Genomic DNA, 64611 nt, shown 5'->3' on the forward strand with positions numbered 1-64611 from the left:
AATTAGGTTCAATTTTTCCCCTTTTCCTTGAGCCATGACAATGGAAACATAGTTAATCCATCCATATGCACACATTGCATTCTAAGTCTATGAAATTTGTGCAAGTGTATAAGGTAAACGCACTAATTGTACAAGGGTGTACAAGGCTACCTAAGAAATTCAGTTGATTTTAAAAAACTCTCTTGCTTATTTTCCTTTGCCAAGGATAAGGGCATTCCACAGACACATTGCTTGATGGCACACTCATCCCATGCATTTTTTTTTTTTTTTTTTGACCTTGAACATGTTCATTCAATTACCTACCCCACTAATGATGAATAGGAACATAAATTAGGTTCAATTTTCCTCATTTTCACTGAGCCATGACAATGTAGTAAAAATAGAAACTAATAGCCTTCTACCAAGCGATGATGCAAACTCATTACTAATATAAATTGATTTATATTACCTAGCCTATAAATTATGAGTTTGTTTGAATTATTTATAGTCTATAAATACAAGATTCAAGGGTTTGTTTCAACTATTTACAAATATAAATACCAAGGATTATTCAAACTTTGAGGCATTGGAGAAAGATTCCTGGAGATGATCAATGCCAACCATGAGAGTTCTAGTTTAATGGTGATATTGGTGATGATGTTTGCTATTATCATGGAATGTTGAAACGAATGTGTGTGTGAATGTGTAGTAGAATATGTAGATAGCAGATTGATTTATGTGTGTCTAAAACAATGTTTGAATCATTGTAAACACATCATGCAACAATGTGGGTGGTGCTTGTATAAACATATTCCCTCTCTTCCTATTTTTGGTTTAAATATAATATTCAATCAGTATCAACAATATTTTAAGAGCATAATTTTTTTTTTTAAAGAAAAACATACTTTCTCAACTTTGCCTTTAAAATCAACCTTTTAGTTGATGAAATTATTATTATTATTATTTTTCAAAAAAGTCTCTTTATGTTTTATGTGGGAGCTATGTGTATATATATTCATGAATATTAATTGAAAAGCATACCATTTACCTAATTCTAGAAGTTAAACATGTTCTTGAAAATAAAAAATCATTGAAATTTTATAAAATGATTGAGTTATTTTATTTTTTATTTTTTATTTTTTGGTTTTGCTAATAAAAGTTTTGTTGTCTTATAGTTGATTACTATAAAAAGAAAAAAATCCAAAATAATTTTTGTACTCAAGTTTTGAAAAAATGAGATGACATAGAATTATTTTTGTAACCTTTTAGTCATTTATAAGATAAAATATTGAAGTATATTTTGTGTTGTTCCAAATAAAGGAAAAGGGCATGAGTTTATGTTCGAGGAATGCAATTTGAATATATATTCTTTCCTTTAGAATTATTTGTAATATTGAATAAGAGAGCTACGAATTGTACTCATTCCTAATCAACAAATTTCATTTATGAAAATGAATTAGTAATAATTTTTGTGTGTTTTACATTTATGATTTTTCATTTTCACCAACTATATATATATGTCTTATTTTCTTTCTAAACAATATATGTGAGGGGTTTTATAGATTTCCTAAGCTTTCATAGTTTATAAAAACCAAAAGATTTTTCAATTTAGCCAATAAAAAAATGTTAGAGAAATGCAATAAAGAAAATGATAAGAAGTATGGGTTAACTCCAAAATTTACATAAAATGGTACAATAATATCAAATCAACTCGCTTATGATGGAGTAACAACATTTTTATTTTTATTTTACTCTATCCTTAGACAAGGTTACCCAAAACAAATGTGCAACATGATATAATGATATACTTATCAAATGGGCCTTCAATCCAACAAATATTTATACAGCTTACAATTCTAGTACCATCTACATCAAATTTCCATAAGTTAATAAGGCTTTCAACTATTGTAAGATTCAATTAGCAATATTCTTAAAGACATCGTTGAGATCATTCAAGAGTTAAGTAACTAGTGTAATTTCCTAATTGAAATTTTGAGAATCAAAGAAATTGATTTACCTCTCCTTTGAAATTGATAGATGTCATCTAGTAGTTCACTATCAATTCTGATGAAGTTGAAACTTTCAATAGTAAAATGAATTAAATTGCCCACTAATCTTTGAAATTGACCAACACCATCCATTGGTCCATCAATTTTTGAATTTTCAATTATTATCTGATTAGGCTTCACATCTAATTTTCTTATTTTTATAAAAGGATCTAAAACATAGTTTCTCATCATTCACTTTTCATAAATAATAGTGTTATTTAATCATAGATTTTTTTTAACAAATATTTCATAATTACAATTTTGCTAAAAGAAAAACAGCTAAATTTCTAATTGGTATGTATTATTTTTAGAAGTAGAAGAATTGTATATTATTCTTTGTACAATAAAGAAAGATGTTTGTAGTATATTTATAATTATTTAAGATCATAAGGAAAAAAAAAAAAAAAACAAAGATATTGGGATGAGAATTATAAAAATTGTATGAAATAGGTTGATGGTGAGAAAAAAAAGTGCAAAAAACTCAGTGTAATTAGTCTTACAATTCTTGGTATAGATATTAGGAGGAAAGAAATATGTGATACTTCAATGCTCAATAGTGGTATGTGTATTATCTTCCTTATATACATTCTCTAGTGTATAGTGGATTGATTATTTCTCTAATTCTTGTTAAAAACTCATCAAATTATTGTGTCAATTTTTATCATTTTTGTTATAACCCATACAATTCTCAAAAGTTGAAACATGATACATGAAAAAACCCAATATGGACATCCAACTTCACCTAATCCCAAAATCTAACCACATTTAATAGTCATTGCTTAGTCCTCATTCCATAAGTGACTTCATAAATGGATTATGAGGACTACATGACTAAGGCATGTTATCCTACTCAAAACTAAGAGGAAGCAACCATCCTCTATGTATACCATTGTAGGAGTCATCGAATCATTCTAAAACAATTCCTTGTTATCCGTTAACAAGTGCATATCACATAAGTACTTTTTCTTTCTAATCTTCATGCAATAAAATATTTTTAACACTCAATATATGAAATAAAACAACTAATGATTAGATAACATAAAATATATTCATTTTTGAAATTGAAGTAAATGTTTTTTTATGGAATACTTATGAGATTTTAAATCATACTATGGTGTTTTTATAAAATTTATTTTGTACCATGTTTCATCTATGTGTGTATGTATATATATATATATATATATATGTATGTATGTATGTATGTATTTGTATATGTGTGTGTGTGTGTGTGTGTGTGTGTGTGTTAGTATTTATGTATGTTTGTATGTACATACATTAGATCTCCATCTAAATAGTTGTCAAAATAGTTATTTTATGTTCCATTATTACCTTTTGACTCATTAAAAAAAAAAACTACCTATGAAACTATATTATAAAAATGTGGCTTATGTTTGAATCCAAAAAGAAAAAAATAAATAGTTCCATAATTTTGTTTTTCCAATTTAATTAAAGCTACAACTTTTTAATATGCTTTGAAACTATTTGTATATATTTTTTAAATCAATTTATTATTATATGGAAAGAAAAAGATTATTTTTAATTGTGCATGTTAGTAAAAGTTATATAACTAGCATGCATTTTGAAAGGTGCATATTAGACAAGGACTTAAAAATAGAACTCATTCCAAATGATTATAGGAGAGCTTTCATCGTAATTGGAATCAAATAAAAGAACAAAATACAAACCAAAAAGGAAATGTATTCTATCACATGCCCTAGTGCTTGAGTAAATTATTGTCACCATCATATAAATGCATGGGTTGATTACATTCTCAAAGTAAAATATAAAATTTTTGAACCCATGCATCTTAAATAGTAAAAATTGAAACTAACAACCTTTTACCAAGAGATGATGCGGACTCATTACTAATCTAAATTGAATTATGGTGTAAAGCCTATAAATTATGAGTTTGTTTGAACAGTTTTTAGCCTGTAATACAAGATTCAAGGGTTTGTTTCAACTGTTTATAGGTATAAATACTAGGGATTATTAAAACAATGAGGCATTGAAAAAAATTCTTAAAAAGTTTTAATGGCAACCATGAGAGTTCTAGTATTAATGGCAATAGTGGTGATGTTGTTTGCTGCGATCGTGGAATGTCGAAACGAATGTGTGCATGAATGTGCAGTAGAGTGTGCAGATAGCAGACTAATTTACGTGTGTCTGAAACAATGTTTGAGCCATTGTAAACGCATCATACATGATTACCACCATTGATTGTACAAATGCCTTCGCAAATTACATATGCAACATTGTGGGTGTTGGTATGCACACATTGCCTCTCACTCCCTCTTTCTTTAGGTTTAAAGATTTAGTCCTTATCTATAGAAACAATATTTTTAAAATATAATTTTAAAAAAAAATGTAATTTCTCAATTTTACTTTTGAAATCAACCTTTTCTTTGATTAATTTTTTTTATAAAAAAAGTCTCTTTATTATTTAGGTGGGACATATGTACATAAATATTTATGTGTATTAATTAAAAAGCATACCATTAACCTAATTTTGGAAATCAAACATGTTCTTGAAAATAAAAAATCATGGAAATTTTGTAAAATGATCGAGTTGATTTTATTTATTTTTTTATCAAAAGTTTTGTTGTCTTCAAGTTGATTTCTATAAAAAGACATAATGTCTAAATAATTTCACAATTATGTTTTGAAAAAAAATGAGATTACATAAAATTATTCTTTATAATTTTTAGCAGATTATAAGATTCTTACAATATTGATGTATGTTTCATGTAGGTACCAATAAAGGAGAAGGACATGAATTTATGCTTGAGGAATGCAATTTTAGTATATATTCGTTCTCCTTGAATTATTTGTAATATTGAATAAGAGTGCTATGAATTGTACTCATTAATTCCTAATCAACAAATTTCATTTGTGAAAATGAATTAGTAATAATTTTTGTGTTGTTTACATTTGTGATTTTGTATTTTAACCAACAATATATATATCTTTCATAGTTTACACAAACCAAAATTTTTGTCAATTTAGCCTATAAAAAGATGTAATAAAAATATTTTTATTAGAGAAATGCACTAAAGAAAATTGTAAGAATTATGGATGAACCCCAAATTTACTTAAAAGAGTAAAATAATGTCAAATCAACTCGCTTGTAGTCAAGGGCCAAATCTCATAATTATCACCATTTAGTTTCTCACCCTTGTTTAGTTATGCTATGATGTATTTAATTGCAGTCGACATATGCAATTACATAGAGATATTGCACAATCTTATTAATTGGTGCTTCTATGGATATTAGTACTTGCTCTAATTATATTTTAATATGTAATAACCTTAAATTGCAATAAAAATGAAAGTTAACTATGTTCATTTGCAATCAACTCTTATATACAATTTTAATTATTACAAATTAGAAATAATCTATGCAAGTATTTTTAATTTTAGGTCAAAAATTATTTCAATTTCTTTTTAACCTAAAAACTCTCACTCCATGAAATAATATTGTACAACTAATATGTATCAATAACATATATAAAGAAACTGAAGACATGCATCTCAATAAAAGACATGCTAATTTATCAAAAGATAAATATTCATGTCATCTCTTGCATATCAAATGTTTACATTTTATGTAAAAAGTATTAAAAAGTAACATAGAAAAAAAAAAAACTAATCTTCTCCCTTGAAGCTAAAAGGAACAATATCTAGATCATATAGAGTGTCTTATATAACTCTAGATGTTCATTTCAATAACAATATTTTTTAGAAGAAACATAAATCTAGCTTAGTTGGTAGAGTACAAGGCTTTCCACCTAACGGTATGGGACAAGCCCCTCCGTGGGCAATCCAATTTTTAAAGTCATATTTATTTATTATTATTTTATAATGAGTCATATTTTATATAAACATTTGAACAAATAAAAATTTTAATTATAAAGACCCTCTTATCTTCCCTTTTTTGTTATTTAATTTAAACCTATTTTTAGAGTCTAATTGTATTTTGAACAAATTAACATAATTTGAGTACAATGAACTTGGGTCTCATATGGGCAAGGGAGGGATTCTAACCAACAAAGCTGGCTCATCCTTGAGATTAATAAATAGATTGAGACATATTTAACTTTTGTTGTATTATTATTATTATTATTTTGATTGGAAATCACGCTTTTCTATAGCTATAACAAAAAAATGTTCCACTTCAAGTAGACTCTTGTCCTTTTTTTGTTTTCTTTGAAATTTTCTTTTTCTTAGGAACTGCATATTTTTTTCTCTCCAAAAACTAGGTTTTTTTTGGAAATAAAGCTTGAAAACTTATTTATTTAATTTTTTTTAAGAACTTATTTTCTTTTTCTAGAATTCAAGAATTGTGTTTTTCTAGAACCATAACCATTTTTTTTTTTTGTCTTTTAGAAATTCCATTCTTTTTCTTTAATAGAGAATAAACAAAACTAATGACAAAAAACAACTTAAATATGGTTTTGATACTAAGGGCGGAAAATAATGCTTCTGGGTTACCTTTTTAGATGCCTAAGAATCTCCAATATTGGTTGTTTTACTGACTAATTTTCTTGTATCAAGTTGTGAATGGAACAAAGAATACGTGAACCACTCTACATCCATAGCACAAGTGCCTTGACTTTCTTTTTCACAAAGAAAATATAAAAAACTTCAAATAGGAACCACTCTATGTTCTTTTTCTTTTTGCTTAAGAGATGTCTTCTCATAATGAGATTGTCTTCTCACAGAGATAAATAATATATATATATATATATATATATATATATTATATTTTTATATTTCATGATAGTTTTTAGGCAATTTTAATACTTTCAAAAACTACTTCCCCCACTTTTATTTATTGGGTTGGGTTAGGTCAACCCACTTGGGCACCCAAACCAACTCCAACATTAACAAATAAAGATAAATAAATTACACTTGTTTGAAATCTATGATCCATAAAAATGAAGTTCTGCTTATGGAAATGTACAAAAATAAAATAAAATAAAACTCTTAAAAATTTCATAAGTGTACATTTATTATTAAATTATATCAAATATTATTTGATAATAATGTTGTGATATTTTATTATAATATGTCTAATTCAAAAATATATTTAATATTAAAATTATAATTCATTTAATATATGTATAATTTTTAATATTTAATTAATATAGTAATGATATTAAAAACACTATGAAGAAAATTATCATGATAATTTCTATATTTTTTATAATCAATTAAATAAATTTTTTCATTTAATTATAAAATAATTATAATTAATTTATTAATTAAAATTTTATTTTAATATTATATTTATATGATGAGTTTTAGTATATATATATGTTTGGTGTGGTATACGTAACAAAAGGCAAACTAAGCCCTATACAAAATACAAGTGAAAAAGGATATGTATTCTATCACATGCCCTGGTATTTGAGTCAATTTGATGTCATCATCATTTACATATATGGATTGATTAAATTCTCAAAGTAAAATATAAAATGTTTGAGGCCATGCACCTTGAATAGTAAATATTGAAACTAATAGCCTTCTACCAAGAGATGATGTGGACTCATTACTAATATAAATTGTTTTATATCATCTCGCTTATAAATTATGAGTCTGTTTGAACTATTTATTGCCTATAAATACAAGATTCAAGGGTTTGTTTCAACTCTTTATATATATAAATACAAAAGATTATTCAAACTTTGAGGCATTGGACAAAAATTCTTAAGAGAGAATTAATGGCAACCATGAGAGTTCTAGTACTAATGGCGATAATAGTGATGATGTTTGTTGTAGTCGTGGAATGTCAAAATGAATGTGTGCATGAATGTGCAAATATATAGCAGTTTGATTTATGTGTGTCTAAAACAATGTTTGAATCATTGCAAACGCATCATTCATGAACACCACCATTGATTGTACAAATGCCTTTGCAAATTACATATGCAACAATGTGGCTTATGGTATAAACATATTCCCTCTCTCTCCTCCTATTCTTGATTTAAATATAATATTCAATCAGTATAAACAATATTTTAAAAGCATACTTTCTCAATTTTACCTTTAAAATCAACCTTTCAGTTGATGAAATTTATTTTTTTTAAGTCTCTTTATGTTTTAAGTGGGAGCTATGTGCATATATATATATATATATATATTCATGAATATTAATTGAAAAGCAAACCATTACCTAATTCTAGAAATTAAACATGTTCTTGAAAATAAAAAATCATTGAAATTCTATAAAATGAGTTGATTTTTTTTCTTTTCCTTTTTTGGTTTTGCTATTAAAAATTTGTTGTCTTATATTTAATTACTATAAAAAGACATAAATTCAAAATAATTTTCATAATTAAGTTTTGAAAAAATGAGATTACATAAAATTATTCTTATAACATTTTAGTCATTTATAAGATCAATATTGAAGTTTGTTTCGTGTAGGTTCAAATAAAGGAAAAGGCATGAGTTTACGCTTGAGGAATGCAGTTTAAATATATATGCTATCCTTTAGAATTATTTGTAATATTGGATAAGAGAGCTATGAATTGTACTCATTCCTAATCCACATATTTCATTTATGAAAATGAATTAGTAATAATTTTTGTGTGTTTTACATTTGTGATTTTTCATTTTCACCAACAATATATATATATATATATATATATATATATATATATATATATGAGTCTTATTTTCTTTCTAAACAATATATGTGAGGGGTTTTATAGATTTCCTAAGCTTTCATAGTTTATAAAAACCAAAAGATTTTTCAATTTAGCCAATAAAAAGATGTTAGAGAAATGTAACAAAGAAAATGATAAGAAGTATGGGTTAACTCCAAAATTTACATAAAAGGGTACAATAATGTCAAATCAACTCGCCTATGATGGAGTAACAACATTTTTATTTTTATTTTTATTTTACTCTATCCTTAGACAAGGTTACCCAAAACAAATGTGCAACATGATATAATGATATGCTTATCAAATGGACCTTCAATCCAACAAATATTTATACAGCCTACAATTCTAGTACCATCTACATCAAAGTTCCATAAGTTAATAAGGCTTTCAACTATTGTAAGATTCAATTAGCAATATTCTTGAAGACATCATTGAGATCATTCAAGAGTTAAGTAACTAGTGTAATTTCCTAATTGAAATTTTGAGAATCAAAGAAATTGATTTACCTCTCCTTTGAAATTGATAGATGTCATCTAGTAGTTCACTATCAATTCCGATGAAGTCGAAACTTTCAATAGTAAAATGAATTAAATTGCCCACTAATCTTTGAAATTGACCAACATTATTCATTGGTCCATCAATTTTTGAATTTTCAATTATTATCTTATGAGGCTTCACATCTAATTTTCTTAGTTTTATAAAAGGATCTAAAACATAGTTTCTCATCATTCACTTTTCATAAATAATAGTGTTATTTAATCATAGATTTTTTTTAACAAATATTTCATAATTACAATTTTGCTAAAAGAAAAGCATCTAAATTTCTAATTGGTATGTATTATTTTTAGTAGTAGAAGAATTGTATATTATTCTTTGTACAATATGGAAAGATGTTTGTAGTATATTCATAAGCATTCAAGATAGTAAGGAAAAAAAACAAAGATATTGAGATGAGCTTATAAAAATTGTATGAAATAGGTTGATGGTGAGCAAAAAAAGTGCAAAAAACTCAGTGTAATTGGTCTTACAATTCTTGGTATAGATATTAGGAGGAAAGAAATATGTGATACTTCAATGCTCAATAGTGGTATGTATATCATCTTCCCTATATACATTCTCTAGTGTATGGTGGATTGATTGTTTCTCTAAATCTTGTTAAAAACTCATCAAATTTTTGTGTTAGTTTCTATCATTTTTGTTATAACCCAGACAATTCTCAAAAGTTAAAACATGATACATGAAAAAACCTAATATGGACATCCAACTTCACCTAATCCCAAAATCTAACCGCATTTAATAGTCATTGCTTAGTCCTCATTCCATAAGTGATTTCACAAATGGATTATGAGGACTACATGACTAAGGCATGTTGTTCTACTCAAAGCTAAGAGGAAGCAACCATCCTCTATATATACCATTGTAGGAGTTGTCAAATCATTCTAAAACAATTCCTTTTTATCCTTTAACAAGTGCATATCACATGCTCTGATCAACCAATGAGATGAGAGCACCTACTATACTCCTAACCATTATTCCAAGCTACCAAATTAGGGCTTAAGTAATAATAATCGACAAGTAACTTATTAAAAGGAAGATATGACATCCTTAGTAGCTGGGATCATTCATCCCCTTTTGGTTACTCATGCCTTATCTCCTTTGTTATTCTCTTATTTTACACCTTCTTATCTCCATTATTGTAGGTTTTATTTTTTTATATTTCATTTATATAGTCACCATTAAGTTTCATGAGAAAGTTGTTGGGTTCACCATTTGGATCCATAATCAAACCTAAGACCCACTACATTAAGAATATCCAAATACTTGTTGAGAAGATATTTGAGTTGAGCAATATATCTTTATTTTTATCATCTTTTATAATAACAATATCATCAACATAGACCAAAAAAACAATAATACTTTAGTTAGAACTAGTTTTTAACAAGTACAGATAAATCAATTATGCATTTGTCAAACATATGATTATTAAAAACATAGTTTTGCATATGAAGCTCAACTTTGATTGCTTGAGTCCATAAATAAATTACTTAATTTGGAAAAAAGAACTTTAAAGATTCTTGAGGATACCTTAGTACAACATACATAAGTAATTTTTCTTTCTAATCTTCATACAATAAAATATTTTAAACACTCAATATATGAAATAAAACAACTAATGATTAGATAACATAAAATATATTCATTTTTCATTACAAGAAAATTGACTTTCAACTATAAAATATTTTGTCACTAAAAGTCTAAATTTCGTCTACAAAAACATTCCTCAATGAAAATTCTTTCTTGCCTTGTTCGTCACCCTAGACCTGTCACTAAAAGTTTCGTGATAAAAATCATATTTCGTCGCCCAAAGTTTTCCTTGATGAAATAAAATTTTGTCACTAAAGGTGTTTTCCAATGAAATATTTCATCGACAAAAGTAAGAATTTTTGTCATGAAAAAAAATAAAATTTGTCCCAAAAGTCGTCAATATTTAATGCCGATGAATTTTATTTTTGTTGCCAAATATTTTTGGTAACAAATTAATTTCGTCGGTGATAGCCTATTGTCTTTGTTAGTTGACTTGGCCACGCCCCAGGCCTTCGCCATTCACACACAGTGCTAGGTCACCCGTCAAACATGTGACCAGGCTCTGATACCACTTGTTGATCGAGGTGCTCTATACTTCCTAGTGGGTCACCTATCTTAAGATTTCTTTGGTTGTAACACACTTAACCACAGAGTATTTTATGACAAAGCCCCCATTTGTTCTGAAAACCAATTGGTGATAATAACAGGGACCTTATATTATTTAAGTTCACTCTCCATAGTCCATTAGGGTGGTCGTTGCCCTCCCATAAGGCCAACACTATTTATTTATTAAATAAGGTATGCAAGTCGACATGAATTTGACTTGAACTCAATTATACTCAACCCAAAATCATGAAAGGGTGTTAGATTCAAGTCATATTAACAAGTCATATCAAATTTTGTCACCTCTAAACAAACCTAATGTTGAACGAGAACAAATTAGAGGACTACAGTTTATTAATAGCTAGAATAAATTCAATTCCAGACTTATGGATTTAAGTGATAAATTTGAAATATAAAATAAAAGTACAATTGAAAGACAATGTTAGGAGAATGTCAAAGTGTAATACTCATATTGACATTAATAAAATAATGATCAAAATGAAATTAGGATTCTACATCATTTTGTTTTTCTTTCCCTTTCTCATCTATTCCAAACAAAAATATCAAATATAATGAAACACTATAAATATAAATCATATAATAATTTATGATATTTTTTAATTATTTTTATAACTATATTTGTTTAAAATATTTGATTAAAAATGCATACAAGTATAAAAACTCCTTTACAAGTTAGTAGTCATAGAAGTTACTATTTTGCCGTATAATTTAAGATTTTATTCTTAATAACTAATCAATTTTGATAAATTAGTAATTAATAATTAAAAATAATAAATATATAATTGATCAATAAAAAATAAAATAACCAATTATTAATAAAGATGTGGTTGAAAACTTTTAAAAAAACTTTATATTTATATAGAATTTCACATGTGCTATATATATTAGACATTTTTTATTTTGTAAATATGAAAATAGAGCTAGGCATATAGTACTTGCAATATATTATATCATATAATATTTAACTTATACTTATTTATTTGTTAATAATATATGATATATTCGTACACATAAATAAAATTTGGAATTTTATGTAGGTAGAATGTTTTTATAGACACTAGACAATTTATTTGAGAAATTTAATTCTGACCAATTATTTAAAAACCAAGCAATAATTAAAAAAAAAAATCTATTAATTTAAACTAGGTAACTAAATGTTAGTATAAATTTACTTCTTGAGTGGATAAGGTATGATTTTGAATTAGAACAAATTAGAGGACTTATAACTCATTCATAACAATACTATTATTACATAATAGAACATTTAAATTTAAATAAATCTACATTCTAGAATTTAATTTTATGGATCCTTAATTTTTATTATTATTTATATAAATAAAATATTATAGTATAAATATTAAGTGTCAACAAATATATATTATATTATTTCATAGTATAAATCATCTACTTATTTATTAATATTCTTTATTAATATCACAATTTAATAACATTATTTGGTGACAAAATTACTCAATTTGTTAGAAAAAAATATAAGTACCGACGAAACCATTTTGTAAGAAAAAATAGATAAAAAGTTGTAACTTTTAGTGAGGAAATTATTTTCATCACCAAAAATTATAATTAGTGATAAATATTTTCGTAGGGAAATAGTTTATTTTCATCACAAAAGAGTTTGCACCAAAAAAAAAAAAAAACGCCATATTTTCCCGCCACATTTTTCAGCGACAAAAATTTCAAATTCGTTAGGAAAAGTTTGTAGAAATTTGGCATTATTGACAACATCTAAAATTTCCTCGGTAAAAGTTACTTTTAGCGACAAAAGTAGAATTCACCCCTCACGAAAAGTACATTTCTTGTAGTGTTTGAAATTGAAGTAAAGGTTTTTTATGGACTACTTCTGAGATTTTAAATCATACTATGGTGTTTTTTATAAAATTTATTTTGTACAATGTTTCATCTATGTGTGTATGTATATATATATATATGTATGTATTTGTATATGTGTGTGTGTGTGTGTGTGTGTGTGTCAGTATTTATGTATGTTTGTATGTACATACATTAGATCTCCATCTAAATAGTTGTCAAAATAGTTATTTTATGTTCCATTATTACCTTTTGACTCATTAAAAAAAAAAACTACCTATGAAACTATATTATAAAAATGTGGCTTATGTTTGAATCCAAAAAGAAAAAAATAAATAGTTCCATAATTTTGTTTTTCCAATTTAATTAAAGCTACAACTTTTTAATATGCTTTGAAACTATTTGTATATATTTTTTAAATCAATTTATTATTATATGGAAAGAAAAAGATTATTTTTAATTGTGCATGTTAGCAAAAGTTATATAACTAGCATGCATTTTGAAAGGTGCATATTAGACAAGGACTTAAAAATAGAACTCATTCCAAATGATTATAGGAAAGCTTTCATCGTAATTGGAATCAAATAAAAGAACAAAATACAAACCAAAAAGGAAATGTATTCTATCACATTCCTTAGTGCTTGAGTAAATTATTGTCACCATCATATAAATGCATGGGTTGATTACAATCTCAAAGTAAAATATAAAATTTTTGAACCCATGCATCTTAAATAGTAAAAATTGAAACTAACAACCTTTTACTAAGAGATGATGCGGACTCATTACTAATCTAAATTGAATTATGGTGTAAAGCCTATAAATTATGAGTTTGTTTGAACAGTTTTTAACCTGTAATACAATATTCAAGGGTTTGTTTCAACTGTTTATAGGTATAAATACTAGGGATTATTAAAACAATGAGGCATTGAAAAAAATTCTTAAAAAGTTTTAATGGCAACCATGAGAGTTCTAGTATTAATGGCAATAGTGGTGTTGTTGTTTGCTGCAATCGTGGAGTGTCGAAAATAATGTGTGCGTGAATGTGCAATAGAGTGTGCAGATAGCAGACTAATTTACGTGTGTCTGAAACAATGTTTGAGCCATTGTAAACGCATCATACATGATTACCACCATTGATTGTACAAATGCCTTCGCAAATTACATATGCAACATTGTGGGTGTTGGTATGCACACATTGCCTCTCACTCTCCTCTTTCTTTAGGTTTATAGATTTAGTCCTTGTTTATAGAAACAATATTTTTAAAATATATATTTAAAAAAAAATATATAATTTCTCAATTTTACTTTTGAAATCAACCTTTTCTTTGATTAATTTTTTTTTATTTAAAAAAAGTCTCTTTATTATTTAGGTGGGACTTATGTACATACATATTTATGAGTATTAATTAAAAAGCATACCATTAACCTAATTTTGGAAATCAAACATGTTCTTGAAAATAAAAAATCATGGAAATTCTGTAAAACGATCGAGTTGATTTTATTTATTTATTTTATCAAAAGTTTTGTTGTCTTCAAGTTGATTTCTATAAAAAGACATAATGTCTAAATAATTTTCATAATTATGTTTTGAAAAAAATGAGATTACATAAAATTATTCTTATAATTTTTAGCAGATTATAAGATTCTTACAATATTGATGTATGTTTCATGTGGTTACCAATAAAGGAGAAGGACATGAATTTATGCTTGAGGAATTCAATTTTAATATATATTCGTTCTCCTTGAATTATTTGTAATATTTTATAAGAGTGCTATGAATTGTACTCATTAATTCCTAATCAACAAATTTCATTTGTGAAAATGAATTAGTAATATTTTTTGTGTTGTTTACATTTGTGATTTTGCATTTTAACCAACAATATATATATATCTTTCATAGTTTACACAAACCAAAATTTTTGTCAATTTAGCATATAAAAAGATGTAATAAAAATATTTTTATTGGAGAAATGCACTAAAGAAAATTGTAAGAATTATGGATGAACCCCAAATTTACTTAAAAGAGTAAAATAATGTCAAATCAACTCGCTTGTAGTCAAGGGCCAAATCTCATAATTATCACCATTCAGTTTCTCACCCTTGTTTAGTTATGCTATGATGTATTTAATTGTAGTCGACATATGCAATTACATAGAGATATTGCACAATCTTATTAATTGGTGCTTCTATGGATATTAGTACTTGCTCTAATTCTTTTAATATGTAATAACCTTAAATTGCAATAAAAATGAAAGTTAACTATGTTCATTTGCAATCAACTCTTATATACAATTTTAATTATTACAAATTAGAACTAATCTATGCAAGTATTTTTAATTTTAGGTCAAAAATTATTTCAATTTCTTTTTAACCTAAAAACTCTCACTCCATGAAATAATATTGTACAACTAGTATGTATCAATAACATATATAAAGAAACTGAAGACATGCATCTCAATAAAAGACAAATGTTTACATTTTATGTAAAAAGTATTAAAAAGTAACATAGAAAAAAAAACTAATCTTCTCCCTTGCTAAAAGGAACAATATCTAGATCATATAGAGTGTCTTATATAACTCTAGATGTTCATTTCAATAACAATATTTTTTAGAAGAAACTAAATCTAGCTTAGTTGGTAGAGTACAAGGCTTTCCACCTAACAGTATGGGACAAGGCCCTCCGTGGGCAATCCAATTTTTAAAGTCATATTTATTTATTATTATTTTATAATGAGTCATATTTTATATAAACATTTGAACAAATAAAAATTTTAATTATAAAGACCCTCTTATCTTCCTTTTTTTGTTATTTAATTTAAACCTATTTTTGAAGTCTAATTATATTTTGAACAAATTAACATAATTTGAGTACAATGAACTTGGGTCTCATATGGGCATGGGAGGGATTCTAACGAACAAAGCTGGCTCATCATTGAGATTAATAAATAGATTGAGACATATTTAACTTTTGTTGTATTATTATTATTATTATTATTATTATTATTATTATGATTGGAAATCACGTTTTTCTAGAGCTATAATAAAAAAATGTTCCACTTCAAGTAGACTCTTGTCCTTTTTTTTGTTTTCTTTGAAAATTTCTTTTTCTTAGGAACCGCATATTTTTTTCTCTCCAAAAACTAGGTTTTTCTGGAAATAAAGCTTGAAAAATTATTTATTTAATTTATTTTAAGAACTCTATTTTCTTTTTCTAGAATTCAAGAATTGTGTTTTTCTAGAACCACAACCATTTTTTTTTTTGTCCTTTTAGAAATTCCATTCTTTTTCTTAAATAGATAATAAACAAAACAAATGACAAAAAACAACTTAAATATGGTTTTGATACTAAAGGCGAAAAATAATGCTTCTGGGTTACCTTTTTAGATGCCTAAGAATCTCCAATATTGGTTGTTTTACTGACTAATTTTCTTGTATAAGTTGTGAATGGAACAAAGAATACGTGAACCACTGTACTTCCATAGCACAAGTGCCTTGACTTTCTTTTTCACAAAGAAAATATAAAAAAACTTCAAATAGTAACCACTCTATGTTCTTTTTCTTTTTGCTTAAGAGATGTCTTCTCATAATGAGAGTTGTCTTCTCACAGAGATAAATAATATATATATATATATATATATATATATATATATATATATATATATATATATATATATATATATATATATATATATTTATATTTCATGACAGTTTTTAGGCAGTTTTAATACTTTCAAAAACTACTTCCCCCACTTTTATTTATTGGGTTGGGTTAGGTCAACCCACTTGGGCACCCAAACCAACTCCAACATTAACAAATAAAAATAAATAAATTACACTTGTTTGAAATCTATGATCCATAAAAATGAAATTCTGCTTATAAAACTCAATTTTGACTATTTGAGTCCAATGATGAAAATATCGGTAGTTACGGATATATCGGTACTTCGATTTTACAGATATATCAGATATATCAGCAAATATTTTGACACAAAATATTGGTGGACCTAAAATTGATCAAAACTTATGGAAATGTACAAAAATAAAATAAAATAAAACTCTTAAAAATTTCATAAGTGTATATTTATTATTAAATTATATCAAATATTATTTGATAATAATGTTGTGATATTTTATTATAATATGTCTAATTCAAAAATATATTTAATATTAAAATTATAATTCATTTAATATATGTATAATTTTTAATATTTAATTAATATATTAATGATATTAAAAACACTATGAAGAAAATTATCATGATAATTTCTATATTTTTGATAATCAATTAAATAAAAAATTTTCATTTAATTATAAAATAATTATAATTAATTTATTAATTAAAATTTTATTTTAATATTATATTTATCTGATGAGTTTTAGTATATATATGTTTGGTGTGGTATACGTAACAAAAGGCAAACTAAGTCCTATACAAAATACAAGTGAAAAAGGATATGTATTCTATCACATGCCTTGGTATTTGAGTCAATTTGATGTCATCATCATTTACATACATGGATTGATTAAATTCTCGAAGTAAAATATAAAATGTTTGATGCCATGCACCTTGAATAGTAAAAATTGAAACTAATAGCCTTCTACCAAGAGATGATGTGGACTCATTACTAACATAAATTGTTTTATATCATCTCGCCTATAAATTAAGAGTTTGTTTGAACTATTTATTGCCTATAAATACAAGATTCAAGGGTTTGTTTCAACTCTTTACATATATAAATATAAAAGAATATTCAAACTTTGAGGCATTGGACAAAAATTCTTAAGAGAAGTCGTGGAATGTCAAAACGAATGTGTGCGTGAATGTGCAGATATATAGCAGATTGATTTATGTGTGTCTAAAACAATGTATGAATCATTGTAAACGCATCATTCATGAACACCACCATTGATTGTACAAATGCCTTTGCAAATTACATATGCAACAATGTGGGTTATGGTATAAACATATTCCCTCTCTCTCCTCCTATTTTTGATTTAAATATAATATTCAATCAGTATAAACAATATTTTAAGAGCATAATTTTTTTTTTTATTTAAACAAAGCATACTTTCTCAATTTTACCTTTAAAATCAACTTTTCAGTTGATGAAATTTATTTTTTTTAAGTCTCTTTATGTTTTAAGTGGGAGCTATTGCATATATATTCATGAATATTAATTGAAAAGCAAACCATTTACCTAATTCTAGAAATTAAACATGTTCTTGAAAATGAAAAATCATTGAAATTCTATAAAATGATTGAGTTGATTTTTTTTCTTTTCCTTTTTTGGTTTTGCTATTAAAAATTTGTTGTCTTATAGTTAATTACTATAAAAAGACATAAATTCAAAATAATTTTCATAATTAAGTTTTGAAAAAATGAGATTACATAAAATTATTCTTATAACATTTTAGTTATTTATATGATACAATATTGAAGTTTGTTTCGTGTAGGTCCAAATAAAGGAAAATGGCATGAGTTTACACTCGAGGAATGAAATTTGAATATATATTCTATCCTTTAGAATTATTTGTAATATTGGATAAGAGAGCTATGAATTGCACTCATTCCTAATCAACATATTTCATTTATGAAAATGAATTAGTAATAATTTTTGTGTGTTTTACATTTGTGATTTTTCATTTTCACCAACAATATATATATATATATATATGAGTCTTATTTTCTTTCTAAACAATGTATGTGAGGGGTTTTATAGATTTCCTAAGCTTTCATAGTTTATAAAAACCAAAATATTTTTCAATTTAGCCAATAAAAAGATGTTAGAGAAATGCAACAAAGAAAATGATAAGAAGTATGGGTTAACTCCAAAATTTACATAAAATGGTACAATAATGTCAAATCAACTCGCTTATGATGGAGTAACAATATTTTTATTTTTATTTTACTCTATCCTTAGACAAGGTTACCCAAAACAAATGTGCAACATGATATAATGATATGCTTATCAAATGGACCTTCAATCCAACAAATATTTATACAGCCTACAATTCTAGTACCATCTACATCAAAGTTCCATAAGTTAATAAGGCTTTTACTATTGTAAGATTCAATTAGCAATATTCTTGAAGACATCATTGAGATCATTCCAGAGTTAAGTAACTAGTGTAATTTCCTAATTGAAATTTTGAGAATCAAAGAAATTGATTTACCTCTCCTTTGAAATTGATAGCTGTCATTTAGTAGTTCACTATCAATTCCGATGAAGTCGAAACTTTCAATAGTAAAATGAATTAAATTGCCCACTAATCTTTGAAATTGACCAACATTATTCATTGGTCCATCAATTTTTGAATTTTCAATTATTATCTTACTAGGCTTCACATCTAATTTTCTTAGTTTTATAAAAGGATCTAAAACATAGTTTCTCATCATTCACTTTTCATAAATAATAGTGTTATTTAATCATAGATTTTTTTTAACAAATATTTCATAATTACAATTTTGCTAAAAGAAAAGCGTCTAAATTTCTAATTGGTATGTATTATTTTTAGTAGTAGAAGAATTGTATATTATTCTTTGTACAATACGGAAAGATGTTTGTAGTATATTCATAAGCATTCAAGATCATAAGGAAAAAAAACAAAGATATTGAGATGAGCTTATAAAAATTGTATGAAATAGGTTGATGGTGAGAAAAAAAAAGTGCAAAAAACTCAGTGTAATTGGTCTTACAATTCTTGGTATAGATATTAGGAGGAAAGAAATATGTGATACTTCAATGCTCAATAGTGGTATGTGTGTTATCTTCCCTATATACATTCTCTAGTGTATGGTGGATTGATTATTTCTCTAAATCTTGTTAAAAACTCATCAAATTTTTGTATTAGTTTCTATCATTTTTGTTATAACCCGGACAATTCTCAAAAGTTGAAACATGATGCATGAAAAAACCCAATATGGACATCCAAATTCACCTAATCCCAAAATCTAACCACATTTAATAGTCATTGCTTAGTCCTCATTCCATAAGTGATTTCACAAATGGATTATGAGGACTACATGACTAAGGCATGTTGTCCTACTCAAAGCTAAGAGGAAGAGACCATCCTCTATGTATACCATTGTAGGAGTCGTCAAATCATTCTAAAACAATTCCTTGTTATCTGTTAACAAGTGCATATCACATGCTTTGATCAACCAATGAGATGAGAGCACCTACTATACTCCTAACCATTATTCCAAGCTACCAAATTAGGGCTTAAGTAATAATAATTGAAAAGTAACTTATTAAAAGGAAGATATGACATCCTTAGTAGCTGGGATCATTCATCCCCTTTTGGTTACTCATGCCTTATCTCCTTTGTTATTCTCTTATTTTACATCTTCTTATCTCCATTATTACAGGTTTTATTTTTTTATATTTCATTTATATAGTCACCATTAAGTTTCATGAGGATACCTTAGTACAACATACATAAGTAATTTTTCTTTCTAATCTTCATACAATAAAATATTTTACACACTCAATATATGAAATAAAACAACTAATGATTAGATAACATAAAATATATTCATTTTTCACTGCAAGAAAATTGACTTTCAACTATAAAATATTTTGTCACTAAAAGTCTAAATTTCGTCTACAAAAACATTCCTCAACAAAAATTCTTTCGTGCCTTGTTCGTCACCCGAGACTTGTCGCTAAAAGTTTCATAACAAAAATCTTATTTCGTCTCCTAAAGTTTTCCTTGATGAAATAAAATTTTGTACTGAAGGTGTTTTCCAATGAAATATTTCATTGACAAAAGTAAGAATTTTTGTCACGAAAAAAATAAAATTTGTCCCAAAAGCCGTCATTATTTAATGCCGACGAATTTTATTTTTGTTGCCAAATATTTTTGGTAACAAATTAATTTCGTCAGTGATAGCCCACAGTCTCTATTAGTTGACTTGGCCATGCCCCAAGCCTTTGCCATTCACCCACAGTGCTAGCTCACTCGTCAAACATGTGACTAGGCTCTGATACCACTTGTTGGTCGAGGTGCTTTGTACTTCCTAGTGGGTCACCTATCCTGAGATTTCTTTGGCTGCAGCACGCTTAACCACGGAGTATTTTATGACAAGGCCCCTATTTGTTTTGAAAATCAATTGGTGATAATAACAAGAACCTTATATTATTTAAGTTCACTCTCCATAGTCCATTAGGGTGGTCGTTGGCCCCCCCATAAGGCCAACACTATTTATTTATTAAATAAGGTATGCAAGTCGACATGAATTTGACTTAAACTCAATGATACTCAACCCAAAATCATGAGAGGGTGTTAGATTCAAGTCATATTGACAAGTCATATCAAATTTTGTCACCTCTAAACAAACCTAATGTTGAATGAGAATAAATTAAAGGACTATAGTTTAGTAATAGCTAGAATAAATTCAATTCTAGACTTATGGATTAAAGTGATAAATTTGAAATATAAAATAAAAGTACAATTGAAAGACAATGTTAGGAGAATGTCAAAGTGTAATACTCATATTGACATTAATAAAATAATGATCAAAATGAAATTAGGATTCTACATCATTTTTTTTTTCTTTCCCTTTCTCATTTATTCCAAACAAAAATATCAAACATAATGAAACACTTTAAATATTAATCATATAATAATTTATGATATATTTTAATTATTTTTATAACTATATTTGTTTTAAATATTTGATTAAAAATGCATACAAGTATAAACACTCCTTTACAAGTTAGTAGCCATAGAAGTTACTATTTTGCGGTATAATTTAAGATTTTATTCTTAATAACTAATCAATTTTGATAAATTAGTAATTAATAATTAAAAATAATAAATATATAATTGATCAATAAAAAATAAAATAACCAATTATTAATAAAGATGTGGTTGAAAACTTTTTAAAAAACTTTATATTTATATAGAATTTCACATGTGCTATATATATTAGACATTTTTTTTTTTGTAAATATGAAAATAGAGCTAGGCATATAGTACTTGCAATATATTATATCATATAATATTTAACTTATACTTATTTATTTGTTAATAATATATGATATATTCGTACACATAAATAATATTTGGAATTTTATGTAGGTAGAATGTTTTTATAGACACTAGACAATTTATTTGAGAAATTTAATTCTGACCAATTATTTAAAAACCAAGTAATAATTAAAAAAAAATCTATTAATTTAAATTAGGTAACCAAATGTTAGTATAAATTTACTTCTTGAGTGGATAAGGTATGATTTTGAATTAGAATAAATTAGAGGACTATAACTTATTCATTGCAAACATAAATTTAGTACTACATTGGACTTGTATGGATAACTTTTACCTAATATAATAAAAATTATTTAATAGTATTTATGTATGTGTACACCATATAATAATATTGAAATTTAAATAAATTTATATCATAGGATGTAATCTTACATATCTTGGATTATCTATTGTTATTATTTATATATATATAAAAATATAAATAACATATTACAATATAAATATTAATTACTTAAATAATTTACATTTTTTGTTATTTCATAACAATACTATTATTACATAATAGAACATTTAAATTTAAATAAATCTACATCCTAGTATTTAATTTTATGGATCCTTAATTTTTATTATTATTTATATAAATAAAATATTATAGTATAAATATTAAGTGTCAACAAATATATATTATATTATTTCATAGTATAAATCATCTACTTATTTATTAATATTCTTTGTTAATATCACAATTTAATAACATTATTTGGTGACAAAATTACTCAATTTGTCAGAAAATAATATAATTACCGACGAAACCATTTTGTAAGAAAAAATAGATAAAAAGTTGTAACTTTTAGTGAGGAAATTATTTTCATCACCAAAAATTATAATTAGTGATAAATATTTTCGTAGGGAAATAGTTTATTTTCGTCACAAAATTGTTTGCCCAAAAAAAAAAGCGCTAAATTTTCTCGCCACATTTTTTAGCGACAAAAATTTCAAATTCGTTAGGAAAAGTTTGTAGAAATTTGGCATTATTGACAACATTTAAAATTTCCTCGGGAAAAGTTACTTTTAGCGACAAAAGTAGAATTCACCCCTGAATTTTTGTCATGAAAAGTACATTTCTTGTAGTGTTTGAAATTGAAGTAAAGGTTTTTTATGGACTACTTCTAAGATTTTAAATCATACTATGGTGTTTTTATAAAATTTATTTTGTACAATGTTCCATCTATGTGTGTATGTATAAATTTATGTATGTATTTGTTTGTGTGTGTGTATGTATACATATATTTGTATGTATTTATATATGTGTGTGTGTGTGTGTGTTTGTATTTATGTATGTTTGTATGTACATTGGATCTCCATCTAAATAGTTGTCAAAATAGTTATTTTATGTTCCATAATTACCTTTTGACTCTTTAAATAAATAAAAAAATACCTATGAAACTATATTATAAAAATGTGGCTTATGTTTGAATCCAAAAAGAAAAAAATAAATAGTTCCATAATTTTGTTTTTCCAATTTAATTAAAGCTACAACTTTTTAATATGCTTTGAAACTATTTGTATATATTTTTTAAATCAATTTATTATTATATGGAAAGAAAAAGATTATTTTTAATTGTGCATGTTAGTAAAAGTTATATAACTAGCATGCATTTTGAGAGGTGCATATTAGACAAGGACTTAAAACTAGAACTCATTCCAAATGATTATAGGAGAGCTTTCATCATAATTGGAATCAAATAAAAGAACAAAATACAAACCAAAAAGGAAATGTATTCTATCACATGCCCTAGTGCTTGAGTAAATTATTCGCCATCATATAAATGCATGGGTTGATTACATTCTCAAAGTAAAATATAAAATTTTTGAATCCATGCATCTTAAATATTAAAAATTGAAACTAACAACCTTTTACCAAGAGATGATGCTGACTCATTACTAATCTAAATTGAATTATGGTGTAAAGCCTATAAATTATGAGTTTGTTTGAACAGTGTTTAGCCTGAAATACAAGATTCAAGGGTTTGTTTCAACTGTTTATAGGTATAAATACTAGGGATTATTAAAACAATGAGGCATTGAAAAAAGATTCTTAAAAAGTTTTAATGGCAACCATGAGAGTTCTAGTATTAATGGCAATAGTGGTGATGTTGTTTGCTGCGATCGTGGAATGTCAAAACGAATGTGTGCGTGAATGTGCAGTAGAGTGTGCAGATAGCAGACTAATTTACGTGTGTCTGAAACAATGTTTGAGCCATTGTAAACGCATCATACATGATTACCACCATTGATTGTACAAATGCCTTCGCAAATTACATATGCAACATTGTGGGTGTTGGTATGCACACATTGCCTCTCACTCTCCTCTTTCTTTAGGTTTAAAGATTTAGTCCTTGTTTATAGAAACAATATTTTTAAAATATATATTTTTAAAAATATATATAATTTCTCAATTTTACTTTTGAAATCAACCTTTTCTTTGATTAATTTTTTTTTTTATAAAAAAGTCTCTTTATTATTTAGGTGGGACTTATGTACATACATATTTATGAGTATTAATTAAAAAGCATACCATTAACCTAATTTTGGAAATCAAACATGTTCTTGAAAATAAAAAATCATGGAAATTCTGTAAAATGATCGAGTTGATTTTATTTTATTTATTTATCAAAAGTTTTGTTGTCTTCAAGTTGATTTCTATAAAAAGACATAATGTCTAAATAATTTTCATAATTATGTTTTGAAAAAAATGAGATTACATAAAATTATTCTTATAATTTTTAGCAGATTATAAGATTCTTACAATATTGATGTATGTTTCATGTAGGTACCAATAAAGGAGAAGGACATGAATTTATGCTTGAGGAATTCAATTTTAATATATATTCGTTCTCCTTGAATTATTTGTAATATTGAATAAGAGTGCTATGAATTGTACTCATTAATTCCTAATCAACAAATTTCATTTGTGAAAATGAATTAGTAATAATTTTTGTGTTGTTTACATTTGTGATTTTGCATTTTAACCAACAATATATATATCTTTCATAGTTTACACAAACCAAAATTTTTGTCAATTTAGCCTATAAAAAGATGTAATAAAAATATTTTTATTAGAGAAATGCACTAAAGAAAATTGTAAGAATTATGGATGAACCCCAAATTTACTTAAAAGAGTACAATAATGTCAAATCAACTCGCTTGTAGTCAAGGGCCAAATCTCATAATTATCACTATTCAGTTTCTCACCCTTGTTTAGTTATGCTATGATGTATTTAATTACAATCAAGATATGCAATTACATAGAGATATTGCACAATCTTATTAATTGGTGCTTCTATGGATATTAGTACTTGCTCTAATTATCTTCTAATATGTAATAACCTTAAATTGCAATAAAAATGAAAGTTAACTATGTTCATTTGCAATTAACTCTTATAAACAAATTTTAATTATTACAAATTAAAAATAATCTATGCAAGTATTTTTAATTTTAGGCCAAAAATTATTTCAATTTCTTTTTAACCTAAAAACTCACACTCCATGAAATAATATTGTACAACTAGTATGTATTAATAACATATATAAAAGAACTGAAGACATGCATGTCAATGAAAGACATGCTAATTTATCAAAAGATAAATATTCATATCATCTCTTGCATATCAACTGTTTACATGCTATGTCAAAAGTATTAAAAAGTAACATATAGGAAAAAAAAAAAAAAAAGAACTAATCTTCTCCCTTGAAGCTAAAAGGAACAATATGTAGATTATATAGAGTGTCTTCTATAACTCTAGATGTTCATTTCAATAACCATATTTTTTAAAAGAAACATAAATCTAGCTTAGTTGGTAGAGTACAAGGCTTTCCACCTAACGGTATGGGATAAGCCCCTCTATGGGCAATCCTCCCATTCCTCCCTTCCTTATTATTTTATTTATTATTATTTTATAATGAGTCATATTTTATATAAACATTTGAACAAATACAAATTTTATTTATAAAGACCCTCTTATCTTCCTTTTTTTGTTATTTAATTTAAACCTATTTTTAAAGTCTAATTATATTTTGAAGAAATTAACATAATTTGAGTACAATGAACTTGGGCCTCATATGGACATGGGAAGGATTCTAACCAACAAAGCTGGGTCATCCTTGAGATTAATAAATAGATTGAGACATATTTAACTTTTGTTGTATTATTAATGTTCCACTTCAAGTAGACCCTTGTCCTTTTTTTTTTTCTTTGAAATTTTCTTTTTCTTAGGAATTGCCTTTTTTCCCCCAAAAAAACTAGGTTTTTCTTAAATAAAGCTTGAATTTTTTTTTTTTTTAAGAACTCTATATTTTTTTTTCTAGAATTCAAGAATTGTGTTTTTCTTGAACCACTACCAATTTTTTTTTTTTTTTTTTTTTGGTCCTTTTAGAAATTCCATTCTTTTTCTTAAATAGAGAATAAACAAAACAAATGACAAAAAACAACTTAAATATGGTTTTGATACTAAGGGCAGAAAATAATGCTTATGGGTTACCTTTTTAGATGCCTAAGAATCTCCAATATTGGTTGTTTTACTGACTAATTTTCTTGGATCAAGTTGTGAATGGAACAAAGAATACGTGAACGACTCTACTTCCATAGCACAAGTGCCTTGACTTTATTTTTCACAAAGAAAATATAAAAAACTTCAAATAGGAACCACTCTATGTTCTTTTTCTTTTTGCTTAAGAGATGTCTTCTCATCAATGTTTTAAAAACCGGACCGGTGATCGAACCGGAAAAGTTATCGATTCACGGTTCACTGGTCGGACCGGCGGTCAAACCGCTATTGAACCGGTGATGTAATAAATAATTAAATATATAATTTATACATTATATAAAATTAAAAATAATTAAAAAAATTAAAAATATATAAAATTAAAATTTTAATAATGTTTGATTTTTATATTTGGTATATTAAATTAAATTAAATGATAAAGTTTAATATTTTAAATTTTATTAAATAGAAATATGTAATATTTAAGAAAGAATATATATTTAAGATTAAAAAATTTATAATATTTAATTTTATCTTTTTGTCTTTGTATTTTATTGTATTAAAATTATTATATTAATTAAATTATATTATTTTTTATAATTATTATTATATTATTATTATAAAATAAACATGAATTTAAATATTTACATTTTTTTTAAGATTTTATATGATAAAAATTTGAAATAAAATCAAATTCCGTGCGTCCAACCCTCAAGAGGCAATGTTTTCCTCTAATGAGTCTCATTCCCAATCCCACATCGGAAGCACATGGATTTTATGTGCTCCATGTGCTCTATAAATAGCTTCCCACTTGCCTTCAATCCAAACAAGCCAGCAAGCTGGGCTTGGAAGCATGGCCTGGAAGCATGGCCCAATTTGAAGTGTTATTTTACAATGAAAAATTGCAGCAAATTGGGCTTTTGTGGGCATGGCCCATATAAAGTGTTAATTTTATCTTTGGACAAGGTCTAGGGACCTGGAAAAAGGAAGACCTTAGATTGGGCTTGGAATGGGCCTTTTACATAGTAAACAAAATATTGTTTCTAAGGTGTAACTGGTTTGCAAAAAATCGGACGGTTTGTCCGGTTCGACGGTCCAACCGTCGGTTTGAACTGTTCAATGCTGGTTCGACCACAAACGGTCCATTGAAACGGACCGAACCGGAAAGTTCATCGATCGACGGTTCGACCGGTCGGACCGGCCGGTCCGGTCCGGTTTTTAAAACCATGCTTCTCATAACGAGACTTGTCTTCTTTGAAATCTATGATCCATAAAAATGAAGTTCTGCTTATAAAACTCAACTTTGACTATTTGAGTCCAATGATGAAAATATCGGTAGTTACGAATATATCGGTACTTCAATTTTACAGATATATCGAATATATCAACGGATATTTAAACACAAAATATTGGTGGACCTAAAATTGATCAAACCTTATAGAATTTTTTTTTTTTTTTTTAAAAAAAAGTCTCTTTATTATTTAGGTGGGACTTATGTACATACATATTTATGCGTATTAATTAAAAAGCATTCCATTAACCTAATTTTGGAAATCAAACATGTTCTTGAAAATAAAAATATAAAATATAAAACATGTTCTTGAAATCAAACATATATATAAAATATAATTTATCATATTTCATAATAATATTGTATGGGTCAATAAAAAATATAAATTTCAGAAGTGTACATTTATTATTAAATTATATCAAATATTATTTGATAATAATGTTGTGATATTTTATTATCATATGTCTAATTCAAAAATATATTTAATATTAAAATTATAATTCATTTAATATATGTATAATTTTTAATATTTAATTAATATATTAATAATATTAAAAACACTATGAAGAAAATTATCATGATAATTTTTATATTTTTGGTAATTAATTAAATAAAAAATTTTCATTTAATTATAAAATAATTATAATTAATTTATTCATTAAAATTTTATTTTAATATTATATTTATATGATGAGTTTTAGTATATATATGTTTGGTGCAGTATATGTAAAAAAAGGCAAACTAAACCCTATAAATGTTTTTAAATAAAACATTTTTACTAAAAGCGTTTCGAATAGAAATCAGTAAAAACATTCTAAAAATATTAATTAGATTTTTTTTATTTATCATAAATTTATAAAACATATCTTTGTAATTCTAATTAAAAAAAAAGGTGAAATAAAAAAAATAAAAATGATTACATAAATTATAATTTAGGCAAAATTTATAAAAATAAAAAATATACTTAGAAAATAGTAAAAAAAAATTGAAAATATTAAGGAGCAGGCACCTTTAGAATGAGTGGAGCCGACAAGTGGAGTTGTAATGTATGGCAGGGAGGTAGGTGAAGCCCAAGTGGCAAAGGCCTGATTTTGGACACGTGTCTGACTAAATCAGCGAGTCAGTACATTTACAACACGTCAGCGCGTACGGCTAATAGGGTCCCTTCACCAATAATTCTGTGTCAGACAAATACATACTCTCCCTAACATAAAAAATCCCCCATCTTTTTATATTTCAACCCTAGATAATTTTTCATCCCGAAACCCTAACTTTCTCGCTGATTTTCATTTTCCCGAGAAAATTGCTTGTACTGTGGTTTGATTTGGGGGTCCACCTCATTTTGATTTCTGGAGTAGACCGTAGATCGACCCCGGCGTGGTTGGCCTAGCTGTGTGTTGAATCTTTTGGCTGGTTCGAGCCCCCTCATGGGCAAAAAAATTCAGCACGGCTTTTACTTTGACCGCACAACAAAATATCGGCGAATTTCCTTCTCTCCTATATATCGTGTTGAGGTACGTCGATACATGATATTTCGGCAATCTTGAGTCCAGAAATAAATAAATTAATTAATTTGGAAAGAACACACTTGTGCTTCATTTTCCAAATCTCAGTGCAATAAAATATTTTTAACACCCATTGTGTGAGATAAAACAACCAATGATTAGATCATATAAAATATCTTTGACTCTTTAAAAACAAAAAACCTACATTTAAAACCATATTATAAAAAATGGCTTATGTTTGAATATAAAGAGAAAAAAAAACATAGTTTCATATTTTAGTTTTTGAATTTAAATTAAAGCTACAACTTTTTAGTGTAATTTAAAACTATGTTTTTTTTTTTTTAAATTAAAAAATCATTTTATTATTACATGGAAAGAAAAAGATTATTTTAAAATATGCATGTTAGAAAATGTTAAATAACTAGCATACATTTTCAATATTTAAAAAAAAAAAAACATTCTCAATTTTACCTTTAAAATCAACCTTTCAATTGATGATTTTTTTTTTTTTTAAGTCTCTTTATGTTTTAGGTGGGAGCTATGTGCATATATATATATATTAATAAATATTAATTGAAAAGCAAACCATTTACCTAATTCTAGAAATTAAACATGTTCTTGAAAATAATGGATTTTTTACTGATTAAGAGTTTGGGACACTTCCCAATAGTTATCATTGAAGTATGATAGATTATTAATAAAAGATCCCACTCGTTGTGAATCCATGAATCAAGAGCAAGCATAACTCAAAAATTCTAACTTTTTAAAATTTAATTCACTCTTTTAACAATTTCAAGTTCAGACCTTAGTTGAAAAAACTGCCTATGGGAGGATTGAATAAGTAGTCCTCATTTTTGTGGTCCAATTATTTTTTTCTTTTATAGGTTCTTTGATCAATATTAATATTCAACTAATTTTCTATATTTTGGATATTTTTGGACCACAAACGAATAGGTAGACGTAGACCAACACTGACCTGGACAAGCAAAACTCATTATAGTCATAGTTATCTATATTTTTGGAGTGTTGTTTGTGAGTGTTTAGTATATCAACTTAATAAATTAAAGTGAGTTAATAACTTAATTTAAATCATTAAATAAATTAAGTATGTTTGGTAAAATAACTTAATGGTATGACTTAAAGTAAAATATAACTTTAATTAATAAGTTCATATTTTTACTCACATTTATCCTAATTACCTCTATGATTTCCTTTGCTATTCCACGACTTCCACTGTTACTCAATCTCTTTTGTCTTAATTCTAACTTATTAGGATAAATATGTTACTTTGATGATTTAAAATAAGTTTTAAGTGAATTTTATTGAACAACCTTAATACTTAAAATAAGAATTAAATAATAAGTTTTAGGTTAACAACTTAAATTATTAAGTAGTAAGTATTAAGTTTTACCAAATATCTCATTTGTATCAAACTTATTTATTTGTGACAATTATTTGTTGTGGGGTTTGTTTCATGTCTTTTTTTTTTTTCTTTCTAAGATGGTTTCTTTTCCTTGTTTCTTTTTTTTCTTTTTCTTTTTCTTTTTTATCTTTTTTAATTGCCTCTTTGGGTTATTTGATTACATGCATTTTTGGGTGCAATTTCTTGTGTTGTTCATTAGTGGGCTTCTTTATTATGTACAACTGTAAAGTCCAGTAGTGAGTATAGTAGTCTTTATCCTTGCCTTTTTGTGAGCTATTATTTCAGAACAATTCTCCAAAATTTGGGACCAGACCCAGATATATTCCATACGATGAATGGTGTTTGTTTTCTGTACCTTTGAAAAATTTATTTATTCTCACATAGGACAGGGTGGCTTCTGATGACGACTTCTTGCATGTATCACTGTGTTTGCGTTGCAGCAAAGTTAGATTCGTATCGAATTTCAAAACTGAAAAACGAATGGACTTTTCTCCCAGAAGCTGCCATCACATGGCTGATAGCTACGACCTAATTAATTGTAGTTAAAAATTAAAGGTCTAAACGCTGTGTTCGGAATTGACCTACAAAATTTCTTCTTTTCACACGGTATTTAAACTGTAGAATTTTGGAATTGCATTTAAGAATTCAAATGAGATCCTTCTAATATGCTGTATTAACCTAGTCAACTGTTTATCGTGCGCCACGAAAGCACGTGCTTCTCTCCAACAGTGTCCTAATTATATTGCAGGTTGATCCTTGTGCCCCTTAGTAGCTGACTTTGGAGGGAATCCGGAATATCCTAAGATTTACTTAATGGAGCGGCAGCAGGCGGCTACTGGTGCACTTGGGCTATCCGCAGACTTTGATGCTAGTCTTCCAAAAATCACTGTTAGTTTATTGTCCTTTATCATTTGTGAAGTTGAAAATCTAGCAATTAACCACCATCGATTAACATAGAGCCTCAGAACTAATACAATTTATAATGTTAATTACCCAAAAAAAAGGGCCATTTGCAGATGTAGTTAGCCCTAGCTCATTTATGCAGAATATTGCAACAAAGGCATCAACAGTTGTCTTGGAGCTCTTAGCAATTAGATGGAGGTTCTAGCCTTCCTTTTAATGAAAAAATGAGACAGCATTATAAAAAATGATTTGATATTGGGTGTTCATCAGTCTAATAAATGGAGATGGATTTAGGATACTTATGATGTTGGCCTGACTAATTAATTTGCTAGTTTGCTTTCTTAATGAATTCAGACCTTTATTAAGAGAATTGCAATCTCCGTTACTCGGAACATCCAAAGAGAGAAACAAGGTCTAATTGAAGAACAAGAAAGGTACAACTTATTAATAGGCCGGGCATGATCCATGCTAAACCTCACATGATGGAGCAATTAGGTTCATCTGCATAGCCCATGCTAGCAATAAAAACATGTTGGCTTTGACAACAATTATTCTGATCTGGCTTTGGCTTTTCATCACCGCCGTTTTCCTTTACTTCTTCCACGCTTACAAGAGTCGCATACCCAAGCTTCTTCCTCAGACAGCAGGTCAAGCTAGCTGAATCAACTCCGTCTCCAATCACCACAACCCGATCCTTTTCAGCTCCTTCTATAGCCACAGAGATCACACCTGTCACATAATCACAAAAGCCCAAAAATCGATCGACTGGGACTATGAATAAATGATTTGAAATAACAAGGCTTTATACTTTCTGTGAACTTCTTGTGGAAAGAAAAATAGTGTTGAAATGTGTATCATACCTTCTTCAACTGCAGCAATCTTCATGGCTTTGGTTCTGCATTTGTCACAGTTCATTTGCACTTTCACAATTATCTTTTGCTACACCATCACACAAGGAACATATCCAAATCTGTTATAGCTATAATTTCATATGCTTCTTTTTGGATCCAGCTAGAACAGATTAAGCTACACAATAAACAAAAAGCATCAATGGAGTTCCAGATCAAAAGGCTCACCTTCATGTTTTTCACTAGGCGAACACAAGGCAGCCTTTTTGAGTCTCAGACTGAATCTCTATCAACTCAATTGGCAATGATGAAGAAGGGGAAGAGACCGACTTCCTAAATATGAGAGGTTCAGGGCAAAATTCTTCTGTTTGACTTCGAATACAACCAGATCTATACAATAATAACTACTGAGATTAGATGATTTGTATTTAACCATGTCAACGCTGCGGTCTATAGACCAAGTCAAATATTAATCCAGCATGCAGCATGTAGCATGTGCAAGGAATTTTTAAGCCAATTATTGGTATGTTCTTGATTTTCGGCGCCAGCTTGCAATTCATGAAAACTCAATGGCCAATGACTTTTATCAAGAAAATCAAACTTACCAGAACCTAAATTAATTGAACTTCTTTAACTACCAAAATCTTTTGCATATTTCTGCAATCCATCTTCTACATTTGTAGAGCGGATTCTTTTTTTATTTTCGGAAAATTTAAGGAAAAGAAAATAAGGAAAAAAAGAATAAGTAAAGTTAAAAATAGATTTAAAGTTGATAAATTATTTTTATATATTATTTTAAATTCATTTCATTTATTTTAATTTTCCCACATAAAAAAATATTTTGAAAATATATAAATTTAACTAATTTTAGTTTTATTTAATATTTTTTTCTATTTTTAATTTGATAATAAAAGATGAAAAAATCATTTCCTTTAATTATTTTTTCTTAATTCCTTTAATACTTTCAAGAACCAACAAAAACCTTAGCAAACCTTTTGATGTCTCCAAAAGAGTTTCACATCTTACTTGTAATTTCTTAAATCTCTAGATGCGTATTTCCATGTAGAGCACAACGGAGCACAGCTGCATTTCGACTGAGGAATGGCAACAGAGAACCAATCAACATATGAACCTCCAAATGTTGTGTTTTACTACAGAGCCTACTAGAAAGCACTGTTTTTTTTTTTTTTTTACTTAAATTTAAATAAAAATTAATTTAACTTAATTTTATATACATATATAAATATTAAGTTATTTATTTATTTAATATTTTATTTTTATTAAACATTAAGCATTAATAAGATGAGAGTCATGTTAAGATTATCTGTAGACCCATATGGGCTCGTTTTCATTTTATTTTCTGCAGCCCATTCTTTGTGGAGGGCTCTCAGCAAGCCACATGTCGCCTCCTTGGTGGCTGGTAGGGAATCAGGTAGTGGAGTTAAGGGACCAATCAGAATTGGACACCTGTAAAGGAGATTCTGGAAAAACCTGTAGGCCGTTATTTGGGAGGTGGTGTTTTCGTTGCTGCAGAGGAGGAATGGAGGAGAGAGAGGATATTCTGGCAGAGAGGAGGAGGTGCGTTTGGAGACGGGTGCTGGGCAGGAGATATTTTCGGAATTCTTTCTTGAGGGGCAAGTTGAGACGAGGAGATAGGTGCGTTTTGGGACGTGTTGCTCTGGAGATATTTTGAGGGTGAGTTTCTTTCTTGGCCGCAAGAGAGCCAGACGGGAAGGGGAGATTCTTTCTGGAAGGACAAGCTAGAGGTTAGAGAGGGAAGAAGCAGACTGGTTTCCTGGAGATAGCTGAGAGGGAAAACAAGAAGAGAGGTGAGAGTTTGCAGCTTGCTGGGAACCAAGTGATTTTGCTGAAAGGGTGACATTCAGGTTTGATCATCTCCCGCTTTAGGTTTTTCACTTTTACAATCATACTTTACTCATTGCTGAGGTTTGAATGCTTGTTTTTTTTTACTACCTAAGATGTTAAGCTTGTTTTTCATTTCTGTTTGCCTGATCTCTGTTTCTTCCCCCATGAGTTGTATGATGATTGTGTTATCTGTTTGCATTTTGAGACCATTCAAACTTTCCCACCAGGTTTTTTTCTTAGCTTTTTTATTTTCATGAAATGGAGTTGGGTTTAACGGTATCCTCCCTTATGCATGCTCTGTTTTACTTCATGGTGTCCTCTGTTTCTGGTTCTTCTTGGGTGATTAGATACCATGTTTTGGGTTAATTGTTTGAATGAGGCTGTATCTGAGAAGACTCAACGTCAGAGTTTTGGGATATTTGTCATGTTTGTATGTTAGGTGAGTTGAAGGTTATCCAGCAAGTATGGCATGAAGAAGATCAGTTCTTAACAGGATGTGATGTTGCTTATCTTGATGGAGAAGACGAAAATAACATAGTCCAGTGAAGAAATCCATTCCAATGTCATCTCCACTCCGATCAGATGTTGAAAGAGGAACCTCTCCAGATTGATGATAGAACGTTTCCTTCTCAAATGTCAGAATTCTGGGTATAGAAGGTACTCCGTGACGTATGGCCAAGAAATTGGCGAACATGCTGCCTTTAATTCAAGGAAATGAGATTCCCCTGAATTCGCATTATGAAAGGATAAAAAGTCTGGTGAGCCAAGTTGAGACAGCTTATGGAGTTTTAGAGAGAAGCTAAAGAGAGAAAGACTCTGAAGAGACCAGCGTTTGTGTTTTGTGTTTGTGTGTGGAGACCACGACTGCCCCCACCACTGCTAGCTGACTAGAGAGCCTAGAGAGAGACTCGTCCTCGAATCCACAATTCTAGAGAAAGAGGGACGCCTCCGAATCCTAAGGAGAGAAGGAAAGAAGCTGAGTCGAGTTCTTGTTTTTGGGCTTGGTGTTTTCAAACTGATAGAGGGAGTTTAGGTGGGGTGTAATTTGCTCATCTGTTGCTGTCTTTGGATGAGTTGAAGATCGGGATCGGTTTGTTGGAATCCATGACTGCATCGGTTAATATAGTTGTAGGTTCTCATGTATGGGTTGAAGATCCAGTGGATGCATGGATTGATGGTGAAGTTTCTAGGATCAATGGTCTTGAGGTTCATGTTCATACCACAAAAGGAAAAACAGTTGTTGCGAATATGTCTAAGGTGTTCCAAAGGATACTGGATCTCCACCTGGAGGTGTAGATTACTTGACGAAGCTTTCATATTTGCATGAACCTGGGGTTCAGCAAAACTTGGCCGCAAGATATGAACTTAATGAGATTTATACGTACACTGGAAACATCTTAATTGTAATAAATCCTTTTCAAAGATTGCCGCATCTGTATGACACCCACATGATGGAACAATATAAGGGAGCGGGTTTTGGGGAGCTCAGTCCTCATGTGTTTGCTGTTGCAGATGTTGCATACAGGGCAATGATTAATGAAGGAAATGAGATAGATTCCTCAGTCATCAAGGATGAACAGTCCAGATTCCATCATAACAATGACGACCCCATCAAACCATACCACTCACCAAACCATCCTTGCCTTCATATTTCTTTCATACCCATTTCTTCCACTACCTGTGATTTTACTCTAACCCACTCCATGCTCATGATCATTCTCATTTCCTCACATCCTCATTCATACCCACCATACCCACTACCGTTCATACTCACCATTTTTCCATTTTCCTTATCTATCATACCCGCTTCTTCCCACCACCCGTTCCACCAATAATACTCACTCCCAACCCACTTCCAGTCTCTTTCCTTTCATTTTCCATGAACGTAAATCCCATGCAAAATATCACTCATGTTTTATTCCTCTTCTCATCCTTTGTACTAACCAAAAACCCAATCACCTGGACCACTCACCCGACACCATTCAACTTTGATCCCTCCGTGTTACCAGTACCTCTTCCCCATTCTCCTTGCCACACACTCCAACCTTATACACCCATTTTGAGACCGAAATATTCTCTTGTTTGATGATGGAGTTCTGCCCAGGAGGTGATTTACACACACTTAGGCAGAGGCAACCTGGGAAGCATTTTTCTGAGCAAGTTGTAAAGTTCTATGTAGCAGAGGTTCTTCTTGCTTTTAAATGCCTTCACATGCTCGGGATTGTTTATCGTGGCCTGGAACCAGAGACTGTCCTTGTGAGGGAAGATGGGCACATTATGCTTTTTGATTTTGACCTCTCTCTCCGGCACGCTGTCAGCCCGACACTGGTCAAGTCCCCTTCTTTTGGCACCAAATCCTTACGAAAGGATCCAGTATATGGTGTCCGACCTACATGCATTGAACCTTCTTAGATTCAGTCATCCTATGTGGCCCCAACAGCATGTTTTTCCCCTCGCCTATTTTCAACTAAATCCAAAAAGGTCCGGAAACCCAAGAATGAAATTGGAAACTAAGTGAGCCCATTGCCAGAGCTCATTGCAGAGCCAACTGGGGCTCACCCGATGTCATTTGTGAAGGCGCACGAGTATATATGCACCTGAAATCATCAAGGGTGAAGGTCATGGCAGTGCAGCGGACTGGTGGACCTTTGGAATTTTTAAATATGAGCTACTCTTTGGTAAGACTCCTTTTTAAAGGATTCGGGACTCTGAACCCCTTGCAAGACTTTCAGTTGCTACACAATGCTACCTTTTGCAACAATGGATAATAGCAAGACGCCAATGTGGAGGGGCTTCTCAGCATGGCGCGCTTCTCAGTCGTGATTCGGCCATCAGGTCGCATTTCTTGGTACTTCTGGAACGGAAACGAAAGTCGTCTATAGTTAGTCCTTGTAGACAGGAGGGCTTCATCATAGTGTTTGAATTTTGATGATGGGTTGAATAATCTGTTCGCATTGTGTAGCTCTGCTGCTAGGGACCTCTTTTATTCCTCAGAAAGTGAGTGGGAATTATACAAATTATGTGAAGCGGAAGTTTCTGCATCGGGTCTTCAGGTCCGCGTTTCAGGTCCTTGCTACACAGGCAATGTTTCAGGCAATGGAAGCTGAACACTCTAGATTCATCTCATCTGCTGCTGCCCTGAACTGGGTCTTGAAGAATGGTCTTGGACATTTATTGTAGGTGTATCTACACAGCAAGTCTTGCATCCGCTTTTGATACCAAACTAAAGTGGGTAACCTTGGTGGAATTTCAGCAAAGACACAGATCCGAATGGTTGACGGATCAAGTTTAAATCCATTTGAGAACGAGAACAAAGACTTTGATGTCACCCATCCTATTACAGCAGAGGAAGCGGTGTCGAAGGTCAATTCATCATCGCATGGAAATTGGCTAAGGTGATATTACCAGGAGTTCTGGGTTTGAAGATACAGCATGAAAATTTGATTCACCTTTGGCTTCTGGAAGTTATGGAGCCCAGACAAGTGTTCCTCATAATGGGTACGTCAATGGGGTGGTGAAACATGTGGATGGCCAGCTCATATAGAAAGCTCAAGTGATTCAGTTGAAGATAGACTATTGATACAGAAAACATAGTGATACTCCGAGATTCACACCTATATGGTCTGCATTCTCCATTTTTGTCATTTATGCATGGACTGCATATGGCCACCTTTGACCCAAGTGCTATTTCCCATTTTACCATATTGGACTTTTTAAAATAATTTTCTAAATATTTTCCTTCAAATAAATTTCTGGGTTATATTTTCTAAATAGTACCAACTCCAAGTCTTTTTTTTTTCATCCTTAGAGTTTCAGGTCTTAAAAGTCTCATTTTCAATAAAATTTTGCTACTATTTTTCTTTCTGGCAAGTAACTTTCATAACTCCTTTGATTTTTTTTAATCGTTTTAAAATAAGGAAGGATTAATTATGTAATTCCAAGTGATGGAATTTATGGAATTAATTCATAAAAAAATAAATTGGACTATGGTGGGGTTCGACATCAAATAAATTTTCTTTAAAATAAAAATAGATTTGAATGAAATGTCATGCATACTATTGATGGTTATTTATCTTGTTTGGTGATATGAGCGACATATTTTATATTCATTAATTGTGCACTAACCCCGTTTCTTGATAGCGCATGGTGGCTCGTTGCCCAGGTACGCATCCTTTCCCATTCTGGTAATTCTCTATGCATGTTTTGATTCTCATATGGGCATGATAGTTTCGGGTATTCATTGATTTCCTCATCAATTGTCATGTTAACTTCATTTTATTAGTAAAGACTCGTTCTTAGGGATTTAGAGGGTGCTACGGTCTTTACTGTACCTTCCCAATGAGTAACCTGACCCCCGAACCCGATCCGGTTTTTCACAGACCACCTTTTCCAAAATAAGGAGTCACACTAAGGGTTTTTCTTTCTTATTTTGTTTACCTTTTTAAAAATAAAATAAAAATAAGTGGCGACTCCAAGTCATTTTCTAATAAATAAAATCATTTTTTCAAATAAAAATCGAGCTCGCCATCGAGTGGAAAACGTAAGAGTCGAAGTACGAGGTCCACATTATGTTGTGCCGCTTAAATGTACTTTGTCTAGCTAATTATTCTTCCATAATTAGGGTGCATTAGGTGGTCCACTTTAATTGAGGCTTTAAGCTTATCTGAGGTACCCAAAATTAATGCTATCCCACTACTCTCTACTTAAGCCTTGGGCCACGTTATTATGGTGTAGACCCCAAAGTTTGTCCCAATTTTATTTTTACATTAATTTTAGGTTTAATTTTAAATCTCGATTACATGTGTTATTTTAGGCTCACTCACTCTTTAATTTTTTATCTTTATTAATTTGTAAATTATTATTTTTTTATATTTTATTTATTATTATCATTATTATTATTATGTTTATTTTATTATTATTATTATTATTATTATTATTATTATTATTATATTATTATTATATTATATTTTTATTTTATTTATTAATTTTCTATTTTATTATTTTATTTTTTCTCTCTCCTCTCTCTTACTTTTTTCTTCCCCACCTACCTTCACCTACCCACTCCTTCTCTCTCTCCTCCCACACCACCGGCCACCATCAAAATCTCTCGTTATTTTATTTTATTTTTTATTTTTCTTTATTCTCTTTTCATTTTCCCCCCCCATTTTCCCTTCTCACGCAGGACCCCTCTATTCTCCTTCCCCCAACTCTCCAACCCTTTTCTCTGCCAAAAGACACCCACACGGCTGGATTTTTTTTTGGTTGGCTCCCTATGTTTTTTTCTTCTTTTTTCTCTCCCCCAAGAGAACACACCCGACGGCCATCTCCCCAGCTCCGTCCTTCCATTTTTTTTTTTTTTTTCCCTTCCCAACAGCACATGCCGACCCATTCTTTCCTCCCATCTCTTCTTCCCCCCAACTCATTTCTTCCATTTTCATTTTCATTTATTCATTTACTATTATTATTATTTTCTCTTTCCCTCCTTAAACTCTCACACAGTCGGCGGCGTGACGCCGGTGCCTTTTCCGGCCCCCTTCCATCCCCATTTTCTCCCATTTTATTTATTTATTTATTTTTATTTATCTTTATTCTATTTTATTTTTGTTTCCAAAAAGCTATCCACTGCCGCCGGCAAGGTCACCGGCCGGTCACCGCCGGCGAGCCCCAGTCGGCCGGCGATCTCCTCCATTTTTCTCTCATCTCTCACTTTCCCGTATCACTCATTTTCCCTTATTATTATTATTATTATTTTATTTTATTTTAATAGTAATTGTTGTTTGTAAAATTTGGACTGTTGAATTAATATGAAATTTAGGGTTAATTTGTTGTTGGTAGATTAATATGTAATTTGGTTTAATTTATTGTTAGTGAATTAATTTGAAATTTGTTAATTTGGATTTGTGGGTATATTGCATTTGGTGATTAATTTGGAATATTTGGATTATATCAATTACATACTGTTTATTTGGACTTGAGCCTATTGTTAATTTATTATTTATTTGGGCTCGTTGGATTGAACTTAATACATTATTACCTTTGGCTATATATATTATTAACGTGGGTGTGGACCCCGCATTTCGGCTCATGCGTTTCCCACTCGATGGCAAGCTCGATTTTTACTTGAAAAATTGATTTGTTGATTAAAAATGACTTGGAGTCGCCACTTATTTTTGTTTTATTTTTAAAGGGTAAACAAAATAAGAAATAAAAACCCTAAGTGTGACTCCTTATTTTGGAAAAGGTGGTCTGTGAAAAATCGGATCGGGTTCGGGAGTGAGGTTACTTATTGGGAAGGTACAGTAAAGACCATAGCACCCCTCTAAGTCCCTAAAGTCGGGTCTCTACTAATAAAATGAAGCTGACGTGGCAATTTACGAGTAAATCAATGGATACTCAAATCGATTAGGCGCATATGGGAATTGAAACATGCAATAGAGAATGAGCAGAATAGGAATGGATGCGTACCTGGGCCACGAACGAACAGTACGCTATCATAGGAATGGAATCAGTGCACAATTAAGAAATAATCTCATGCATGTCGGAGAACGGGATGTATGATAATCCAATCAATCAATCATAAAGTCACCCATGTTGGGCCCCCACCAAAACCTGTTTATTTAACATGACTTAATGTCACAGATTCCATTATTCTGGAATTATGGAAAATTCGTTCACGCTTACTAAAACCAAAAGGAGTAGACGATCGTTTGAAAGCCAGAGCAGAATTAAAACTATTTGGGAGAAAATTAGATTTTTGAAATTTAATTGAAAAATTGGAATATCAAAGATCACTAGAAAATTGGAGTTTTAGAGTTTATTTGGAGATCAGACTTTTAGAGATTGAATGTGAGAATGAGAATTTTTAGAAATTGAATTTAAAAGAGGTTGAAATTTTGAAAACAATTTGAGGGTTCGGGATCTTAAAGAAAGATTAAGTTGCGAAAATTGGAACTTTGGGAGTTAAATTTTGAAAGAAATCAGAATTGAAAATTATTTGAGAAGTAGAGATTATGAAAATTGGATTCTAAAAATTGGAAAGCTTGGAAATCATTCGAAGGCAGAATTTTTAGAAATAATGGATAAAATAATAGTGATAATGATAATAATAAGTAACGGGATAAATACGAGAACTGGAGCATGGGAAACTGATAATTAAGTTCGGAAATTAGAGAATTGGAATTTCAGAGAACTAAATTTGGAAATTGGAATTTTGAGGAACTATTTAAAGACGGGATTTTAAATAAATGAATAAGTGAATAGATAAATGAATGGAATAATGATGATGAAGTAATAAAGGTCAGGTAAATAACTACGAAAGATGGAATTTTTAGAGATTGGAGATTAAACTTAGAGATTGAAAATTTAAGAAAATTATTTAGAGATGAGATCTTTAATATAGAAATGAGTGGATAAATAAATAGATGGGATAACATTAATAACGAAAATAATCATTAAACAGCTGAATATGAACAGTGGGGTTTTTGATATTGGAAATTAAATTTGGGAGTCGGGTTATGAAGAATTGAACTTTAATGATTGGAATAAATAAATAAATATGGAATAATAATGCTAAATAACAGAAATAATATTTAAACAAACAAAAAATGAATAGTGGAATTTTTGAGATTGAAAATTAAATTAGGACGTTGGATTTTTGAAGAATTGGACTTTAATAATCGAAATAATAAATAAATATGGGGTAATAATACTAATTAACGAAACCAATATTTAAACGAGTAAAAATGAATAGTGGAATTTTTGAGATTGAATATTAAATTAGGAAGTCAGATTTTTGAATAACTGAACTTGAATGATTTGAATTTTTAAAAGAAATAATTAAATAAATATGGAATAATAATAATAATAATAATAAATATTTAAGCAGATGAAAGTGAATAGTGGAATTTTTGAGACTGAATATTAAATTTGGAAGTTAGATTTTGAAGAATTGAATTTTAATGATTGAAATTTTTAAATAAATAAATATGGAATGATAATACTAATTAACGAAAATAATATTTAAACGAATAAAGGTGAATAGTGGAATTTTTGAGATGGAAAATTAAATTTGGACATCGGGTTTTCGAAGAATTGGACTTTAATGAATGAAATTTTTAAAAGAAAATAAATAAATAAATATGGAATAATAATAATAATAATTAACAAACATAATGTTTAAATAAATGAATGGAATTTTTGAGATTGAAAATTTGAAGAGTAATTTAGAAGATGGGATTTTGAATAGATGGAGTGAACTAATAAGTGAATTGAATAATAAAAATAATAATGATTGGATGGATAGTTACGAAAATAGGAATTTTGAGAGTTGAAATTGAATTTAGAGATATGAAAAATGGTTTAAGGATGGAATTTTTAAAAGTAAATAAATAAAATAATAATAATAACAAAATATTAAGGATTAAATAAATAAATGTAGAAATTGGAATTCCGGAAATTATAAATCGAATTTGGAGATCGGGATTTTGAAGAATTATTTAAAAACGAAAATAAATAAATAATGAAAATAATGTTGATTAAATAAAGAAAAGTGAAAATTAGAATTTTGAAAATTAAAATTTTTGAAATTAGAAAATTTGAAAATTAGATTTAAAAGAAATAGGAATTTCAAAAATTTATTTAAGGGTGGTATTTTAAAAAAAAAATAAGAAAATAAATTTGGAATGTCGGGATTTTCAGAAGATTAAATTTAAAAATTTGAATCCTAGAATATTAAATTTAAAATCAAAACCTTAGAAAACTATTTTGAGAATTAAATTGAAAGAAAAATAAAATAAAATAAAATAAAGAATAATAATAATAATAATAATAACAATGATAATAATAAATAGATAAAATAAAAATTTAGAGTTTCGGATCATTGAACTTCAAGACTTAAAATTTGATAAACTGAATTGACCTGACACCATTTATATTAAAACAAAAAAAAAATCCAAAGGCTGCCATCAACTTATAAGTCTACCACTACCACCTTTCTCTCTCATACTAGCTAGCTAGTGCAGACCTAATGCATGGCTATCACCCAATCTAGTCAAGCTTTAGACCACACAATCCACAAATTCATCAAGCAACCTTACACGTCTTGTTGAGGCAGGGACAAGTTCTTGCAAAGCTTTCACTCTTCCTGCTATCCTCTCTCTACGTAACCGCCCAACAACGCTGTGAGGGTCAGTGACTTGTCCACGCCAAGCACGCATCCTTGGGCGAGTAGCAGGTAGGTGTAGTGCAGCAATAATTCAGATAGGAGTTGGCTGGCCGTGAAAAGCTTGGTGGATCTGAGGAACGACGAGTCGAAATGAAAGAGACGGTGCATGTCCATATGCCGAAAATGAACCATCCAAATGCATCGACTCTCTCTCGCTCCTCCTTGAAAAAATTCTGGCATCAACGTCACCTTGAAAACCTCCCGTCACTTCCCAGCGCCACCTATGTCGTTGTAATCCCGGTCTCCAAGCTCAGGCCTAACGGAAAGACCGACTCTTGGAAGCCGCCTCCGATGAAGTCACTGGCGTAACCTTTAGGCAGGTTGGTGGCCATGGCTGATGAATGGACGGGAACGGAAAAAAGATTTTCCGGCGAGAAGCAAAGAAAAGATAAGGACGGTTTTCGAGTTTAGCAGAAAGGTCAAATGGTTGGAGAAAGAGGTCAAAAGGAGGTCATTCGATGAATCGGAAAGAGACGTTTGAGAAGAGAAACAAAAATGAACCCGTGAAATCCACATTCAGATCAAAATAGGAGAGAAAAGCAATGCAACATTACATCCATACTCACACAATCAAACAATGCTTAGAATGTGGCAAAAAGAATGAAAATAATAATGATAATAATAATAATAATATAGAGTGACAAATAAGAGTGAGCTCAAAAGCTACAGCAAACATACCTGGAAGTACTCCCCTTCAATCGGAATCCTTGAGCTCCAGGCTGCTCTCCGTTTTCGCCTTCAAAAACCTCCTCTCTTTTTTCCCCTGTTTTCTCCCTTAGTTCCTCTCTGGATCCCCCCTTTTTTCCTCTGTTGATGTCTTCTTCAGCAAGCCAAACCTCCATTTCCTGTTCACGTCCCATCTGGCCGCCCCATCCGCTTAATTCCCGGGGTGGTCAGAAGATTATATACAAAAAAAAAAAAAAAAAACTCCGCTCTCTTCTCTCTCCCGAGGGGTCTACAGTGGGTTTGTTAATTGGATATTTGTTTGGACTTATTAGATTGGGCTTGATATATTATTTCTTTTGACCATGTATATTTTTTTTATGTGGGCTTGTTAATTGATGTGAATTTTGGGGCTTATAATGTAAGTGAGATTTGTTGGATTATTTGAATATTTTATATGGGCTTGGCCAATTTGAATTATTTAATTGGGAGAATTATCTTTTGGGGGTAGATAAGCCCCCAAATTAACAAAAGGTCCATATAACTCTTCAAATTGAGTTGAAGGATATGAAATAGTAACGGACAAATATACCCTTTAAGAACACATATAAAATATTTTATAAAATTAAGTTAAATAATTTTTTTCAATAATTTTTTTCAAAAATACTAAATTAAATAAAAGTAGTTTTCAAAAATATTAAATTAAATAATTTTTTTTTCAAAAATATTAAATTAAAATTTTTTTTTCAAAATATTAAATTAAATTTTTTTTCAAAAATATTAAATTAAATTAAAGTATTTAAAAAATATTAAATTAAATTAAAGTATTTAAAAAAATATTAAATTAAATTTTTTTTAAATATTAAATTAAATAAATTTATTTTTAAAAAATATTAAATTAAATAAATTTATTTTTAAAAATATTAAATTAAATAAAAGTATTTTAAAAAATATTAAATTACATAAAAGTATTTTAAAAAATATTAAATTAAATAAAAAATATTAAATTAAATAAAAGTATTTTTCAAAAATATTAATTTTTTTCTCAAAATCAACAAAGGGCATTTTTGAAAATACTGAAGGATGATATCCTTCAACTCAATTTCCATACTTTCATTGGGTCTTGGGCTCAATTTGAAGAGTTACATGAACCTTTTGTTAATTTGGGGGCCCATCTACCCCCAAAACATAATTCTCCCTATTTAATTTGGACATGGGACAATTGTGGTGTATATTAAATTAGGCTTAGATTATGGAATATTAAATTTAGGCCCAGTAGAATTTATTTTAATTTATCCAATTTTAGGTTTGGTTGATTGTGTTTGTATTTTTGGTTATTAGTTTGGATGTTCTAGGTAAAGACCTATAGTAATTTGGGCTTATTTTAATTGGCAAAATTTATGGGACTAATTTGAAATTGGAATTTGGGTTTCAATATTTGTTTGTGATTTTGTATATCTCTGGATATATTTACATTTGTGCTATTCTTGTTAAAAACAATTTTTTTGGAATTTTCTAAAATCATTTTTCTGAATTTTTATTAATAAAAAACTTTCTTTTATTAAGAAGAATATTTTAGAATCATTATTTTATTGAAACATATTTATTGAATTATTCCTCTTATTTAAACACAATTTTTGGTTTTTTTTATATTCAATTATGTATGGAACGAGTAACCAATAGAAACGAATATTTATAGGAACCAATAGAAATAAAACTAAATAGAAGTGGGAAATAAATATGTACCCCAACAAGCCTACAACAAGTTCAATGCCCCATAGCCTTCTTGAGTCTCATTTCCTTCCATGAAATTCCATTCTTCACGCTCAACCAACAAAATGCCAATAGTAGAATGGGTCCATACAAAGTAAAAATAACCAAAATGTAAATATCCAAAAATGCACAAAGTCCAAAATAGATATTCAAGCCCAAATTCAAACTTCAAATTAGTACAATAAATTTCACCAGTTAAAAAGAGCCCAAATTAGCAAATTGAATCCAACAGAAATATCACACATGTCAAAGTCCAAAATTTTCAAATTAATAACCAAAATATAAGCATAATCAACCAAGTCCAAAATATAAAAAATCAAAATAAATTCAATTAGGCCTAAATTTAATGTCCCAAAATCAAAACTTAATTTAATATGCAAACCAAATCCACAACCAAAATAAACTCAATTTAATATCCAAACCCAAAATAACATTCAAAATACATGTCTCATGCCAAATTAAATAATTCAAATGGGTAAAATCCATATCAATTATAAATCCATCCAACAAATGAGCCCAAATTCCATATTAACTCACCAAAGTCCAAATTTCATATTAATTAACCAATTCAAATCTCACAAACAGCAATTACAATTAAAATAAAAAAATAAAATAAAATAAAGCAAAATAAACTTATATTTTTTTTTTGGAGACATTGGACGGAAGATTGGGGGCGGTTGTGTGTTGAGAGAGGGAAAATAAATTAAAAATAAAGATAAAAAATAAATTAATAAAAAAATAGAGAAAGAGAGAGAGGGAGATGAGGGGGCATCAAAAATGGCGCCGACATCACACAGCTGGTAGTGGTGATGGTGACGGTGACAGCCGACAGTGGAAGATGGTGTGATGAGGGGAAAAGGGAGAAAAGACAAAGAAGAGAAAGGAAGAGAGAAAAAAGGAATAAAAGAAAGAAAAGAAAATGAAAGAAGGGAGAGGAGAGCGGGAAGGGCATGTGGTAGTGTCCTTGTGAGTATCAATGTGGAGAAAAGAAGAAGAGAAGGAAAAAATGGGGGAGGAAAAAGGAAAATAAAAGGAAAAGGAGAAGAGAGAGAAGATGGAAGAAAGGAGGAGAGGGATGGGTCCTTGACTAGGAGAGATGGTACAAAATAAAAGAAAGAAAATAAAAAGAAAAAAAGTAAAATAAAATAAAAATAAAACAAAACATAGTGCAAAATAAAAATAAAACAAAACAATAAGAATTAAAATTTAAAAAGTAGAAGTGGGTCAAAACATGCAAATGTAACTGAGTTTGAAATCTAAGGATAAAATTGGACTCAAAATCAAAGTAAAAAAAACTTGGGACAAATTTTGGGGTTTATAATAATATGATATTATTTTTTTAGGTCTCTAAATGATGTTAGGTATATTATAGTAAATATGACATACAAAGTTCTTTATTCTATATAAATCATCTTGTATATTGCATTCAACTTTCATATCCTTAATATTATTTATAAGAATAAGTTGATGATGATTTTATAAAAGCAAATATTAAGAATTTGTTTGGTTTCCAAAAATGCTAGGGAAAGAAAAAAAAAATGTTAAGGAAAATGGTTTTCTCATATTTGGTTTTACCATAAAAAAAAATCAAATATAATTAAAATTAATTTGAAATTTATATATTTTAAAGTTATTTAATCTTGTTATAATAGAAAGATATAAGTAAAAAGAGTTTGAAGAAACCTATAAAAATAATTTATTAAATTTAAACATATTTTTGTTTTCCTTTACTTTTCTTTTCTTTTACTTTTCCTCTCTATTTTATTTCCTTTGCATTTTCCCTCAAAATTTTCAATACCCAATATAGCCTAAAAGAAAAATAAGGTGAAGCACTATATCAATTTTCAATTTTCTATCTTTCTCTATATATATATAAAGGTTTTCATAGTGCCAAATTATTAATATTTTTATATCATATCAACATACTAATTAATGTGAGATTATATAGAGGATGATACTTCATTCAAAATTATCTTGTCAAATATATCAAAGCAAAGAAATAAAACTAATAAGGAAAAGGGAAAATTAAAATATTGATTGTGTAAATAACTAATCGTTTTTATTTAAATAAAATTTTAATGGGTTTTTGAAATAAAAGTATTTGTTCAACTTTTATTTTTATCATATCAATTTGAGATTGAAGACATTTTTATTATTTTGATATTAGGAAATGAAAATATATTTATAATATATTGGATTTTAAATTATGGTCTTTTATCCTAATTGTTCCAAAATCCTAGAAAACAAGAAATATAACATGGTGTATATCACACCAAGAAAATAAAACTAATAAGGAAAAGGGAAACTTAAAACTTGAGTTTGTGAATAGATAATTATGTTTTATTTAAAGAATGTTCTAATGTTTTCCTGGAAAAAAAAAACATTCAATCTATATTGATATTCATCATATCAATTTTAGATAGAAAATATTTTCCATTACTTTGATATTGTGAAATGAAAATACATTTATATTGAATTTTAAATTATACTTTTCTATCCTATTTTTTTTTTTCCAAAATCCTAGAAGAAAAATATGGAATGAAGTGTTTGGTTGAATATATGAGAAGATTCTATGCTTATCCCTTTTCTTTATTACTTTCATATCTATTATTTTATTATTTGATATAAAAATTTTAATATTTTTTTATATAAATATTATTTCACACCTAATCATCATGTAGTGAGTTAATTAGTAAAAGAACTAATAAAGCAACAAATAAAAGTACGTAAATCCAAAGTTAAGAATCATATAAAAAAATAATATTGTCATTATAGAATTACCAAAACAAATTGCTTATATGGTCAAAGAATGAGTGCTTTGGTTGAAAATATTTAAAGATTTTATGCTTATTTTTTCCCTTTATATATATAAACATATTATAATAAGCAATAGATTGTTAAATAATAAATATTTTATTAAATAAATTCAATGTGATATAAAACATGTTATAAGAGTGTTGGAAATGGGTTTGGGTGCCCAAGTGGGCTGACCCAATTTGACCTAATAAATAAAAAGAAATGGGGGAGTAGTTTTTAGGAGTTTTAAAACTACTTAGAAATTGTCGCTATAAATAAATAAATAAAGGATTTAAATCTCTCTCTTACTCACTCTCTCTCTCTCTCTTTGAAGATTGAAAGGACACGATTCTTCTTTTTGGAAAAAAAGTCATTTCTTGAAAAATTTTCGTTTTCTCTATAAAAACGAGGGTAAATGCTCTTATGCTATGAAAAATAGAGTGGTTTTTGTATTTATAGTTCCATTCATGATTTGAAGCATAAAATTTGTTAATGAAGCTACCAATCGAGATTCTTAGGCATCTCAGAAGATAACCCGAAACTTTATTTTCCATTATTGGTATCAAAACACTATTTAGGCAGAAAATGGGCAGACTTTGTTAGTCGATCCACAATTACCCAAATAGCATTATTACCCCCTAAGGTTCTTGGCAACCCTATCACAAAGTCCATGGTAATATATTCCCATTTCCATTCAGGAATAGAAAGTGGTTGTAATGATCCTGCTAGTCGTTGATGCTCAACTTTCACCTGTTGGCACACCAAACACTGAGTCACAAATCTTGCAATATCCCACTTCATACCTGGCCACCAATAATTTTACTTCAAATCTCTATACATCTTCATTCCTCCTGGGCGGATCACAAACTTAGAACAATGAGCTTCCTCCAATAGCTCTCTCCTTAAATCTCCATAATTTGGGACACAAAGTCTAGTCCCAAATCTCAAAATCCCATCATCTGATAAGACAAAGTCAGGTTTACTACCCCTCTTAACTTCCTTCATAAGCTGCACTAATTGCATATCATTCTTTTGTAGGGTCTTAATTCTCCCAACCAAGTCTGGTTGCACTCTAAAGTTCGCCACAAGTGCTCCCGAGTCCAAAACTCTTATATGGACTTGTAAACTCCTCAAATCTTCCAATAATTGCCTCTAACAACCTCTAATAGCTGCTAAGGAACCAAAAGATTTCTTGCTCAAGGCGTTAACCACAACATTTGCCTTCCTTGGGTGATACTGAATTATGCAGTCATAGTCTTTAAGTAGTTCAATCCACCTCATCTGTCTCATATTTAATTCCTTTTGGGAAAATAAATACTTCAAACTCTTATGATCTATGAATATCTCACAAGTTTCACCAAAAAGAAAATGTCTCTAGATCTTAAGTCGAAAAACCACTGTAGCTAACTCCAAATCATGAGTAGGATAATTTCGTTCATAAGGCTTTAATTGTCTAGAAGCATAAACTACAATTTTCTCATGTTGCATAAGAACACAACCCAAACCATGATGAGAGGCATCACTATACACCACAAACCCTCCTGAGCCTGAAGGGATAGTCAAAATAGGAGCTGTCACTAATTTGTTCTTTAACTCTTGGAAACTACGTTCATAATCATTAGACCACTCAAACTTAACCCCTTTCTAAGTCAACTTGGTAAGAGGTAAGGCCATCTTAGAGAACCCCTCAATAAATCGCCTATAATAGCCAGCTAGTCCTAAGAAACTTCGAATCTTGGTCACAGTAATAGGTCTCCTCGAATTTGACACAACATCTACCTTTCCAAGGTTAACAGAGATGTCATCCTTGGTCACCACATGCCCAAGGAAAGAGACTTTCTCTAACCAGAAGTCACACTTCTTTAGTTTAGCATACAATTGCTTATCTCTGAGAGTTTGCAATACAATACTTAAATGGCGCTTATGCTCTTCCCTACTGTTTGAGTACACCAAAATATCATCTATAAAAACCACAACAAACTGATCTAGATAGGGCTTGAATACCCTATTCATTAAGTCCATAAAAGCAGCAGGTGCATTAGTCAAACCAAAAGGCATAACCAAAAACTCATAATGCCCATATCTAGTTCGAAAAGCAGTATAACTGATGATAACCAGACCAAAGATCAATCTTAGAGAACACACATGCACCCTAAAGTTGATCAAACAAATCATCAATCCGAGGAAGGGGATACTTGTTCCTCACCGTCACCTTATTCAACTCTCTATAATCAATGCATAGTCTCATAGATCCATCATTCTTATTTACAAATAAAACAGGAGTTCCCCAAGGTGAAACACTAGGCCTAATGAAGCCCTTATCTAATAACTCCTGAAGTTGAATCTTCAACTCCTTAAGGTCCATAGGTGCCATCTTGTAAGGGGCCTTAGAGATAGGAGTTGTCCCTAGTGCCAAATCAATGGTGAACTCCACCTCCCTCTTTGGTGGCAAGCAAGGTAGATCATATGGAAAGACATCAGGATAGTCCCTTACAATGGGTATGTCTTCCAACTTTAAATCATTTTCCTCATTCACAACATAAGCCAAAAATCCTTGACAATCTTTCCTGAGCAAAGAACTAGCTCGCAAGACTGAGATCATACGCAGTGGTTTGTTCACATTCTTCCCCTCAAAACTAAAATCAGGCTAATCGAGAATGCTAAACATCACTCTTTTCCCAAAACAATCAACAGATGCATGGTATGAAGCTAACCAATCTATCCCCAAAATCACATCAAAATTCTGGAGGTCAAGGAGTACTAAGTCAACTATCATCTCTCTATACCCAATCATCACACAACAAACTCTAAGTATTTTATTAACCACAACAAAATCTCCCAAAGGAGTAGCAAAAAATAAATCAAAGTCCATGTTATCAATCGACATACCCAACAAACCAACAAAAGATATGGAAACAAAAGAGTGCGTTGAACTAGGATCAATTAAGACTCTAGCAAATAAGGTGTGAATTCGAAGAGTACCTGTCACCACATCAGAAGTAGTTTGAGCATCTCTATGAGTCATAGCAAATACCCGCCCTTGAGCTCCGGGCTTCTGTCTATCCTTAGTATTCTCCTCCTTAGGCTTCCCAAATACAAACTTCTTATTCTCTGGACAATCCTGAACCATATGTCCCTGTTTTCCATAACCAAAGCAAGCTTCTGTCTCTCTATAGCATGGCCTACCCCCATGCTTCTTACCATAAGTAGGACAAATCCCATCTAAATTTTGTGTTGTTTTTCCTTTATTCTGATTTCTACTTGGAGCAGACTTTTTCTGTGCTTGGTTACCATGAGCACCATCATTTCTATTACTCTTTCTTTTTTGTTCCCTATATAGGTTAAGCTCTTCATTATCCTTCTCTGCAATAAGGGCTCTATCTACCACCTATGAATAAACACCAAGCTTCATAATTGATATCTTATTCTTCATATAAGGCTTCAACCCATCTTGAAACTTTAATCCTTTTTCCTTCTCTGTAGCAATCAACTGTGGGGCAAAACGTGATAGTTCGGTAAACTTAGCCTCATACTGGGCCACCTCAAATCCCCCTATTCCAAACGAACAAACTCTCCCACCTTTTGTCGTCGAACATTGTCAGGAAAGTACTTCTTATAAAAAGCCACCCTAAACTGACTCCAAACAATAGGCCCTTAATTCTCCAAAATCCTCTTAGTCATGTGCCACCGATGGTCTTCCTCTTTGTCTAATATAAATGTTGCATAAGAGGCTACTTGCTCCTTAGAACAATCAATGACATCAAAGAATTTCTCTATCTTCATAATCCAAGCCTTTACCTCTATTGGATCTGAAGTACCAGAAAAGTAAGAGGGACCCAACTTCTTAAAGTCATCAAAGGAGCTACCTCTAGTAGATGAGGATTGTCCTTGACCATTACTTCCAATAGCTCTAGCTTGACGCTCAACCAAGCCAGCCAAAGTCCTTTAATATCTATAAAGCCCTTCAGTGCTCATAGGGGGCAAAGCCTTAGGTGGAGGAGGTATATCATCATTAGCCTGATTGTTTTGGGAAGATGTAAGTCTCCTTGGTGGCATGGTATCCTATAAAGCAACAGGTATAACTAAATTAGCCACTAAGAAGCTAAATAAGCAAATCAGAATTGTAAGGAATAAAAGGAATCGGACTAGATGAAGTTGAAACTTAAATTATTGTGTCACTCATCTATTCCTAAAGGTAAACTAAACAAGTTCCCATCAAGATCACAACCTGGTGCTCTGATACCACTCTATCATGCCCCAAGACCCACTCCAAGGGTGTGGCAGTCATTTCACACCTCAAACCCAAAGGCTTAAAGTGTAACCTGAGCCAAACAATTATCTTGTAACTGGAAGTTACCAATTACCAAATACCTGTGCAGAGTAGCGGAACAAAATTCTAAAATCTTCAAAACTTAACTTTAAAACTAAGCATCCATCAACCAAAATCCATTATCCAAATAGATTTCACACTCAAACAATTCAAGTGCTAACAAAAATTTTCATAATTTCCAAATCTCAACTTCAAACTATCATAAAAAAATTTAAAAGTTCAATATCTAAATAACTTCCAAAAACCAAATAATCCAAATGAACATAAACTTATAAGCTAACAATGTCCAAAAATAACTTCCTAAGCAAAATCCTAATGATGACCATTCTCCGACCTAGCCATCACTTCTCGCCCAAACTAAGGGTACCTGAAAAATTATCAACAAATAGGAATGAGCTCAAAGCCTAATAAGGAACATTAATATAGTCCATGGATCAAATATTTCAAGTTCACTTGCAAAATAGGAGATATCATAACTAATTATTTTCATAAACCTTTGAGTTAGTTTTGCCAATACATTAAAAAAATTTAATTGTACACTTTCATTTCTGATTCAAACATTTTCATAGCAAATTCAGTCAAAACATTCAAATCATTCATTTACTCTGGTCATCAAACATCAAAGGGTGCCTAGTTAGGTGGGACTTTTCAAATAGGTGGCTACCCTCAAATTGTTCCTTTAAGGTGGACGGAACCAAACACTACTAGTACTAGTAACCTCTAACCAAACCCCTAGAGGTTGGGGTCCAAATCAATTGCATTCCCCACCAAGAAATGTAAAGGTCAACTATTATATCCCGTTGACAAGGGTCAAACAAATCAAAGTCAAACACTTATTTCAATTATTCAAATTTGCAAAACATAATATCTCCATATTTCTCTGTTGTAAACAAAATATAAGGGTTCTAACATAATATCTCCACATTTAGTTTTCCAAGGCCTTCCTTCCATCCAATCCACATGCTTTTATATATATATATATTCTTTCTTTATTTCTTAACCCTGACACACCCTTTTTTTTTTCTTCCAGCAACGCGCACACAACTACAATGCCTCAATACCATAAATACAAGTATCTATATCACCCCTCCAAAATCCAGAAATCATGTAATTCTTCCTATTATTTATTTATTTTCTTTTCAATCTAAAGCCTCCACAAATGACTTATTTATTTATTATCTAAATCTATAATTTCTTTTCTTCCTTTGATTTTTTTTCCTTCAATAGTACTAACAAAAATCAGAAATCAAAATTTTCATTTTTTTTTTTTTTTTTAAAACAAACCCCAATCTAGATTGGGGTTTCTTCAAAAATTACCTAAAGTTTGTTTTCACAAAAAGTGACAGATCTAAGAAAATAAAATTGAAGAATTAGAAGAAAAAAAAAATCTTACCTATAGATTTCTGCAATAACCTTTTTTATTCACACCAAGCCTAAATACATATTCTTTATTATTATTATTATTATTATACGGGTTCTTGTAAGGCTTGTGCCCACCGAAGAGGGAAAGACTCTCCACCGTCACCGCACCTAATATTTACCTACCAAAAGGTGCCAAAATATTTAAGAAAATATAACCACATACCATCCCTTTCTTTCATGCATTGCAGTTTCCGAAATCCAAGGTATGATTATTATAATCAATCTCGTTTATTCAAAATGAATCACCCTTGTCCTTGTCCAGTCTTTCAAGACTTTTTCTCAAAGGCATACCTCAAATCACAAAAGCCAGAGCTGAGGAAAAAAAAATCACGTCAGTCAATCGGGCGGTGCGTCGGGTGAGGGGGGTCCCCGAAAACATGAAGACAAGAGTGTCTATAGTATATAAAACAACTGATCGAGTACCAACTTGCAGCTATTATGCAGATATTAATCAATTTATAGCAAATTGATTTTGTATGGTATGGTGGTGGTGCAGTGTATGAGGTGTTCGAACGCATGGCCTATTATGGTATATCTACAAATTTGATTATCTACCTGACAAAGAATACCAAGTCAAATTCATGTTTACCATTAAACATAAAAAATTTCAGAATTTATGCATTTACCAATATATGAATCCTTGTATAAAAGAACATCTGCTTGCATTCTTCTATATATCCACTCTGCTTGAATGAAGCAATATGAAAAATTCAGTAATGCTCTGTGGAAACTCCAATTTAAAATTGCTAGAGGCTTTGGCTTTGCAGGAGCAGGCTTAGTTCATAATTGAATTATTTGGCAGCTCTAGTCTTTAATTTGGAGCAATGAAAATAGAATAAGAAGATAGATCGAACTTTTAAATCTTTTGATTCTTATGAGTGTTGTCCATGAGAGAGAACTCCAAAGCTTTGAAAATTAATTTGATATACCTGATTTAGTTCTAGCTTTGAATGCAGAGTGGCAGGATACTAATATCTATTCCCTATGGTATGCCCTATCCTACAGAAAAATGTAGATGACCCCATCTTCACCATCCGCTGGATGCTGCGGACACTTCAGCGTGATTTATTGAAGCTCGAGAATCAGCTGCCTTTCTTTGTTCTTAAAAAGCTATTTGAGCTAATTAGCTTGGCTGAGGATCCACCACTGATTGATCTTGTACTCACATTCTTTGATCCCTTACTGCCAAGGAAAAATATTAAAGGGAATCTGAACCCTGAAGGTGAATTGGATCATATGCTTGAGGTGTTTCGTTCAACCTTCCTTTCATCTGTCAACCAAGATATTACATCTGGATGTGAGCAACTGAAAATCTCTGTCAACGTTCCCCTTGTTCAAGAGAGACAGCTAATTCATAGTGTAACAGAGCTTGAGGAGGCTGGAGTTAAGCTAAAAATGAGAGAGGACTGTGATTTGCTAGACGTCAATTTTCAAGCTGGGGTGTTAAAAATCCCTCCTCTGTACATTGATGATAACACTGCTGTTCTCTTCCTAAATTTTGTGGCCTATGAGCAGTGTGAAGACACTAAACCTTTTTTCACCAATTACTTAATGTTCTTTGACAGCTTAATCAATTCTTCAGCCGACGTCGGGATTCTTCACAAAAATGGGATCATCAATCATGTTTTGGGAAGTGATCAGGATGTAGCCGATCTTTTCAATAAGCTCGGTCGTGAGGTTGTCTATGATTTGGATGAGTGCTACTTGTCTCAACAAATAAAGAGAGTTAATAACTACTGCAAGACATACTATGCTAGCAAATGGCGTGTTTGGTTTACAAACTTGAAACATGACTATTTCAGTAATCCATGGACATTTTTCTCACTTCTTGCGGCCATTGCCCTTTTGTTACTCACCACTACTCCTTTATTAAATAAGGTATGCAAGTCGACATGAATTTGACTTTAACTCAATTATACTCAACCCAAAATCATGAAAGGGTGTTAGATTCAAGTCATATTAACAAGTCATATCAAATTTTGTCACCTCTAAACAAACCTAATGTTGAATGAGAACAAATTAGAGGACTACAGTTTATTCATAGCTAGAATAAATTCAATTCCAGACTTATGGATTAAAGTGATAAATTTGAAATATAAAATAAAAGTACAATTGAAAGACAATGTTAGGAGAATGTCAAAGCGTAATACTCATATTGACATTAATAAAATAATGATCAAAATGAAATTAGGATTCTACATCAATTTTTTTTCTTTCCCTTTCTCATCTATTCCAAACAAAAATATCAAACATAATGAAACACTATAAATATAAATCATATAATAATTTATGTTATATTTTAATTATTTTTATAACTATATTTGTTTAAAATATTTGATTAAAAATGCATACAAGTATAAAAACTCCTTTACAAGTTAGTAGCCATAGAAGTTACTATTTTGTAGTATAATTTAAGATTTTATTCTTAATAACTAATCAATTTTGATAAATTAGTTATTAATAATTAAAAATAATAAATATATAATTGGTCAATAAAAAATAAAATAACCAATTATTAATAAATATGTGGCTGAAAACTTTTAAAAAAACTTTATATTTATATAGAATTTCACATGTGCTATATATATTACACATTTTTTATTTTGTAAATATGAAAATAGAGCTAGGTATATAGTACTTGCAATATATTATATTATATAATATTTAACTTATACTTATTTTTTTGTTAATAATATATGATATATTTGTACACATAAATAAAATTTGGAATTTTATGTAGGTAGAATGTTTTTATAGACACTATACAATTTATTTGAGAAATTTAATTCTGACCAATTATTTAAAAACCAAGTAATAATTAAAAAAATCTATTAATTTAAACTAGATAACTAAATGTTAGTATAAATTTACTTCTTGAGTGGATAAGGTATGATTTTGAATTAGAACAAATAAGAGGACTTATAACTTATTCATAGCAAACATAAATTTAATACTACATTGGACTTGTATGGATAACTTTTACCTAATATAATAAAAATCATTTAATAGTATTTATGTATGTGTAGCACCATATAATAATATTGAAATTTAAATAAATTTATATCATAGGATGTAATCTTACATATCTTGGATTATCTATTGTTATTATTTATATATATAAAAATATAAATAACATATTACAATATAAATATTAATTACTTAAATAATTTACATTTTTTTTATTTCATAACAATACTATTATTACATAATAGAACATTTAAATTTAAATAAATCTACATTCTAGTATTTAATTTTATGGATCCTTAATTTTTATTATTATTTATATAAATAAAATATTATAGTATAAATATTAAGTGTCAACAAATATATATTATATTATTTCATAGTATAAATCATCTACTTATTTATTAATATTCTTTATTAATATCACAATTTAATAACATTATTTGGTGACAAAATTACTCAATTTGTCAGAAAATATTATAATTACCGACGAAATCATTTTGTAAGCAAAAATAGATAAAAAGTTGTAACTTTTAGTGAGGAAATTATTTTCATCACCAAAAATTATAATTAGTGATAAATATTTTCGTAGGAAAATAATTTATTTTCGTCACAAAAGCGTTTGGGCCAAAAAAAAAAAAGCGCCAAATTTTCCCGCCACATTTTTCAACAACAAAAATTTCAAATTCGTTAGGAAAAGTTTGTAGAAATTTGGCATTATTGACAACATCTAAAATTTCCTCGAGAAAAGTTACTTTTAGCGACAAAAGTAGAATTCACCCCTAAATTTTTGTCACGAAAAGTACATTTCTTGTAGTGTTTGAAATTGAAGTAAAGGTTTTTTATGGACTACTTCTGAGATTTTAAATCATACTATGGTGTTTTTATAAATTTATTTTGTACAATGTTTCATCTATGTGTGTATGTATAAATTTATGTATGTATTTGTTTGTGTGTGTGTATGTATACATATATTTGTATGTATTTGTATATGTGTGTGTGTGTGTCTGTATTTATGTATGTTTGTATGTACATTGGATCTCCATCTAAATAGTTGTCAAAATAGTTATTTTATGTTCCATAATTACCTTTTGACTCTTTAAATAAATAAAAAAATACCTATGAAACTATATTATAAAAATGTGGCTTATGTTTGAATCCAAAAAGAAAAAAATAAATAGTTCCATAATTTTGTTTTTCCAATTTAATTAAAGCTACAACTTTTTAACATGCTTTGAAACTATTTGTATATATTTTTTAAATCAATTTATTATTATATGGAAAGAAAAAGATTATTTTTAATTGTGCATGTTAGTAAAAGTTATATAACTAGCATGCATTTTGAAAGGTGCATATTAGACAAGGACTTAAAACTAGAACTCATTCCAAATGATTATAGGAGAGCTTTCATCATAATTGGAATCAAACAAAAGAACAAAATACAAACCAAAAAGGAAATGTATTCTATCATATGCCCTAGTGCTTGAGTAAATTATTCGCCATCATATAAATGCATGGGTTGAATACATTCTCAAAGTAAAATATAAAATTTTTGAACCCATGCATCCTAAATAGTAAAAATTGAAACTAACAACCTTTTACCAAGAGATGATGCTGACTCATTACTAATCTAAATTGAATTATGGTGTAAAGCCTATAAATTATGAGTTTGTTTGAATAGTGTTTAGCTTGTAATACAAGATTCAAGGGTTTGTTTCAATTGTTTATAGGTATAAATACTAGGGATTATTAAAACAATGAGGCATTGAAAAAAGATTCTTAAAAAGTTTTAATGGCAACCATGAGAGTTCTAGTATTAATGGCAATAGTGGTGATGTTGTTTGCTGCAATCGTGGAATGTCGAAACGAATGTGTGCGTGAATGTGTAGTGGAGTGTGCAGATAGCAGACTAATTTACGTGTGTCTGAAACAATGTTTGAGCCATTGTAAACGCATCATACATTATTACCACCATTGATTGTACAAATGCCTTCGCAAATTACATATGCAACATTGTGGGTGTTGGTATGCACACATTGCCTCTCACTCTCCTCTTTCTTTAGGTTTAAAGATTTAGTCCTTGTTTATAGAAACAATATTTTTAAAACATATATTTTTAAAAAAAATACATATAATTTCTCAATTTTACTTTTGAAATCAACCTTTTCTTTGATTAATTTTTTTTTTTTTGAAAAAAAAAGCCTCTTTATGATTTAGGTGGGACTTATGTACATACATATTTATGAGTATTAATTAAAAAACATACCATTAACCTAATTTTGGAAATCAAACATGTTCTTGAAAATAAAAAATCATGGAAATTTTGTAAAATGATCGAGTTGATTTTATTTATTTTTTTTATCAAAAGTTTTGTTGTCTTCAAGTTGATTTCTATAAAAAAAAAAAAAAAACATAATGTCTAAATAATTTTCATAATTATGTTTTGAAAAAATGAGATTACATAAAATTATTCTTATAATTTTTAGCAGATTATAAGATTCTTACAATATTGATGTATGTTTCATGTAGGTACCAATAAAGGAGAAGGACATGAATTTATGCTTGAGGAATGTAATTTGAATATATATTCGTTCTCCTTGAATTATTTGTAATATTGAATAAGAGTGCTATGAATTGTACTCATTAATTCCTAATCAACAAATTTCATTTGTGAAAATGAATTAGTAATAATTTTTGTGTTGTTTACATTTGTGATTTTGCATTTTAACCAACAATATATATATATCTTTCATAGTTTACACAAACCAAAATTTTTGTCAATTTAGCCTATAAAAAGATGTAATAAAAATATTTTTATTAGAGAAATGCACTAAAGAAAATTGTAAGAATTATGGATGAACCCCAAATTTACTTAAAAGAGTACAATAATGTCAAATCAACTCGCTTGTAGTTAAGGGCCAAATCTCATAATTATCACCATTCAGTTTTTCACCCTTGTTTAGTTATGCTATGATGTATTTAATTACAGTCAACATATGCAATTACATAGAGATATTGCACAATCTTATTAATTGGTGCTTCTATGGATATTAGTACTTGCTCTAATTATCTTCTAATATGTAATAACCTTAAATTGCAATAAAAATGAAAGTTAGCTATGTTCATTTGCAATTAACTCTTATAAAACAAATTTTAATTATTACAAATTAGAAATAATCTATGCAAGTATTTTTAATTTTAGGCCAAAAATTATTTCAATTTCTTTTTAACCTAAAAACTCACACTCCATGAAATAATATTGTACAACTAGTATGTATTAATAACATATATAAAAGAACTGAAGACATGCATGTCAATGAAAGACATGCTAATTTATCAAAAGATAAATATTCATATCATCTCTTGCATATCAACTGTTTACATTTTATGTCAAAAGTATTAAAAAGTAACATATAGAAAAAAAAAAGAAAAAAAGAACTAATCTTCTCCCTTGAAGCTAAAAGGAACAATGTCTAGATTATACAGAGTGTCTTTTATAACTCTAGATGTTCATTTCAATAACCATATTTTTTAAAAGAAACATAAATCTAGCTTAGTTGGTAGAGTACAAGGCTTTCCACCTAACGGTATGGGATAAGCCCCTCTGTGGGCAATCCTCCCATTCCTGCCTTCCTTATTATTTTATTTATTATTATTTTATAATGAGTCATATTTTATATAAACATTTGAACAAATACAAATTTTAATTATAAAGACCCTCTTATCTTCCTTTTTTTGTTATTTAATTTAAACCTATTTTTAAAGTCTAATTATATTTTGAACAAATTAACATAATTTGAGTACAATGAACTTGGGCCTCATATGGACATGGGAAGGATTCTAACCAACAAAGCTGGGTCATCCTTGAGATTAATAAATAGATTGAGACATATTTAACTTTTGTTGTATTATTATTATTATTTTGATTGGAAATCACGCTTTTCTAGAGCTATAACAAAAAAATGTTCCACTTCAAGTAGACTCTTGTCCTCTTTTTTTCTTTGAAATTTTCTTTTTCTTAGGAATTGCCGTTTTTTCCCCCAAAAACTAGGTTTTTCTTAAATAAAGCTTGAAAATTATTATTATTTTTTTTAAGAGCTCTATTTTTTTTTTTCTAGAATTCAAGAATTGTGTTTTTCTTGAACCACAACCAATTTTTTTTTTTTTTTTGTCCTTTTAGAAATTCCATTCTTTTTCTTAAATAGAGAATAAACAAAACAAATGACAAAAAACAACTTAAATAGGGTTTTGATACTAAGGGCAGAAAATAATGCTTCTGGGTTACCTTTTTAGATACCTAAGAATCTCCAATATTGGTTGTTTTACTGACTAATTTTCTTGTGTCAAGTTGTGAATGAAACAAAGAATACGTGAACCACTCTACTTCCATAGCACAAGTGCCTTGACTTTCTTTTTCACAAAGAAAATATAAAAAACTTCAAATAGGAACCACTCTATGTTCTTTTTCTTTTTGCTTAAGAAATGTCTTCTCATAACGAGAGTTGTCTTCTCACAGAGATAAATAAAAAATATATATTTTTTTATATTTTTATATTTCATGACAGTTTTTTAGCAGTTTTAATACTTTCAAAAACTACTTCCCCCACTTTTATTTATTGGGTTGGGTTAGGTCAACCCACTTGGGCACCCAAACTAACTCCAACATTAACATAAATAAATTACACTTCTTTGAAATCTATGATCCATAAAAATGAAGTTCTGCTTATAAAACTCAACTTTGACTATTTGAGTCAAATGATGAAAATATCAGTAGTTACGGATATATTGGTATTTCAATTTTACAGATATATCGGATATATCGACGGATATTTAAACACAAAATATTGATGGACTTAAAATTGATCAAACCTTATAGAATTTTTTTTTTTTTTTTTAAAAAGTCTCTTTATTATTTAGGTGGGACTTATGTACATACATATTTATGTGAATTAATTAAAAAGCATACCATTAACCTAATTTTGGAAATCAAACATGTTCTTGAAAATAAAAATATAAAATATAAAACATGTTCTTGAAATCAAACATATATATAAAATATAATTTATCATATTTCATAATAATATTGTATGGGTCAATAAAAAATATAAATTTCAGAATTGTATATTTATTATTAAATTATATCAAATATTATTTGATAATAATGTTGTGATATTTTATTATAATATGTCTAATTCAAAAATATATTTAATATTAAAATTATAATTCATTTAATATATGTATAATTTTTAATATTTAATTAATATATTAATAATATTAAAAACACTATAAAGAAAATTATTATGATAATTTTTATATTTTTGGTAATCAATTAAATAAAAATTTTCATTTAATTATAAAATAATTATAATTAATTTATGCATTAAAATTTTATTTTAATATTATATTTATATGATGAGTTTTAGTGTATATATATATATATATATATATATATATATATATATATATATATATATATATGTTTGGTGTAGTATATGTAAAAAAAGGCAAACTAAGCCCTATAAATGTTTTTAAATAAAACATTTTTACTAGAAGCGTGTTTTTTTTTTTAAAAAAAAAACATTTCTATTAAAAGCGTTTCGAATAGAAATCAGTAAAAACATTCTAAAAATATTATTAGATATTTTTTATTTATCATAAATTTATAAAACATATCTTTGTAATTCTAATTAAAAAAAAGTGAAATAAAAAAAATAAAAATGATTACATAGATTATAATTTAGGCAAAATTTATAAAAATAAAAAATATACTTAGAAAATAGTAAAAAAAAATTGAAAATATTAAGGAGCAGGCGACTTTAGAATGAGTGGAGCCGACAAGTGGAGTTGTAATGTATGGCAGGGAGGTAGGTGAAGCCCAAGTGGCAAAGGCCTGATTTTGGACACGTGTCTGACTAAATCAGCGAGTCAGTACATTTACAACACGTCAGCGCATACGGCTAATAGGGTCCCTTCACCAATAATTCTGTGTCAGACAAATACATACTCTCCCTAACATAAAAAATCCCCCATCTTTCTATATTTCAACCCTAGATAATTTTTCATCCCCGAAACCCTAACTTTCTCGCTGATTTTCATTTTCCCGAGAAAATTGCTTGTACTGTGGTTTGATTTGGGGGTCCACCTCATTTTGATTTCTGGAGTAGACCGTAGATCGACCCCGGTGTGGTTGGCCTAGCTGTGTGTTGAATCTTTTGGCTGGGTTCGAGCCCCCTCGTGGGCAAAAAAATTCAGCACGGTTTTACTTTGACCGCACAACAAAATATCGGCGAAATTCCTTCTTTCCTATATATCGTGTTGAGGTACGTCGATACATGATATTTCGGCAATCTTGAGTCCAGAAATAAATTAATTAATTAATTTGGAAAGAACACACTTGTGCTTCTTTTTCCAAATCTCAGTGCAATAAAATACTTTTAACACCCATTATGTGAGATAAAACAACCAATGATTAGATCATATAAAATATCTTTGACTCTTTTAAAACAAAAAACCTACATTTGAAACCATATTATAAAAAATGGCTTATGTTTGAATATAAAGAGAAAAAAAGAACATAGTTTCATATTTTAGTTTTTGAATTTAAATTAAAGCTACAACTTTTTAGTGTAATTTAAAACTATGTTTTTTTTTTAATTAAAAAATCATTTTATTATTACATGGAAAGAAAAAGATTGTTTTAAAATATGCATGTTAGAAAATGTTAAATAACTAGCATACATTTTCAATATTTTTTTAAAAAAAAAAACATACTTTCTCAATTTTACCTTTAAAATCAACCTTTCAATTGATGAACTTTTTTTTATTTTAAGTCTCTTTATGT

At 29.0% G+C, this 64611-nt stretch overlaps 2 protein-coding genes and 1 pseudogene across 2 annotated transcripts; 2 read left to right on the plus strand and 1 right to left on the minus strand.

Moving 5' to 3' along the window:
* Positions 1-32242: 32242 nt before the first annotated feature.
* Positions 32243-33045, minus strand: LOC117909496 (heavy metal-associated isoprenylated plant protein 47-like). Its single transcript, XM_034823537.1, has 3 exons — positions 32962-33045; positions 32746-32824; positions 32243-32614 (listed from the first exon to the last, which is right to left on the minus strand). The coding sequence occupies exons 1-3, from the start codon at positions 32965-32967 to the stop codon at positions 32361-32363; spliced, it is 339 nt and encodes a 112-aa protein (XP_034679428.1). The 5' UTR covers positions 32968-33045; the 3' UTR covers positions 32243-32360.
* Positions 33046-35270: 2225 nt separating this feature from the next.
* On the plus strand, positions 35271-37632 carry LOC117908179 (annotated as a pseudogene).
* An 18158-nt stretch (positions 37633-55790) lies between these two features.
* On the plus strand, positions 55791-56702 carry LOC117908180 (UPF0481 protein At3g47200-like). Its single transcript, XM_034821831.1, has one exon. The coding sequence runs from the start codon at positions 55791-55793 to the stop codon at positions 56700-56702; it is 912 nt and encodes a 303-aa protein (XP_034677722.1).
* Positions 56703-64611: the final 7909 nt, after the last annotated feature.

The sequence above is a fragment of the Vitis riparia genome, chromosome 19, assembly GCF_004353265.1.
Source record: "Vitis riparia cultivar Riparia Gloire de Montpellier isolate 1030 chromosome 19, EGFV_Vit.rip_1.0, whole genome shotgun sequence".
Taxonomy (NCBI): domain Eukaryota; kingdom Viridiplantae; phylum Streptophyta; class Magnoliopsida; order Vitales; family Vitaceae; genus Vitis; species Vitis riparia.

Bases quoted from the DNA above. Each gene is read 5' to 3' on its own strand.
- LOC117909496 (XM_034823537.1), bottom strand. The intron at 32,615-32,745 runs GTATGATACACA...ATTATGTGACAG, and splicing joins GATTGCTGCAGTTGAAGAAG to GTGTGATCTCTGTGGCTATA.
- LOC117908180 (XM_034821831.1), top strand. From the start codon at position 55,791: ATGGTATGCCCTATCCTACAGAAAAATGTAGATGACCCCATCTTCACC.